We start from the raw sequence: 72089 nt of genomic DNA on the forward strand, positions 1-72089 counted from the left end.
CAACTGCAGATGACCCAAGAACTTTACTTACCATTACTCATAGTTCGACACATCTCTGTCAAAGCACAGCCTGCTACATTATTTTCCAACATCACTTCTGGGTCTATAACCTGTTTCAATGCATAGAACATGCATACATTATAGGGTGCTGCTGGGGCCAAATTATACAAAATACAGAATCCAGCGCACTCGCTTATTCACTAAACAATGATTTCAAATCTTAGAGATTGTAATAGTTTTATTTAAAAACACCTCACCTACAGGTATATCATTTTTTATTGAAAAGAAATCCAAGGATTCCAATTTTACCACATGACAGGAGGCTTCATATTTGCATATCTTTCTTTACTGAAAACTCCAGCAGCATAGAAACAGTAACAACAAATCAGAGAAAAGATATGGTGCCCATAAAAGGCCCTGTCTATGACATCACTTCCTCTTTCTTTGCTGCTCCAGCCAACATCAGGTCAGAGTATTTTGCCTCTCTGGCAATTCTTATTGTAATTAGTTTGGTGTTTCTATATTTTGATTTACATTTCTCCTACCTTGGCTCCCTATCACCCTGTCCCTTCTGTGCACTTTCTGCCCCCCTTTTAAAAGTATATATCTTTTCTGCCTTTCGGCCGGTACCCGCGAGCGCAACGACTATCAGCGTCGCGCGCGCCTCACGGGCTGGCCCCTCTCCTTCTGGTTTTCGAGGGGGCTTGTAGGGTACGGGTAGAGGGAGACTGGGGTTAATTTGGTTTTGTTTTGCTTAATTTCTGTTTGTTTTTTTTTGCGCCGCGCGACCGCGGACCGCGGAACTCCTTTCACACGCGGGCGGCGGCCATCTTGGATCTCGCGGCTCGCGAGATACTTGGCGGCCGCCTTCCCCGCTCGCTCGGCGGATCGGTAACTCAACCGACCGCCGGGCTACACATGTACATACCCTCCCTACATGTAGTATAGGGAGAGGACGAAGACAAAGTTTTTCTCAGGATCACTATATCCCTGGTTGTGAATGCCTCAATGCCTGCCAACACAGGACCTTTATGTATATTCTGCCTTGAATTCATAATACATGCATGCATTTAAAGAGACATATATTTTACAACATTCATGTCTCCAGACCAACAAAACAATACATGCATGTATTTAAAGAGACAAAACATTTTTTTCAACACAATGCAATGTCTGGCTTAATTAACCTACCACTGATTAAAGCTAATAAAACGAAATCTGTTAAATCAGAGATTCCAACTTCCCCCTTTACATGTCATACATTTGCCTCTCTTTGTATATCATGCTAGTGACATGCAGTATTTTTACATCTATATGATTGAGTTTGATATTTTACTATGAAATGTTACCCACATGACCCACATGACAGGTGTGCTATGGGAGAGGACATGCAGGACATGCAGGACATGACATATTGTATGGTGGCTCAGTGGTTACAGGCTTGCACTGGGAATTTTCCTCCATGAGTTCAACTCCCCAGTGCAGCAAGAGTTCAATCTGCTGTGGAATTACACACTGGCTATAGGATCACGTGTGCTGCTTTTTCTTTAACATTTCCCTGTGGCGATTTTTTGCCACAGTACCTGCCAACAGTGTCTGCCAAACAAATACTTACAGGCAGGCATTAAAGGAGACACAATGTTTTTCCTATACCCCAGGATCTTTATGTCTTTGTACCTTACTCAGGGTCACTCTATATTACTATACCCTATCCAGGGTCATACTATATTACTATTCCCTACAGGAATCTGGATGAACCCCTTCAGGGTTTCCCCTCCCTGGGCACATTCATTTATTGATACAATTATAATTTTTATTCTCATGGATATATCTCTCGTGGTGCTTTACACTGGATGACTATATGTTGAGCACGCACACAATCTAGGTATTATTGTGAAGCCATACAACATCACAGTTGTTATACAAAACATATACTGTACCTATTACAAGATCAACTATATCACTGTACCCCAAAAGGGCATTTTGTATTACTGTACCCTACAAAGGGCATATTATATTATATTATTGTACCCTACAAAAGGTCATATTATATTACTGTACCTGACGGTGCAAATTTATGTGGTTGTCCTCTGGGTATTTTTTCATGGCAATCCACCTGGGGTGACCCCCCAGATATGCATGCAAGGTCATTCATAGACCATTACATTGATGTGGGTGCCCTCTGGGTATTTTTCATGGCACACCACCTGGGGTGACCCCCCCAGATATGCATGCAAGGTCATTCATAGACCATTACGTTGATGTGGGTGTCCTCTGGGTATTTTTCATGGCACACCACCTGGGGTGACCCCCCAGATATGCAAGCAAGGTCATTCATAGACCATAACGTTGATGTGGGTGTCCTCTGGATTACCACGGCACGTCACCCGGGGTGAACCCCGATGAAATGCACAAAGTCCTACGCCTCAACTTTATCACAGGGATACATATCTGTACATTTACTGTACCTGGCGTACATATTGAACGTGGGTGTCCTCTGAGTAGATTCTCATGGCACACCGCCTGGGGTGACCCCCAGACATGCATGCAATGCTTGTAAAATGCCAACAAGTATAATGTGGGTGTCCTCTGGGTTTACCATGGCACACCACCTGGGATGACCCGAGTCGAATACACCTGGGCCCTGCGACTGCAGACTTTATGGAAACAGGTCCCACGGGCTTCTATAATAAGCCTGTATAGTTACATATGTGCATACAGCTCTGACGTGCATTTATGGTGAACCCGGCTAACCGGACCAGCACTACCGGTCAATCGCGCCTACGCCACAGCTCCCAATAGCCGGATTAATTTAATGGAGGTGACCCCTCTACACTTGACACGAGTATTTCATACACTCTGACAATCTGATGCAGGCAATTCAAGCCACTTTACCTGTGTGATCCTCAGTGCTACCAGGAGTCTAGCACCCCTACGTGCGGACCCTCAAACTCTACTCCCACTGACTACCACTACCTCCCAAAGGACGAGAACAGGTCATGAAGAACACTCTCAACCCCTAGGACTTCTGGGCATTGATGAACGACGCAGTAGCGGCCTCAGTGGAGAAGGTTTTTCTTGTTATGAGCTCTGCCCCAAACTGCTTGCTGGAGACCTCAGCAGCAAGGTAGCGTGGCCGAGCGGTCTAAGGCACTGGTTTTAGGCTACAGTCTCTCTGGAGGTGTGGGTTCGATTCCCAGCCCCACGAGCCTTCATGTAAAAACGGCAAGAGAAGGGCTCCAACCCCCCTGCCACTAAGGTCTAAGGCAAGTCGCCCATTGAACAGACCAAGTAGACGGAACACCGGGAATTTGCGACCCGGTCCACCACAATCTTCTAACAAAGAAGACTACTATCCACCATGCACGTTGGACAATAATAGATCACTCACATGAAGACAACTTGCCTTCTGAGGAAGTGGAACGTAAGAACGACTAATATTCGGCCCAGAAGCACAAGACTAACTTTAGTCCAAACCTTGCTGAAGCAAATCCTCCACACCCCTTTGGGGAAAGGTGTTTTTTGGGAAGACTGGTTGGTAGCGGAGCCAAACCACCAACCGCTTCATCTACTAGTGAGCCATCCTATCATCAAGGGAACTCCTACGTGGTATACAAGCGCTTCAGGATAGAGAAAATCAACCTTCTACTAGATCTCCTGAACAATAACGACTGGTTTACACATCTGGACCCCGAGGACACATACTTGTCAATATCCACTACCCTACACTACCTAATTTTCCTCTGATCCCAGTGATGAGGACTAACACAGCAGTTTACGACTCCGTGGTACCCACAAAGCTACTGAAGCCGGTGAGGGCTCACATCCGTGAATTTGGACGTGCGATGTCTTGGGTACCTGGAAGTCTTGCTGACCCTCTGCGAATCCAGGCTACATTTGCAGTCAAAGTGACGTCCACGTTCTGGACTCCACGGCTTTTTGGTAGTACGCAGACAAATTCCTCGTTTCGACATTGGCTTGGAGAACTACGTTCCGCGTCGGTCCCCGACAAGATCACCCCTATACGGATGGATGTCGGACACGCTCTAAGGTTGGATACGATTCCTCTCAGAATACTCACCGGATGGTGGGATCCCTCTCCTCCTCTCCTCCTCCATACAATCGATATTCCCTGGCCCACTACACTACGGGGCCATGCAACGACTGCTGGCTAGATGCATATACGCTGGTCACTCATGCGACCACTGGATCCAACTCTTCCTCCGGATACGTAGTGGCGGATGAACCCATGCAAACGGACCCAACCGCTCTTCACAATGGCAAGGGTGCTTCGATACACACACACACACTGGATATCGCTCATGCTCATGACACCCCTCGGACAATGCCAACCGTGATTTCCCGGATCGCCTGGGGACGTCTCGCGAAGACCCTCTACCACTCCCTACCTTCCCTCTGCTTTTGACGGGACCTCAGGGGAAGCCCACTCCTTCATCAGGGAAGGACGACTGGCACTAGTGGACTGGACGATTTCATGGCCTCCCGAAATGTCCACGACCTATTTCATCAACTAAGACCTCTGATGGGACTCAGGTCCCCGGCACCAGGAAATGCAATTTTTCTGCTTGACCGGCCTGGAGTGTTTGTAGGGTGGAAAGGGATTCCGATCCCTTTACCGCACCTGCCCCACCGATCCTTAACTATCTGTCACACCTGGTCTCGTTGGGGCGGTCATATTGATCCCTCAATGTGATCGGATCCGCCATATCGGTGGCGCACGTTCGGTACAGGGCGGACCAGTAGGTCAAGATCCACGGGGTTGTCGACTACTACGGGGTGCCGAATTATCGAGACTCGGCACCCAAGTGTTCACACCTCTGGCAGGTGGATGTGGTGCTGTGATTCCTTGAGGGAATAGCAGGACAATCCTTGTTTGTCACGGAAACAACTTGCAGCCAAACTAGCCCTCTTGTTATGCCTCGTCTTATTTAGACGGATGACGGACGTTAGTGCTTTCGATATGAATGGTTTTTCTCTTTTACACCAGATGGGATTACCTAAGTCCAGTTCATCTTCGGTGTCATACCCATACTTTGTGTCAGACACCAAACTAGGTGTGGTCGGAACGCTAATGGAGTATACCGAAATCATTCCCCCTTCATATTCATGCGACGGGTCTACTCCTGACTTCTTACGTGGAACCTCATGGAGAGGTGCCTACCGCTACACTGGCCAGATGGAGCCGCTGGCTATTGCATCTGGCGGGCGTCGAACCTTGTTTCGGAGCCCACTCGGTCAAGGGAGCGGTGGCCCCACAAGTCTTTTTCGGCCGACGCCTCCCTAACCGACACTACATGATGCGCAGTTTGAGCGCGAGAAGGTACGTTTAGAACGCTCTATTTTGGCAAACATCTCATACTTCCTTCACACTGGTCAATTCTAAGCTTTAAAAATGCAAATATGAAGCCTCCTGTCATGTGGTAAAATTGAATATTATACTAGCTTTAGTGTACTAATAATCTTAATTTTAGTAATGACAGGAGGCGAATATTTCCCACCCTATAGGATCCCTCCCATGTTTTCTCGTGTTGGACAGAATATACACTTTATGTTCAGGAAGGTAAGTATGTTATGGTTGTATGTTTGCTACTTAGATATGTGGCTTGAGAGACTTGTATAGGTTGAATAATTAGACATGTACCTTGAATTATGTTGTGTTGATAGATTCTTAAATATCATTGCTTTAGAATTAAAATATATTGATATGTTACTCATTCTAGTATCCATTGGTATATCAGATTCTTAATGTTTATTGTATGCGGACAAGTTATCACGCCAGAGTCCTTTCACCTTTTTCTTTTTCTTACAGCGTGAGCGTCTTCTCCTCAAGACAAAGACTCACCTCCCATAACTCTACATCACGGAACTACTGGAGTTGATTATTCTAATATGTTGTGGAACTGTTGAAGTAATATGATTATGTTTATTGTTGCTATTTATTGTTTCGCTTCAAAGAAAGAGGAAGTGATGTCATAGACAGGGCCTTTTATGGGCACCATATCTTTTCTCTGATTGGTTGTTACTGTTTCTATGCTGCTGGAGTTTTCAGTAAAGAAAGATATGCAAATATTCGCCTCCTGTCATTACTAAAATTAAGATTATTAGTACACTAAAGCTAGTATAATCTTCAATTATATACATTATATGAAAGGTACACAAAGATCCTATTAAGCCACAAAGGAGACTCATAGTGCCAGCGATTGGAGGGATTTTAGAACCGATTGCGAAATGGCTGGATCATCTATTTTAAGCACCTATAGCTGAAATACAAACCTGCATCAGAGATACACCGACACTCATAACAAAAATGAATTCACTTGACTTCGGTAGGGATCCCATAATTTTGATAACAATGGATGTGAGAAATCTTTATACAGTAATCCCACATGAGGAAGGAATTGAGGCCATGAGACAAACACTTTGTGCTGCCACTGTGCCACTACATATCAAGGACCACCAATAGAATATGTGCGAGAATTACTATCATTAACGCTTAAAAACAACTACTTCAGGTTTGAGGAGGACTGGTTTTTACAGGTTGCAGGTACATCCATGGGGGCAGCGATGGCCCCTATGTATGCCAACTCTTACATGAATACCTTGAATTATGTTGTGTTGATAGATTCTTAAATATCATTGCTTTAGAATTAAAATATATTGATATGTTACTCATTCTAGTATCCATTGGTATATCAGATTCTTAATGTTTATTGTATGCGGACAAGTTATCACGCCAGAGTCCTTTCACCTTTTTCTTTTTCTTACAGCGTGAGCGTCTTCTCCTAAAGACAAAGACTCACCTCCCATAACTCTACATCACGGAACTACTGGAGTTGATTATTCTAATATGTTGTGGAACTGTTGAAGTAATATGATTATGTTTATTGTTGCTATTTATTGTTTCGCTTCAAAGAAAGAGGAAGTGATGTCATAGACAGGGCCTTTTATGGGCACCATATCTTTTCTCTGATTGGTTGTTACTGTTTCTATGCTGCTGGAGTTTTCAGTAAAGAAAGATATGCAAATATTCGCCTCCTGTCATTACTAAAATTAAGATTATTAGTACACTAAAGCTAGTATAATCTTCAATTATATACATTATATGAAAGGTACACAAAGATCCTATTAAGCCACAAAGGAGACTCATAGTGCCAGCGATTGGAGGGATTTTAGAACCGATTGTGAAATGGCTGGATCATCTATTTTAAGCACCTATAGCTGAGATACAAACCTGCATCAGAGATACACCGACACTCATAACAAAAATGAATTCACTTGACTTCGGTAGGGATCCCATAATTTTGATAACAATGGATGTGAGAAATCTTTATACAGTAATCCCACATGAGGAAGGAATTGAGGCCATGAGACAAACACTTCGTGCTGCCACTGTGCCACTACATATCAAGGACCACCAATAGAATATGTGCGAGAATTACTATCATTAACACTTAAAAACAACTACTTCAGGTTTGAGGAGGACTGGTTTTTACAGGTTGCAGGTACATCCATGGGGGCAGCGATGGCCGCTATGTATGCCAACTCTTACATGAATATTTATGAGAAAAATTACATCTTCTCCAAATTCAACCATCTTATAATGGCATACTTTCGTTACATCGACAATTTGTTGATTTTTTGGAAAGGTACAGAATTGGAAGCGCAAGAAATGGTTCAACATTTGAATTAACTAGATACTCCAATCAGATTTACATCTAATATCAGTGCATCCACTATTCAATATTTAGATTTGGAAATATCCATCAAAGAACAAGGCATTACACACTGTCTGTATAAAAAAAGACATAGACCAGAATACATTGTTGCACAATAAAAGTGCACATCCAAGAATGCTGAAAGAATCACTGCCCAAAGTGCAATTTTTGAGTGTTGCACTCAATAATTCGGATAAACACAAGATGGAAGAACAGATAGAGGAGATGACTAAAACATTCCTCGAAAGAGGCTATCGACGTCAGGAGTTGCTCAAGGCACAACAAGAAGCAAGAAATGCCAATGCCAATATGCAAGTTAGAAAGCCACCAGCAATGGTATTCCCAATGGCCAATAATGACGCTTCACCTAAAATAGCCAAAATCGTCAAACAAAATTGGAAGATGCTGGCAAGCGATGATACCTTGCCTAAAGTGTTCAAAGAAAACCCATTGATTTGTTTCAAAAGGAATAAAACATTAAAGGACATAGTGGTACATACAGACCCGACTAAAAGCTCCAGTCAAGAAGCAGCAATCCAGTATCGTGGTAGTGTCTGTTGTTTAGGGTGTGTTACATGTAGCCACATGACCCCATCAAGAACTTTTCAACATCCGCACAACAATAAAGTGTTTAAAATACAACACACAATTACGTGTAAAACACCATTCGTGGTGTACAAATTAACATGTCTATGTGGGTTATCATATATCGGTAAAACCGAAAGCCACTATGTGAGAGGATACGTGGACATAGGTCGGCTATACGTGTGGCATACCGAGATGGACGCTCAGAACAACCTGTGGCACAACATTTTTTGAATATGAAACATCCACTTTCTTCTGTAAAATTTATTGCAATAGACCACATTCCTATACCCAAGCGAGGGGGAGATCGTGGCAAACTTCTTCTTAATAGAGAGACACAGTGTATTTTCCAGTTAAATTTGATTGCACCCAAAAGACTTAATGAGATGATCTCCTATCATTCATTTCTCTAAAAGTTGAACCCCTATGCAATAAGAATAATGTTTTTAATGGTTTTTAAATATTTATATTTGGTACATTAGTTGAATACTGACATTGTCTTTATGTACATAGGTAGATGGTTATTGTAAATATTGTACTAATATCATGAAGCACGTGTTTCACTTTAACACCCACAGAATAATTTTTCCAGCACTTTAATTTTTCCAGCACTTTAATTTTTCCAGCACTTTATATTTGAAATCATAGCACTTTACAAGATGGCAACATCACTTTAATATAGCACGTTCTATAATGACAGCACTTTAATAAGTAGGAGTCACATGCTCCGGAACACAACTATCACTTTATTAATCTATAAAGCACTTTATAATAACTTAGCAAGCACTTTAAATTAAGTATATTTGGTCCACTTTAAGACCTCTGATTAGAAGATACTTATATTTGACTTGATACAATACATTTAGATGTCCTGCAATAGAGATAGGTTAGCCACTTCCTATGTTATTAAATGTATATATATATATATATTGCAGGAGATCTAAATTTATTGTATGTACCATGTATTTTAATCTTATTTTTAATTTCCAATTTAGCTCCTTCCCTTTCCTATCTTTTCCTAGATTGAAGCACTGTTTTGGTTGAGGATATAGGCACTATATATATATATATTTTTTAAAATTCTTTATTTTTGGTCGTGACACGTAACAATGTGCAATTGATAAGACATTTGGGTGGCTTGCGCAGAAGCCCGTATTGGCATAATAAGACAATTCAATAGTTAACACAACAGTGCGGCTTACGCAGAAGCCCAGATAATCATGGTGGAGTGGACTTGGGCAGTCAATATTGCAGTTAATGACATGTCCCGTCACCTTTTTGTTTTTAGTGTTTCGAATAGGCATCTATTGCTGTCGTGGTGAAGAAAGATACCCAATTATTGTAGCTTTTTAAGGGCTTTCGCAAAAGCCAGCGTTTGGGGTATGCAATACGTTATTTCACGGTTACAGTAAGGTCGTTGTGAACATTGTGTTACTGGGGCAACTCATGTGGTCTCTGCACTGTGATGAGCTGTCACTTTGAACTTTTATACCTTCTTAACATTCTTAACAAACTGAACTTCAAGTAAAGAAAAGAAGAGAAGAGAAAACCGGTGGTATGATAGGAGGAAGCTAGAGTATATGGCAGTATTGTTCTCCCCCCGGTCAGTATGAGAGGTTGTGAGAGAGAGAGAGAGAAGAAAGAGAGAGAAAAAAGAAAAAAGAAAAAAAAAAAAAAAGGGGGGGGGGAAGGGAAGGGGTGAGAAAAGGTGGGTTGGACCCGATGTCGGGAGAAGGCAGGCGTCCGCCCATGAAAGGTAGTCTCTATTTCCCTGCAGGAATGTGGGGCGCTTGCTCAGGGGTCGATGTATTCCTCCCAGGCTTCCCAGACCCTACGGAAGTGTGGGCACTATATTTTTACTATGACTTGCATGATTTATAGCCAGGTTGCTATAACACCTGGGTATAGCATGCATGCTACTTCCTGATTCCAGCACCATGTGATTTCCATTGCCGCGGCAACGCGTGACGTCATCACGGCACGTGGGGGCATGGCCTCGTCCGCGCATGCGCACGGGACAATGGGAGACGCCAGGGGTACCACTCCCACTATTCTCAGCAGTGGGAAGTCATTTTCCACTAATTTCACCTATATTTATTGTATATAAATGCACTGTTTTACTACATTGTCTATGCCTGATCCTGATGAAAGTCCCTGCTGGGACTGAAACGTTGATCTTATTTTTAATGGATGACTAATAAACTAAGTTTTAACCTTCAAAAGTCAGAAAGTGCTGATCACTACCTGTATATATTTGAATTTTCCTGGATTTCAAGCACCCGGCAATCCGTTCACTAAAGCGTGAGTGCAAGGGCTTTCTACATTTTGTTTTATATATATATATATATATGTATATGTGTATGTATGTATATAGGTATATCCCATAATAAATAATATTTCTGTCATCCATCATTATATATATAACCACCCTAAATAAGGACTATATAAGAATTTATGAGGACTGCATAAGAAATATTAAATAAATTTATATAACCAATATTGTAGTTGCATTGTATATTATATACACTTATATATTATATATTAATATTGTATTTTTGGACCTTAAAACATTTGTTGACAAAATTCAGGAGCCACTGCTCATCAACTTGTCGAACTCATATTTCCATTTGGTTCATCTGCGTTTATTGTTAACTGATTTTTCCCACTTCCAAATATCCATGGTGCATAATTAAATGCAATTGTTAGCTTGTATGTCTGAATCATAGCCTCCAGACTGAAACCTTTAATGCTGAACCTGATTTATGAAGACTATGCTGGTTTTCGCACGCAAACATAAGTCATGGACAACACAGGGAAAATCATATATATTTGACATGCTTCATGCAATTTTATTTCCACCTTTTTTCTACTTTAAAAAAAAAAAAAAAAAAAAGGTATTTGAAAGAAAGCACTGTGAAAACACCAATCAATGATGGCGCGACACAGTTCCCATTCTGCTGTTGCTCAAATGCAGGATTTTATTTAATTCATATACCTAGTATGTCAAATCAATATATTTCCATTGACGCACTGATCTTACATTAACATTTCCAGATAATTACACTGGTAGGGCCAGGCACCATTACCGCTATAACATAATGCAGTGGCTATGGTGCCAGGCATTCCCAGTGTCATTTTTCAAAGCATTTTAGAATGGTTTCACAACTAACCTGTGTTCTCAGAGCACCTGTGCAACAGCCAGTCTTTTTCTTCAGAAGAAGCCAGATGTCTACCTACAGCTAAATCTTGCCAATCTAGGACCATGCTCTTTGGTCTGTAGCATAAACAGTAATGTTTACACAATAGCCAATGTCTACCCCCCTAATTCCTCCCAAACTTAATATATTTAATATTTCCTTTCTAAAGTGGATACATTTAAAGTAAGTTCAGTTCTGGTGATGGGAGATTTTAATTGTGTATTCGATTCAAACAATATAAAAGACCTCCTTGAAATTTTTTTAATCAGGCAAGAAGATTTCATCAAACTTTGTTAAGAGCAGCTCACTATGATAGTTGGAGAATCTTTCACCCCAGTGACCCCAGAATCTTTCACCCCATCTTTCACCCCAGTGAAGATTACACCTGCTTTAGAAAAACACTCATATTCAAGAATCAACATGATTCTGAATGATGCTATATCTCTGGGAAAGGTAAAAGCCTCTAAAATAATCTCGACCACATGGTCGAATCATAATGTTGTCAAGCTTTAACTTAAGACACAATTTGATGGACCCACCCCAGAATGGAAAATAAATGGCAAACTACTTCTATCCAAAGAGAGTCGGGAATACATTGCAAAAATTATTGCGTTATACTGGCTGAGTAACGATAATGACGTTTCTCCAGCAGTTAAGTGGTGCAAACTCAAAAGCGTTATTAGAGGGCATTTGATTAACTTGGGCGCACAAACCAAGAAAAATAAATCAATGAATGACATTCTAATATCTAAAGTAAATAAAAACCTGGAGTTTATGAAAATGTATATTTATTATAAAGGGAAGAAAGCTGACCAACTTTTTTATATATAAAGTTAAAGCACAGCAAAATAATACAATTGTATATAAAATAAGACAGGGCCAGGCATTGCTTCTAAAAATTACTGTGATGGACCGCCTGGCACCCCGACCGGGTGCCTCTGTCAATCGGTTCTCCTAGTGCTCACTGAGGGCTACAAGCACTCCACCAGACACCATAAGCACTGTAGACTCCACAAAGAGTGGCTGGTGTGGATGACAGGGCGCTAGCTTGGGTGACCTCGTTTCTCCACGACAGGGTTCAAAGGGTAAAATTGGGGACATTTTACTCCTCTAACATCTCCCTGACGTGTGGAGTCCCCCAGGGTTCGGCTTTATCTCCAATCCTGTTTAACATCTATATGAGGCCACTGACCCATATCATCCGCCGCCACATGCTTCCCTATCATATCTATGCCGACGATACCCAGTTGTACTTTCGCCTGGCCAAGAAAAAGAAGGATCAAATCAATCTTTCTTCATGCTTACAGGATATCCAGTCGTGGATGGGAGCCAATTATTTAAAACTTAATGGCTCCAAAACTGAATGCATCATCTTCAGTAACCAGGAGGTGAATAGTATCTTTCCCTCATGGCCGGACTCGTTTTCTCCATCTCCGAGTCCTGCCACTAAGGTCAGAGATCTGGGAGTCATTCTCGATTCCAGGTTGACACTGAAGCCTCAGATTAATCAGGTGGTAAGCTCTTGCCACTACCACCTGAAGCTTCTGAGGTCTATTTTCAGATTCATTGCCCCCTCCGATCAAATCTCGGTGGTCAACGCCATCATCAGTAGCCGATTGGACTACTGCAATGCTCTGTACATTGGACTGCCTCAGAACATCATACACAAGCTACAGTTGATACAGAACGCAGCTGCAAGGCTACTTACGGGTGTGGCCCGTAATGACCATATCACTCCATCATTAAGAGCCTTGCACTGGTTGCCCGTTCGTGAACGGGTTCTGTTTAAAAATGGTTGTTTGGTATATAAGGCAGTCCATGGTATGGGACCAGACTATCTGAAGGATAAATTCACACGCTATACTCCCAGTCGATCCTTGAGATCGGCTGATTTAGCCTTATTGAAGATTCCAAATTTTAAAAAGAAAAAGTGCGGAGGGAGAACGAGTGATGTTCAGGGAGCGCAATTTTGGAACTCCCTGCCTCTGACATTAAGACTTGAGAATGATCTACTGAAGTTTCGCCGGAGCTTAAAAACTGTTTTATTTGCTCAGGCGTATGGGATGACATGAAACTTTTAACCTGGTTAAAATGCATGTGATTATAATGCTGTTGTTTGCTGGATATTGTTTTGTCTGTTTTATTGCTGGTATGCGCATCGAGACCCTATGGGTAATAAGACTGCGTTTCTTAAGAATTTTTAATAAATAAATAAATAAATAAACCACCGCAGCTTGGTTGGGGTCTCGCCGTCCTCCACCCACCCTGGACCCTACACCAGGATCCAACTTCCAGTGGGTAGACCTCTCCTACTTCAGAGAGCGTAGCAGGAACAGCTCTTCGAAGAGCTAGTGATTATACTCATTTGAGTATTGTGAAAAAGCAATCACCAGAGAGTATGTAGTTTTCCAATCCCACAAACATGAGCCAAGACTTCATGAAGACTTCATGTGGTTTCCATTCTGTTTAATGGAAACCACAGCTGGCCTTTTATGCAAGACCCCAAGCAAGGTGTATGCCCACATGGACCACGGAACTAAAATTACTGGCTACTCATATTATAATTACAGAAAGATCTATCTAGATTTATAAAAGTGCAAGTATGGAAGAATTCAGTACCAATTTCTGAATAATAAGTTCAAAGGATATATAAATATAGAGAGAGATAATGCCTTTTTAATTTTCAAGAGTCTATTGACCCAGGGTCCAAAGCAAAAAAACAAAACAAAAAAAGTAACCTTTATCAGGTTTGTGTATTATCTATTTCTATTTTCTACTCTAATGTTGTTAATTCAGCTATATTTTAGTTATTGGAATACTTTTTTAAAACCTCACCCGTCTGTGAAAATATTTAATTTATTTTGCATTTCCATCAGTGAAAACATTTACTTTGTTTTGCGTTATGCAATATACACACTAAGTTTTGTATTACGGTTTACTGCATTTTGTACTACACTTCATTTTGTTTTGTATATCATTATATTAGTACTTTAAACAAAAAAATATATATTTAAAATATTTCAGATATATTTTTTTCAGTTTATTATCTATTTGACATCGTCATAACTTACTTATTATAGAAAGCACATAATTATAGTCTTTAAAGGTTTACTTGTTATAAGAGTTTTCATGCATGTTTATGGATGTAGGAGTGGCTCCCTTAGGGTTGTGATGGTGTCAGCCTCTTCATCCTTGGTATAAGTATATATACTATTCATTTGCAATAATTCAGACAATAAGGAACATAGGAGGATCTTTTATACAGTTACCATGGAGCTGACCAAAATATTACTGCTGATTGTGGCTGAATGGACGATTGGCCTGGCTTTACCTGTGCAGGTATGAATATGTATTCAGAGATAGAGAGGCATTGGTTAGTTTAGAAATGTTCTATTGTTATCTTGTCCAAACACAGACCACATTTATGTTATTTTTTTCCCCCCCACAGGTCTTCAATAAAGCATATGAAGGTAAGTATTACATTATTGCCTAGACCTGTACAATAGTTATTAATATGATACATTTTTGTTTCTTATGTTGTGATCCCTCATGAATTTCTATGGATAACAGACAACATTATTATCATATTCTGTGGATTTTTCAAAAGTCAGAGATTTAACATCACAGCATTACTAACAGTGCATTTTTGGATTTAACTCTTTTCTCCAGAAACCATCAATGACCTACGTAAAGAAGCTAAAACAGTTTTCGAACTGATAGAAGCTGCAAACAAAGGTGAGATTTATGACAAAAAACTCCAAGTTTCTGTTCACCATGTATGTTTTTATACGAAATACAGAATGTGTGTTATTAAGGCGCTTCCAGTTAGTGATGAAATGAACAATAATAGCTGCTACCACTAAACATAGGGACTCTCAACCCTATAGGTTAATACATAGAATCAAGTGTACACTCAGTGTAGGAAATTAGTAATAAAAAACCACCACTGGTGTGCATGTGGAGCGCTTACAATTTAACAAACTCACCCCTATGGGTTAACATACACATGTATGAAGACGTATATCGTAACAGTGTATCTGCAACAAATATAAATACAGAAAAGTAACGTTTTAATAAATGTAGTGAGAAAATATAATCTATATGGTCCCACTCACATGTAGCAGAGCCCTATAGGACAGGCTCAAGTCTCAACAGCCTGTGTGTACTTATGGTGACACAATACCCAATCGATCCTTACGGCGTTAAGAAGTCCTTATGCATCGATCCTTATGGCGTCAAGAAGTTCTTATGCATAAGGACTTCTTGACGCCGTAAGGATCGATTGGGTATCGTGTCACCATAAGTACACGCAGGCTGTTGAGACTTGAGCCTATCCTATAGGTCTCTGCTACATGTGAGTGGGACCATACCGATTATATTTTCTCACTACATTTATTAAGACGTTACTTGCCCCATTTTCTGTATTTATATTTGTTGCAGATACACTGTTACGATATACGTCTTCATACATGTGTATGTTAACCCATAGGGGTGAGTTTGTTAAATTGTTAGCGCTCCACATGCACACCAGTGGTGGTTTTTTATTACTAATTTCCTACACTGAGTGTACACTTAATTCTATGTATGTTTTTATGTAAAGATTATCTTGTAAGTCGTGGGAATATGTTAAAGGCAAATAGAACCACATATATATTATGGCATAATATTGTTAATGAGATGCATGGATTCCATGTCTAGTGGAATTCGTGAATGATTGATCTCATCTAAATAAAAAGAAAAACTAAAACATATGTATATATGTATTGTTAATATTAATTAATAATGACATTTAGCTTTGATATAATACACCTGTTTTATTTTACATAAACTAATTTAACTTTACTGGAATGTACAAAATAAATAGATATAAAAATGCATTGTAATACAATTAGAAATATATCATTTATACTTAGAATCATGGAAAGAAACATTCATTGTTCATGACGTATCATTTTGGTAATCTGGATATCAAATAAAGTTTAGTTAGCTAGTTCACTTAGAAAAATCCAACTTTCTTTAAGCTGCAACTGGGTGATTACATCTAATCTCACAGTTAGACAATGCAACTGTCAATAAACATAGAGAAAACATACAGAAAATATGAGAAATGAAACCGTGTTTATATTTCTACCTTATAATGCAATGTTTACCCTGACTTTGCCTTATCTGAACTGGATTATGATGTAATTTGCTAAATCTTTAATACAAATGTAATAACAAATATAACATCTTATGAAAACCATGGTTAACATTTTATGGGTAATTTAATGTTTTAATCAATGGTGTAAATTCCACAGAAGTGACAGCTCCACTTTATTGACTAAAGACTGTTTTATGAAAATTATCTATTTTATTCCAGACATTGGCAGGCCCTGATGGAGAGTTTGCCTTTAAACGTTCTCTCTTGATTACTTACCAGCACCTTTAGATATCATACTAAATGATGCAAGATTTCTGTTAATGGTGGAAAATACAGACAAATGGAAAAGAAAAGACACAAGTCCTAAATATCTACATATATAGTATGTAAGGGGCAAGAACAATGGAAGGTGTGATAAAATATTACAGGTGAAACATATTTCACTGTCTAATGATCTGTGTACTGTGTGCATTCATAAACCTGTGGGAATATTGCCCACATGCAAAAGGATAGGGGAAAAAAGAGAGAGAGGTCGCTTAAACAAGGACTTCTCCAATAGCACAGGGCCTAACCCGAAATGTCTATGAAAAAGAATATAATCCACAGTAAAGGGGATCTGACTGGAGAATGTAAACTCAGTATGCCTCATCATATTAAAAAGCCCTTGTGCTAATAGGTTGAGTGTTATAGATAAATGTAGAAGTAAAAAAGAGAAAAAAGAATAAACCTCTCCACACCAGTTTTTGCTTGTATTAGGAGTATCCTTTATTGATGCATTTGGACAAGGGCCATTCAACTAAACTATTTACATAACAAGTTTCAGTATACACTAAGTGATCTATAAAAGGCATATATTCCATGCCCTAGTGGATATATATCAATGCCTTTATAGAAATTTTGCCTCACATGCACTTCAATATGGTAAATCCTGGGTAAAGCCTAATAAACCAGGGAACCAAGTTAGCAACTAAACTAGATAGAGATAATATCCACATATATGGAATGAATGAAAATTTACTAATTCTGCCTAATAATTGTAATCTAAGACTCCCCCATACAAGAGGGGGAGTATATATACATATACAATGTTGCAGTTAGGGTACTTAAAAATATGGAGTCAGCTCAGCCTAGTATAATCACTATATAAATGTGCACATTGGAACTGTGGGGCCCAGGCACTGTACAGCCATATTTCTCCTGGACTCAAGTCTCTCCAAGCAGTCTGGGCAGTGGCATAACTAATGTCGAGAGGGCCCTGGTTCAAGAAGGTTTTTTGGGCCCTCCTCTAGTACAAGAGTGGCCAAAAGGTTGAACTGCAAAGATGTTATGCCAAATGGTAATCTACCATTTGACCATCCTGACAGGGTTGTATTTGTGAGCAGTGTTTGTGCATATAGGGGTGTATTTGTATGTCCTGTTGCCATTGAAGCAGTGGTATATTTGGGTGTAGTGTTTGCATTTGAATGCAGGTGTGCTTTTGTGTGTAGTGTTGGTGTTGAGTGATGGGGTGTGCTTGTATATAATTTTAGTGTTTTAATACAGGGGTGTTTGGATGTAATGTTGGCTTTTAAATGCAGATGTACATTTGTGTGTAGTATTGGTGTTTGAGTGAAGGCGTGTGTTTGTATATAATTTTGGAGGATGAATGCATACGTGTGTTTAATATGTAATATTTGTGTTAGATTGCAGGAGTATGTTTACATGTGGTGTTGGTGTTTGATTGCTTGGATGTATTCAGATACACACAAACACTACCACATACATAAATACTTACACAGATATACATATACATTAACACAAAGATGCATATAAATTTGCTGACACATACACACAAAATCATATACAAACTGACATATACACACACAGATATAAGCAACCTGAGCCTTGACACACGCAAACACTGACACATGCACACACCATGTCACACAGATACACACTGAGATTAACACACACATACACACTGATGCACACTCTGACACACTGATGCACAGACACACACAAACACTGACACACACATTGACATATATATACACCAACAGATGCATACACTGACAAACAGATGCATATGCACACAGACACAAAGATACACGCACTGAAAAACACATAAAGACAAACAGATGCACACCTTGACACACAGATGACCAAACAGATATACACACTGACACATACACACACCTTGACACAGACACACACACATGCAATATGACATGCACATAAACACATATATGTGATATTTTTTATATCTGCAGCTATCCTCTTGTTAGCTTACCTTTTGTGTCCAGGAGGGTGGCTTGTTGATGTTAAGGTGGGGTTTGGTGTCGCTCATTCTTCATGCTGCCTCTGCCTGTGCAGTGCTCTTAGTAAGAAGCTGGGAGGAAATGGCTCCCAGACAGCCACAGGGCCCCTGTCTAGCAATGAAGAAATAATACCCATCGGGTGGCCCTAAGAACATGAGCCAGCTGATGTGCCCCATGAGCAGTAGTTCCGCCACTGAACTGTCTGGGCGCCGAGGAATGCCACCCGAGTGCTTGCAAGCTATACATCCTCCACATTGATATGTGCCCACCAATGTATTTTTCAACCAGCTGTTTTCCCTATGTACCTAAGATGATTTGGAACAAGTAGACCTTTTTAGGCTGCTGTTTCTCCTTGCTGTGATTGATGATTGGGTCATTAGTATCTCTTTTAGGTGTACATCTTGTGTGAGTAGGGGCCAAAATCTATTTAGAATTGATTTGGCCTCCTCCAAGCCTGTATCAAAATCAACAAAACAGCAGATTAAGTCAGCAAAATCAGTTTTAGTGTACTTCAGAATGATCTCCCTATCCATGTCAAGGGCCCTTTTGTATGCCACTTTAAGGCAACTGTTAGAGTATCCTCATTCCCTTAACTGTGCTCTTAAAACTGAGGATTGTTGCTTAAATCCTATAAAGTGGAAGAGTTTCTCTGAACTCATAGGTACTGTTCTACCAGAATACCTTTTTTAAAAAAGGTGTTGGATGATAACTGTTCCACTTTAGAACTTTGTTTGTAGCTGTTGCTTTTTTATACAGAGTGATTTGTAGATGGTTTGATTCATCTATGGAAATTGTAAAGTGCAAAAAGTTAAGATAGAATTTTTCCCCCTTCTTGGTAAATTTGAGGATAAGATGTTTGATATTTGATAATTTTACAAACTCAAAGGTTTTCAAAGTACCTGTCGAGATAACCAACACATTGTTGATATATATTTTCAATGTGTGGATAAATCTGTTTATATGGATACACTTCTCCGAAACATTTTTTGTTCTTTTCCACTGCAGGTTGGCATATGAGGGGGCACATGATATCCCAATTACAGTCCCCTGCACCTGTTGGTAGAACATGTTGTTACGTAGGAAATAATTATGAGGGAGGGTAAAAGACAACAGTTCAATTACAAAAATTCACTGTGTGCTCAATGAGCTTAACTCGTTGATTCAAGGACCCTTCTAGTGTGTTTTGATACCATTTTTGTGTGGTATAGATGAATATAGGAATTCTACATCTAAACTGCAGAAAAAAAAACCTGAGGAAACCATGATAGAAGAGAGATAGTTAAGAGTTTCCTTGGTGTCTTTAACATCCTCAGAAATGTATCTACATACACTGAGTTAGATTTTCCACTCCAAACAAAATTGGTCTGCCAGTCAGTATAGTAAACTGTTTGTGTTTTTTAGGTAGGCAGTACAAGATCGATATTCTTGCAGGTCTTATATTGACAAGAAAGCAGGACATGGGATTCATTTTTAAGATCTTGAGTCCTTCAGAATTGTCTCTGCCATATTAACATAGTTAATTCTGATCATTATCACTATGTTTCTTATTCTTCTTTTTCTTTTTCACATCTACATTTACTAATACGGAATTAATTGGTGATAATGATATTCACTGGGTCATATATGACACCTATCTTAATAGCACAAGGAAGCACACACACTTTTTAATGTGATCAAGCATATTGAGTTTATATAATCAGGGATTCTCCAGTCAGATCCCCTTTACTGAAGATTATATACTTTTTCATATTGCCCTCTTATAATACAGATTACTTGTGTACTCCTATAGAGACGTTAATGTTTTGTTTGGTTGCTTGCTATTACTTTAGCATGTTATTCCTCATTCTTTCCTAATTTACAAAGTCTGTTTCATAAATATTTTGCCATTTTAATTCCAGATATTAGCAAGCCTCTAGTGCATGGAGACATTGTCATTAATACTGGCCGGGGTGTGAAGAATTGCTATAGTTGCTTCTGGCCGGCATCCCCGGATGGAGTGGTTCCTGTCCCTTATGTTATTTCCTCAGTATACTGTAAGTTATTATAAACATTTGTTTACTAAACATATTTGAATGTTTTTGTTTTTTAACAAAATCTCATCTTATCTCTTCAGCAAGCATTCAGAAATTGCTTATTACTGAGTCCATGAAACAGATTGAACTCATGAGCTGTGTGAAGTTTGTTCAGAGAACATCACAATGGGACTATCTGAGTCTTGAATCTGGAAATGGGTGAGTTTACACATAAGGGAGATTGGTCAGAACTCAATTCACATGACAATTTGGAAACACTGAACAGGATCAAGTTTGGTTTGACAGATTTGGTTTCACAGCATCTGCTTAATAAAACTAGCTTGTCTGAAATTTAACTCACTTATTCCTTTTTTATAAATTGTATTCTCTGAAACAATGCCTATATAATAGTTAATGTTCTTTAATTCATTTATCTACATAATTTCTTAGGTGCTGGTCAAATGTAGCAAGGCAAGGTGGCAAACAGACTGTCAGTCTGGACAAGTCAGGCTGCCTGGGCTCAGGAACAATCCAACATGAACTTATGCACTCTCTGGGATTTTTCCATGAACATAGCAGGAGTGACAGAGATAACCATGTTGACATCTTTTGGAAGTACATCAGTGATGGTAAGCAATTAAACCATATATGCAAAACCAAAACCCATGGAAAATCAGACTATAATGTTCATAGAATGTTTGGTAGTGAGGAGAAATTGACTGATAAATCTATTCACCTAGTTAATAGCCTGTAAACAATTAGTCAACACTATCCGTGTAAGATGAATAATAACCTTTATATTGTTTGCAAATATATTTCATTTTAGCAAACAAGTTCAACTTTAACATCGTGGACAGCAACAATATGAACCTTCCGTATGATTATACATCAGTCATGCATTATCAAAAGTGAGTACATTTTATGAACATCCACAATGTTGTCTTATCTAAAAATGATATTGTCCTTCTTCTTGGGTATAAAAACCTCATGCCTCTCTCTACAGTATGGCTTTCACTAACACCCCTGGTCACGCTACCATAGCTGCAAAAGGCAATGCTTCTTTACCACTTGGACAGAGTATAGGAATGAGCCACCTGGATGTGATCAAACTTAACAAACTCTATAACTGCAGTAAGAATTTCTCTGATATTAATATTTATAATGTCAACACATTTGTTCTCTTAACGATTACATTATTTTGGTTTCCCTGATCCTTTAGTTGCATGTCCTATAACTGCCCAGAATTTTTCAGCAATATTTTTAAAAAAACATAACCTTTTTGTTTCCTTAGATGTCTGCCGAGTGAAACTAATGGATCAATCAGGGTCTTTCTCAACTGACAATGTCTCATTCGGACAAGATCGTAGTTGCCTCTGGTTAATTCAAACTGACTCTTTCAAACTGGTTGGTATAAAGCTAACATGATTAAATATAATTTCTTCTTGTTTTTGGATTCTTATTACACAGTTCTATAATTAATTGGACATTTAAACCTATTTATCGTGTTCTGTACTGACATTTCCTTTGATCTAATCTCAACCCTCACATTGTGATCTTCTTTACCCAGGTTCATCTTCAGCTCAGTGACATTAATATCCCTGCTTCCGTTGGATGCTCTGACAGCTATATAAAGGTTTATGATGGGAACAGCAAATCTTCTAGTGTTATCTTGGACAAGACTTGTGGAGCTGGAATAATCCCACCACTTATCTCTTTTGGGAATAGCATGCTAATAGAATTCATGAGCAATCAGACGCCATATCTTAGCAGATTTAATGCTTTCTATGAGACAGGTACATACCCCCTGTTAACACAAATGCAGCACTCACAATGGCTTGAAAATTTCTTTTTGCATTAATATATAAATTGTAATGTTATTTAACATGTATGGAACTCTTTTCTAAAAATGTTAGCTTTTTAACATTACTAGGTGTTTAAATCAACTAAGGGCTTTATCCTCACTGTTTTTTCGATACTACTATATATCTTGTTTTGTAAACATTACCTTTATAATCAAACAGATAGTATGGGTTATAGATTATTGGACATTTTGTGAATGAAGGTTCAGTTTCCATATCCTGATTTTGAAGACAAACTATGTCATATAAACATCTATTTTGCCATCTAAAAACATACACATTACAAATTAAAGGATAATTCAGTTACTAATAGAAAGATATTGAAGCAGAATATGTAATACTTGAAGTACTTAATGTGTTTTGGTCACTACAGCACAATATTAGGTGTATTGATGTTCTCCCTTAATACATAATTCTTCTGTTGTGTGTTTAGTTAATTCAATCGTTCAGGTAAAAAGATTGCACCTGTGCAAATGGGACAATTGCTTTGTAACTGTTAAATAGAATCTTGTGCTTTATTAAATAACATTTATTTACATACAGTTTCTTATGGAGGAACTTTAACCAGCCCTTCTGGAAGAATCATCTCTCCATCCTATGGCAAGGCATATCCCAACGATATAGATGCTGAATGGTCCATTATAGCTCCACCACAGTCTAAAGTAAGGTCAACCAGGGTATCAATACAGATTATAAAAAGATAGAACGTATTCTCTGGAAAACAAAAACATAGCAAACATGTTAAGTAAGTTTTATTGTTTGTTCTTTAACCCCTTAAGGACACATGACATGTGTGACATGGCATGATTCCCCTTTATTCCAGAAGTTTGGTCTTTGGTCTTAAGGGGTTAATGCAATTTTGAATCATATATAGTTTAAGAGAAAAAATGAATCGATAGTAAGAAACAAAGTGCATGAATAATATAAAATATGCTATGCTTTTCTGTTATGTCAATGAAGGCACTTGCTGAGTTCTAAAGAACTACAAACACAATCCTTACAATGTGCTCTTTAATATAGGATGAGCCTTTTCTTCTAGGTGTTTCTGGAATTCATTGATTTTGACCTGCAAGATTGCTCAGGTTGTTCCTGTGACTCTCTGACTATAATTGATGGCGCCAGATCAACTTCCCCAGTCCTGGGCAAATACTGCAACACTGATGTGCCCGATTCTTTGACATCTTCTGGAAATGTGATGATATTGAGGTTTCACAGCGATAACCAGACAAGTTCTGTTGGTTTCTTTTTATCATATTTCTTTGGTAAGACTCAAAAGTGAAGCATCAGTCACTAGCGTTCACCCCAGCAGTGATGTTTAAAATGAGCCTTTAATTTATTTCTTGCAGTTTGTTTATCTCTTGAATAGACATTTCTAGATATTTAGATATAGGTGTGTTTAGCCTTTTGCAATATTTTCTGGTTAAAGTCAGATTACTCTTATTTTTCTCCCAAATGCCAAAATCACTTTTGCTAATAAGAATTTTTCGTTTAAACTTCCTATCCTATACACTTTAAAAAAGTAAAAGTGTTTACTATGAATACATGCTGCATGGATACATGTGTAACGTGACAGACCTTTTATGTGTTGTGTGCATACATAATTCTTCCAGGAATCAGCAATGTTGTCAATCACATAAATAACACAGTTCTTGCAGGAACACAAACAGTATAATGATAGGACTCTAGCAAAATACAGAGTGTATCTACATCATGTCCTTTCTAATTCCTCATGGCCACTCTAACTTCCTTCTCTGCCTTGCAGTGACTGGCAGCTCATAAAGAACATGGAGAGAGAAGATATTTAGAGATGAGAGACAAAATCTTCATAATAAAAAGGCAAATACATGCAAAATGATGTATCTGTATGTAAATGTTTAAAGTGTTATCCATGCAATAAATACAAATTCAAACACATTATACAAAGTATATTTCTGTTTTGCTTATTTTTCTCACAGTGTCACTTTTACATTTTTCTTTTATTTTAAAAGTAATACAGATATTGTGGCAACCAATATAAATGTCAAAATCAATGATAGCCAGCATACTTCTATGTAGGGGTACTTATTATTGCACTTGTACATAGTATGATCTGGCCGGTGATCTTGCAAAGGAAGCTTTAACCAGTGCAGACCATACTCATATAGGCAGATTATAGCCTTAGCTAAAGGAGGGGTTCTGCATTTCTGGAAGAAACTACTCTCTATCTGTATCATTAGATAGATTTGTTACATTTGGATTAGACTCTTTAGACGTGCTCGTCCTGAGGAAGCCGATTGGCGAAACGCTTTGACGTCAGAGAAGAGGGAGGAGCTTGCAGCTTGCAGACCACTGAGTCCTGAAGCCTTTTTTTCGGTACACGGCAACACACGTGGAGAATCTTTTGCAGCCGAATAAGGAGAACGCCGGACACAGCAGCCTGCTACCCTGACATATTAAGCTCTCATAGTGAGTTGTCACATATGTGTCATACTCACCAACGAATCCAGTAAGGGGCTTGTCACCCTATCTTTTATCTCCTTTTATTCTATTTTATGTATATGTGTACTATTTTTTCTGCATGTGGCAGATAATACATTTATGATCCTTTTTTCCTATTGGAACTCCATCTTAGTATTCCCAAAACGATACTTTTCAACATGCATATGTTTATATCTTTTATGTAGACAATCTGCACTACTACTGTTTTCTTTTTTTCCTTTTATATACATCATTATTATTGGAAGATATACCACACACCGACAACAGTTTGTATATATATACACACTTCTATTTTTTGTCTCATATATGGTGAAATTGCTCCACTCACTATCACACATAATTTTCTCTTTTTGGTGGAGTTTGGGGTTACACCAGAGTGGGAAGCAATTTTTGGTAAATTTAGCACCCACATTGTATTTATCTATAATGATCTAGCCTTTGTTTACATGGTGTTGATCTGGGTTTACAATCTGTTTTATACAGTTGCAAGAAAAAGTATGTGAACCCTTTGGAATGATATGGATTTCTGCACAAATTGGTCATAGATCCAACTGGAGTCCAATCAATGAGATGAGATTGGAGGTGTTGGTTATAGCTGCCCTGCCCTATAAAAAACACACACCAGTTCTGGGTTTGCTTTTCACAAGAAGCATTGCCTGATGTGAATGATGCCTTGCACAAAAGTGCTCTCAGAAGACGATTAAGAATTGTTGACTTGCATAAAGCTGGAAAGGGTTATAAAAGTATCTCCAAAAGCCTTGCTGTTCATCAGTCCATGGTAAGACAAATTGTCTATAAATGGAGAAAGTTCAGCACTGCTGCTACTCTCCCTAGGAGTGGCTGTCCTGTAAAGATGACTGCAAGAGCACAGCGCAGACTGCTCAATGAGGTATAGAAGAATCCTAGAGTGTCAGCTAAAGACTTACAAAAGTCACTGGCAAATGCTAACATCCCTGTTAGCGAATCTATAATACGTAAAACACTAAACAAGAATGGATTTCATGGGAGGATACCACAGAGGAAGCCACTGCTGTCCAAACAAAACATTGCTGCACGTTTACAGTTTGCACAAGAGCACCTGGATGTTCCACAGCAGTACTGGCAAAATATTCTGTGGACAGATGAAACCAAAGTTGAGTTGTTTGGAAGAAACACACATCACTATGTGTGGAAAAAAGAGGCACAGCACACCAACATCAAAACCTCATCCCAACTGTGAAGTATGGTGGTGGGGGCATCATGGTTTGGGGCTGTTTTGCTGCGTCAGGGCCTGGACGGATTGTTATCATCGAAGGAAAAAGGAATTCCCAAGTTTATCAAGACATTTTGCAGGAGAACTTAAGGCCATCTGTCTACCAGCTGAAGCTCAACAGAATATGGGTATTGCAACAGGACAATGACCCAAAGCATAGAAGTAAATCAACACAGAAAGGCTTAAACAGAAGAAAATACGCCTTCTGAAGTGGCCCAGTAAGAGTCCTGATCTCAACCCGATTGAGATGCTGTGGCATGACCTCAAGAAAGCGATTCACACCAGACATCCCAAGAATATTGCTGAACTGAAACAGTTCTGTAAAGAGGAATGGTCAAGAATTACTCCTGACCGTTGTGCACGTCTGATCTGTAACTACAGGAAATGTTTGGTTGAAGTTATTGCTGCCAAAGGAGGTTCAACCAGTTATTAAATCCAAGGGTTCACATACTTTTTCCACCTGCACTGTGAATGTTTACATGGTGTGTTCAATAAAAACATGGCAACATTTCATTCTTTGTGTTTTATTAGTTTAAGCAGACTGTGATTGTCTATTGTTGTGACTTAAATGATGATCAGATCACATTTTATGACCAATTTGTGCAGAAATCCATATCATTCCAAAGGGTTCATATAATTTTTCTTGCAACTGTAGAACTTTTTCAAAATCTTAGTTATTCTTTACTAGACCATAAGTTCATCTGAAGTTGATGTCTTGGAAATGTTTGATTCTTCCACAGTCTTCCAGTGTTAATTTAGTTATTAGCCTTTCTTTTAACTCCTTGAGTATTATCTATCTTGGCAGGGCCGATGCAAGGATTTCGTCTCTTCCTCCAGCCCTATTTGTGGCTTTCTCCCCCAGCCTGTTTTGTGTCTTACTCCCTCAGTCCCTTTGTGTGTCTCTTTTCTCCCTAGCCATACCCACATATATGTACAGGCAAAAATACAGCTATAAAGAGGCACAGACATAGTTATTCAGGCACAAAGTCACAAATATATGCAGCCATAGTCATAAGCAAACTAACAGTCATGCAGAGACACACAGATAGGCATACAGATATATACATAAACATCCATAGAGTCATAAAGAAACATACTTACACATTTATAAATAAACATACAAACATGAATAGACATATATAGACAGGCACACAGAGACATGCAAAGACATACAAAGACTTAAAGAGACATACAGAAACATACATATACAGTCAAACGACATAGTCATAAAAAAAGACATGTATGTGTCATACAGAGACATACAGACTCAGACATTCAGAGACCTACAGCCACAGACATTCAGAGACATGCATACACAGACATAGAGACACAGATATACAGACACATGTAGCCATACATACAGTGACAATTACATACTTACATCTCAGTCCTATGCAATCAGGTCCCTTAGATGCATGCTGTCCAGCTCTGTGATCTGAGGAGTTCCAATTCAGCAGGCAAGCCTCATCACTAGGCACCCCATCACTCCAGGTTAGCTCAAACACTGATGGCTTAGTATCCACTTAACTTTTAATAGAAGAAGGCTCATTGATGGAAATATGGTCAGTAGTGTCTGCAATGGCAGAAGCTGGATAATAAAGTACTACGATAACGCTGATGCACTCAGCCAATAAATAACTGGCAGTATTAACATACAGCTTCTGTGCCTTTAGAGGAGGCTTGGTGTCTGGATACTCCTGGCATCATAGCCATTAAAGTGGTCTGCTGTAGTTATGATTTTGTAGTAACTCTGTAAAGTTAGGAATCTTCTTTTCAAGACTAAAGCTTTGTGGCCCATTTTATCACTGAATCAATGCAATATTATTTTTACTGTTGTAAGTCTGGAGAAATCCAGCTACCTTTTCTTTTGGAGTAGTCCAACATAAGGTGATGCACTCCCTATAATTCTACCATGAACAAAGCAGGAGCAACATAGATAGATATGTTGATATCATGTGGCAGTACATCAATGAAGTTAAGCAATATGGACACAAATGAAAACGCAGTGCTTTGGGGCAATACAACTATAGCATATTCATAGAATAATGAGCATTGATATCAGGTTAGCTATTCTATCAATTCTTCTAGTCAATAGACTAAACAATGATAGAGAGCAATACTACCAGATAATACCTAATAATATTTTGTATTTTTATTTCTTTAACATGATTGGCACAATTTCAAGATTGGGATTAACGACAATCTGAATATGTCATACGATGATAACTCAGTCATGCAAAATTCTAGTTTATAAAATCATGCTAATCTGTCCAGTTGTGCTTAAAGTTTCATACCTTTGGAGAATTGGTAATATATGCACCATTTTTAAAGAAAACATGAGTGAGCAGGCAAAACACATTTCTTTTATATCTTATCACCTACGCCTATTAGGATTGAACAATACCTAACATTGCTCTCCTCTTGTGAGTATACCTTCTTTTCCTTTTATCCTTTTTTTTACAGAGAACACTAGATTTTGTTTTTATTTGCTATTTCATATACCAATGACATCTGACTGCTACACTGTGGTAACACTGAAAAAGGAGCCCTCCACTACTATGAAGACACCTTCCAACATACTACCGCGACTACCTGTATATTCTCAGATGGGGATTATAATGTCCAGGCGCACAAATCTGGAGCCAAATACAGTCAAACATAGGAAGAATGTCCGTTCGAGCTACTCACTGGGTAAAGTCCAATATTAAATGTCCAATGTTACAGGAATAAAACACACAAGGACCTCTTCCCAGTGTTTCAACACTGATATAGTTAAATATAAACCAGGTTCTGGAATAGAGAGCAAAATATTTCCAATTGTGTAGCAGCACTTTTCATGTCACCACCACCATACACCTCAATAGGGAGCCTCCTCACCTTCTATAGAGCCATTCAATATAGCCCCTATTACGTATCAGATGTCAGGACAGTATTACCTTGTTATCTTCTGTGACAAATTCAACTAACTGCATACAGTAAAAATACTCAAATTTAGTTGCTCTGACTTTGTGGCCCCACATGACTATTTTTTTCGCTGAACATTCAGTCTCTCAAAAGTCTGTGGATGCTTTACCAGAGGTGGGGTTCATATCTTGCCTCGTTATGGTTAATTACTAGCCATAACAATCTACACACAATGTAGCAGGCAACTAAACATATACAAAAAAAAAAAAGAAACTATGTTGCATATTGGTGACAACATTTCACATTATAATTAAAAAATTACATTAGGTTGTGACAAAACCCCTATTTTGCTTTCCCCAGAGTCATTCTCCTACTCAGTTCGGACATTTACTTAATATTTTATTCCCCTATTCTGCTACCATTCAAGAATACTAAGTACCGAATGCCGACCACCTGCCTGTCTCATTAAGTTAAAAGAAACCACAAAAATTAAGTGCTCTCTTTGTGTGGAGCCATTCGTATAACCATACGCCACGTGGTGGACAAAATGGTGGCCATCTTGTCACACGAAAGCAGGTGGTGGGACTTAGTTGGAACTCTGAGGCGGACACTTGACGGCCCAAACACCGGTGAAACCATATGAACGACTGCTTCTGTTCACGGCAAGCCAGGAGAGCGCTGTACAGTAGGTTTGTTCAACAAACTATTTTGGGCAAGCGTCTCAAGAGCGGTCGGTAAAATCTTCACCACAGTGGCGATTTGACTGTGTTCGTGGGATCTGAGCACTTTTTGGATATGTTGGGCGCTCAAATCCAGGCTATCTGGGGATGAATAGATAATGAGGGTTCGGTTATGCGAAATATGATTGTATGTATTTTAAAGTATTTTGGGAGTTTGTGAAAAAGGAAATGTTTTCTGTACCTGGAGATAATTGAGTTTAACCCAATCATCTCCCAGGTACAGAGGAGGGATTATCCTATGTTATGGGGAGTGTCCTGCATCTATGAGCCAGTGTCATTGGGTGATTGTTTGTACTGTAGTCTACTCTCAGGTCCAGGTGGAGAGTGTCCCATGGGGACTTGCATAAAAAGCCAGCTGTGTCTACTATTAAACACATTTTTACCCCTTCATGAAGTCTTTGCTCATGTTTGGGGAATTGGGAGCAATAATCACTACAACCTCTGCTAGGTGATAATCGAAAAATTAGAATATCGTGCAAAAGTTCATTTATTTCAGTAATGCAATGTAAAAGGGGAAACTAATATATGAAATAGACGCATTACATGCAAAGCAAGATAGTTCAAGCCGTGATTTGTCATAATTGCGATGATAATGGCTTACAGCTCATTAAAACCCCAAATCCACTATGGCGGAACAGACTTCGCCACGTGTTCTTGGAGGGGGCTGCTTGCCCGCCTCCAACCTTCTGACTATGGCCCTGGGATATATGGCATTAGAAAACACTATTTGCGCCCTGTGACAAAACTGGAGATTGTGCACAAATATGACTATTGTCCATATTTTTTATGATTCCCTTCGTTTGTTGCACTGTTCCCCATGTGTTTCATCTGTTGGTTCGGCTGGATAGACTACCAGACAAACTGTGGAGTTACTGGGTGTCCACCATTTCATGTATCAGAGGCATTGATTTATTGATTTTGCTTCAACTTATGGAATAAATTTATAACTTTTTATTCAAGTCCGTGAGTGCAGCCCAATTACTCCTGTTTTGATTATATATATATATATATTTGTGTACGGGATTATGGAAGGGGCGCACATTAAACTGTGTGTAATTTTAATAAATGAAAGTCGGTTGAGGTGTGCCGAAACCGACGTGAGGTTAGGCCTGCAAAAGAGGGCCCACCCAGGTATAATGATATATGAAGAGGGTGTGGTGGGAGGGAATTTCCGAAATCGTCGCAGACAGGTGAGTAAGGGGATTAGTAAAATAGAGAATGGTGGTGAGAGCACTCAAATCGAAAGACAGATAAAAAATCAGATAATATTACCCACTTGTATGATACACTAAAAGGGAGAGAAAACACAACATAGGGTAATAACGTCAGATTAAAATAAACTTAGAACAAAGGAGGCAAATTGCACTCACAAACAGGGGGCCAATTAGAAGCTGGCCCAAGCTACACGCCTTGAACAGAAGAAATCTCCCAGAGACTGGAACAGGGACGAATTGTAGAGGGTGTCTTCCCAGGGTAAGTGCAACACACAGGAACGCAGGTTGTAGATTGCACACCAAATTTAATATAAATTACAAACAAAATAGACAAAATAATTAAAACGGAAAGTCCCATAAAACTTGCAGTAAATGTCCCAAAAACGTCCTCCGGGTCCACCTTACGCGTTTCGGCACAAAGCCTTCATCAGAGGTGCTATCTTCTGTTCTGTCACATAGTCCTTTATAAGTCCTATTCTTGGCGCCGTTTTCGCCGGTCATCTGCATTTCTCTTCCGGGTTCCGGCGTCAGGACGTCCTGCGTCATCACGTCCTGACGCTGCTGCTGGTTTCGGCGAGAAAGACGTGTAGGAAACGTCCTCCATTAAAATCAATACAATTACAACTAAAACATCCCTCAATTTATAAAAAAAGTCCCTCAAACTTCAAAATAATGCAGGGGGGGGGGAAGAGAAAGGGACATATATACAAAAAATTATTACATACAGCTTACGTTAAAAATGAATGTAATATATATATTACTAATGAATAAAACTATATCCCTAAAAATGAAATAAAATCCAAATCACATGGGGAGAATAAAACAAAGGTAGAGTTAGTGCAAATTGGGTACAAATATATAAAACACATTAATATGTTTATGGACCATGGTCCCCCAAAGGATACTCAGATGTATTTGTTAATTTCAAAATCGATATTTAACCCATTGGGAACCATGGTCTCCATTTCAAACATCCATTTCATCTCAGCATATCCTAAATTATACTCTTTGTCTCCCCCTCTCCAATGTGCTGTGATAATATCAATTCCCATAAACTCAATACCTCTTGGGTCCCCATTGTGTACCTCAGCAAAGTGTTTTGATACATTATGATTTAAAAATTTGCGTTTTATATTGTATATATGTTCTCTAATCCTGGTTTTAAGGTTACGTATGGTCTTGCCAATATATTGGTAACCACATTGGCACGTAAGCAAATAAATTACTCCCTTACTCGAGCAATTTATAAACGTATTTATTTTATATTCTTTTTTCGTAACTAGTGAGGTAAACTGAGAGATTTTTCTATTTTTATTTGTTCTAAAACTACAGCCTTGACATGTACCACAATAATGAAAACCTTTACTCCCCTTTAAAAATGATTTGTTTTCTGCTTTTTCTTTATCTAAAAAACTGCTTGTTAATAACTGCTTAAAATTGTTAGCCCCTCTAAAAATAAATTTTGGTTTAAAACCTAAAAACGGAACTGCATCTGAATCTTCTTTTAAAACATACCAGTGTTTTCTAACTATTTTTTGTAAAATTCCATTATTTGAGCTAAAATTAAAAATAAAAGGGATCACCTCATTCTGATATTGTCTTTCATTAGGATCTTTTTTCTCTTTATATTTTAGTAGAGGCTGTCTGTCTCTTTCCGCAATTTCTCTTTCAATGGTGTCTAAATCCTCTTTAATGTACCCTTTCTCAATAAATTTTGTCTTTAAGATTTTGGCCTGGTTAAAAAATTCCTCTTCTTCTGTGCAATTTCTCTTGAGTCGCAAAAACTGGCCTTTCGGAATATTAGTTAACCAAGGTTTAAAATGGCAACTAAAATGGCAAAAGTTGCCAAAAAAGTTGCCATTTTAAACCTTGGTTAACTAATATTCCGAAAGGCCAGTTTTTGCGACTCAAGAGAAATTGCACAGAAGAAGAGGAATTTTTTAACCAGGCCAAAATCTTAAAGACAAAATTTATTGAGAAAGGGTACATTAAAGAGGATTTAGACACCATTGAAAGAGAAATTGCGGAAAGAGACAGACAGCCTCTACTAAAATATAAAGAGAAAAAAGATCCTAATGAAAGACAATATCAGAATGAGGTGATCCCTTTTATTTTTAATTTTAGCTCAAATAATGGAATTTTACAAAAAATAGTTAGAAAACACTGGTATGTTTTAAAAGAAGATTCAGATGCAGTTCCGTTTTTAGGTTTTAAACCAAAATTTATTTTTAGAGGGGCTAACAATTTTAAGCAGTTATTAACAAGCAGTTTTTTAGATAAAGAAAAAGCAGAAAACAAATCATTTTTAAAGGGGAGTAAAGGTTTTCATTATTGTGGTACATGTCAAGGCTGTAGTTTTAGAACAAATAAAAATAGAAAAATCTCTCAGTTTACCTCACTAGTTACGAAAAAAGAATATAAAATAAATACGTTTATAAATTGCTCGAGTAAGGGAGTAATTTATTTGCTTACGTGCCAATGTGGTTACCAATATATTGGCAAGACCATACGTAACCTTAAAACCAGGATTAGAGAACATATATACAATATAAAACGCAAATTTTTAAATCATAATGTATCAAAACACTTTGCTGAGGTACACAATGGGGACCCAAGAGGTATTGAGTTTATGGGAATTGATATTATCACAGCACATTGGAGAGGGGGAGACAAAGAGTATAATTTAGGATATGCTGAGATGAAATGGATGTTTGAAATGGAGACCATGGTTCCCAATGGGTTAAATATCGATTTTGAAATTAACAAATACATCTGAGTATCCTTTGGGGGACCATGGTCCATAAACATATTAATGTGTTTTATATATTTGTACCCAATTTGCACTAACTCTACCTTTGTTTTATTCTCCCCATGTGATTTGGATTTTATTTCATTTTTAGGGATATAGTTTTATTCATTAGTAATATATATATTACATTCATTTTTAACGTAAGCTGTATGTAATAATTTTTTGTATATATGTCCCTTTCTCTTCCCCCCCCCCCTGCATTATTTTGAAGTTTGAGGGACTTTTTTTATAAATTGAGGGATGTTTTAGTTGTAATTGTATTGATTTTAATGGAGGACGTTTCCTACACGTCCTTCTCGCCGAAACCAGCAGCAGCGTCAGGACGTGATGACGCAGGACGTCCTGACGCCGGAACCCGGAAGAGAAATGCAGATGACCGGCGAAAACGGCGCCAAGAATAGGACTTATAAAGGACTATGTGACAGAACAGAAGATAGCACCTCTGATGAAGGCTTTGTGCCGAAACGCGTAAGGTGGACCCGGAGGACGTTTTTGGGACATTTACTGCAAGTTTTATGGGACTTTCCGTTTTAATTATTTTGTCTATTTTGTTTGTAATTTATATTAAATTTGGTGTGCAATCTACAACCTGCGTTCCTGTGTGTTGCACTTACCCTGGGAAGACACCCTCTACAATTCGTCCCTGTTCCAGTCTCTGGGAGATTTCTTCTGTTCAAGGCGTGTAGCTTGGGCCAGCTTCTAATTGGCCCCCTGTTTGTGAGTGCAATTTGCCTCCTTTGTTCTAAGTTTATTTTAATCTGACGTTATTACCCTATGTTGTGTTTTCTCTCCCTTTTAGTGTATCATACAAGTGGGTAATATTATCTGATTTTTTATCTGTCTTTCGATTTGAGTGCTCTCACCACCATTCTCTATTTTACTAATCGTGTTCTTTCTAGTGGTTTATTGTGGCCCACTAGGGTGATTGTAGCACCAGAGTGCAGATTATTTTTTCACCGTATACTTTTGTATTCTGCCTGAGTAAGGGGATTGCTGGGTTTAAATAGCCATAAAATCCCTCCCACAATTTCAGGCAAACGCCTTCTATTTGTGTACGGGATTATGGAAGGGGCGCACATTAAACTGTGTGTAATTTTAATAAATGAAAGTCGGTTGAGGTGTGCCGAAACCGACGTGAGGTTAGGCCTGCAAAAGAGGGCCAAAAAGTGTGTGACATTTATTAAACATAACAAAACATTTAGACATATTATAGAAAGCGAGCCTGATTTCTTTCTGGATTTGGAATGAACCGGTTGTATGCCGAGGACTACCAGCGACCCATCTTCTCTACAAGATGAGTTGGAACTGGATGACTTGAGGCTGCTGTGGCGGCCCTACCATGGAATGAATGTACCGAGAAGGAACTTCGGATTGAGGCCAAGACTAACAAACAAGGAGCGAATGTATAGCATGAACTGTTTGAGAGATGTGGCAAAAATTGTACGAGCAACCATTATAATCGGAATGCATTTAGCATCTTGAACCACATACAATACTTACACATATCGAAAGCCGTAGAGTACGTTTGCTTAGTATTAGTGGACAAATCTTACCTGCATAGACTCTAACTACGGGCATGATTGATAACTTTTTGACCTGCAGAGGAAATCTGGACTGCGTGTTCTTTTATCTCAACCATTACGTTTAAGCAAGGTCCGACTTCAGGACTTCGGAAGTGGCTAAAGCGGAGGAAACTGCAGGGGAACTTGAGACGTCAGGGTTAGCGTTTATTAAAGATAATACGAAACCTGGAGCTATTTCTTGTAGCGTGCTGTGAGGAGGAAGGAAACGTAATGGGTTTAAATTATGCAAAACTCAGAAGCTCATTGAGCTTTCTCGTGTAGTAGAGCTACTAGCTAATGGGAACCAATAGGTGAAGATAAGGACTATCCCGTAAGAGTTGAGGCCGTGCCAGTAGCCCTGTGTTTGAGAGAAGCCCTACCTACAATTTAGGCCATGTGGACTTGTACCCTCTAAGCGCGGCAGGGTATAACCTCTTGTGGAAAAGTGTTAACCTGACCGAACACGTGCGATTACCTGCATTTAAACCATAGCGAAAAAGGACTAACAGGCGCCTGAAGAAACTGCCGTGACGTGAAATGAAGAATAGAATGCAAAACCGTGGCCCACCGTAGGGAAATGTTTGCACGAGAGAGGAACCTGAAGAGGAGCTTTGACAAAATTTGAAGACGATATGTGTTCGTATAGCAAGTACCCTATAGCAGTTACTTGGTAGGCATGAGATCGTGAAAGATTGTACAACAGGATGCATAAGGTGTTACGCCTTAAATTAAAACATCCAGCATGACCGAAAGCAACTCCCGATGGACTACTTAAGCTTACATGAAGGGAAGCGTGAACAACGACAAATGCGTGACAAATGAATTGACTGCGCATGGAGGACCCTTTGAATGTCAGGCGTGCAGACAAGTCCCTAAATTAGTAGATTAAGGATTCGAATGGTATTTGTTTGGCCAAAAATGGAGGCGGAGTGATGCCTCGATGTTCGATGTGAAACAAGTGGGAATACTGTTCACCCGGTCCCATCAGATCGTTAAAGCTTATCCTGCATTGCTTGCATAAGCGACGCCGACGTGAGAATTGAGTGATAGTATGAGTCGACAAACGGTTATTGAGAACTCGATGTACCAAAGTGTCCCCAAAACGTTGCGAAGAAATAAACGGTATATCCGTGATACATGAGTCCGGAAGCAGTCACTGTACATCACGACAGCGCCTGGAGGACCCGACGATGGACCGATACGAGGCCAAATCCGTACGACGTGCAACGCGGAGGGCAACGTGAGACCCAACATACCAGTTCGACAGAACATAAGCAAGAAATGCCTGAAACAAGTTGTTGGAGGAACCGCTGGTCTCGGAGTCTCCGAGCCCGGTCTGGGCACGTAGTGTACGTGGAACCTAAGGATCGCCAGTGAGCGACAGGTTGGGGTATATATATGTATATATAAATATACATGTATATATATAGGAATCCTCGAACAGCTGGCACTAAGCGTCTAGCGGACCCATTGCCCGTAAGAGATAACGTATTGACAGCACCGGAGTAGCCGAGAACGATAGTTCTGAAATACCGTTTTGCATCAATGTAGGAGTATGTAACGCACGATCGAAACTAAGGCGGGAAATAAAGCGCCAGGATACCTGAAGCGGTTAAGGGATCTAAAACATGGTGACTATGCTTGACGGGTCTGGGGTGTGCCGCCCCCCCCCCAGCTTACTAGGAGCGCGAGCGTGAGTGCGTGTGTGCTGGCCGACTAGCTAGTGCCGCAATGCGGCGAAACAATTACACTAGGTTGGTGACGGGTGAGGCCCTGCTAGTTGCCAAGCGGCTTGAGAGGCTCTATCTATGCGTTGGCGTGAGGGGGTAGCGTGGCCACTGAATGAGGTGGCGGGGTGTCGGCCTCTCGGTGACAGTTAAACATAAGATAGAATGGGAGTGACGGATGAGGCCCTTTCTATGCCACAATGCGAGGCGACTAACTATGATTTGGCCCGAGGGGCATGGTACCTCCGAGTATGAGGATGGGTGTTGGCCTCGCGGGACCACTAACCTATGGCGAAGAAGCCGGGGAGAATAACAACAACTAGTGGACACCTAGGAACCTAACAGCCAGCAGTTGCTAACTAAGAAGGAAGGGTAGGTAGGGAGAGAGGACATACTACAGAACGAAACGTGGGTAGCAACGAGTTATGATCGTATGGTTTGACTGAAACTGGAGTGCCCAGAGAGCATGTGGGGTCCGGATGGTCGGGACGTATGAACAAGGATGCGTGTATGATCGTATGTATGGCCCTCGGGGCTCGTGGTGCCAGACTGTGGCCTTGATTCGAAATGCAAAATGAATAGACGTGTATAACTTTTGATATTATATGTATATATATGCAGATCTAGTTGTAGTATTGTAAACGCGTACTTGTCGTAGCCGAGGCTCGCTCACCGGAACTGCAATGTGAAAAGTAGATGCAGTTGTCCAGTAACGTGTGAGCTTGTCTGCGTAGGAGTACGCCGGGTTTTACACGTAACGCAAATTGCCTCACTGACTGAGGATGAATTAGGGCTGGTACAGACCACGCTCCGTGTGCTGTGTGCCTGCATCGCTCAAAAGACCCTCCCAATGATGAGCAGGTTAAAGAAAGTCAGAATAGCCAAATATCCAAAAATTCAGCCATAACCAAACGAGCGGGCAGATTTCTGTAACCGCCAATGCGTGTCTCTGTATATCAGCATATCGGTGTTTATATCTGCTCATGCGTGCGTACGTGAACATCAGGGATAATGTATTAATATAATTACAGAATCATATATCATTATAATTTTTTTATTTATTTATTTATTTATTTTTTTTTTTTTTAACAGGTGCCATTCACTGTGAGTGAGCAGTGTAGAGAGCTTTAATTATGCAGTTCGTGTAATGCAGCCCTGAATAGTGGGAAATAAAAACAAAACTGTGGACGGAATGGAAAACTTGGGTAGAGGCAGAAGTGAGCTGTAGTGTAATGTTAATGGCTTTAGCGTCGCCCAGGAATCACATCAGTAACGTGTTTAATGACATGTAAGTAGGGAGCCCATTAGTGGATTCACTTCAGCACAATAGCAGCACAAACCACGCCATGAAAATAAACGGATATTTGTGTGTCCGCTACCCTGGGAAGTGACGTCGAGAACCGGGGAAACTAAACCCCAAACCAGCGACGGTAACACTGCCGACAATGCTAGGCCGAACTAACAAGGGAAGAGAACATGAGGGGCGGAGACACATGGATCTCGCTGATAAAATAAAAAACCCACGTTACTGCATGGGTTACTATTCGCAAGAAGCGGCTGAAAGATTGCAGCCGATCCCGGTCCTTTCAATAGATTTTTTCGGGCTGAGACCCGGGCAAAAAGACTGAGGACATCAATAGAGTGTCCGAGTGCGCAAAAAATTCTGCCTCTTTAACGAAAACACGTTTAACTTATCAAAAAATATTAACAAATCAGTTCAGTGCAAAACAGACATCAGACGTGGTCCAAAGAGAGGTAGCGCTAGGAATTGCTCATTAATATTCCAATTTATTCAAGTCATTTCAATTTAAATCAAGCACAACATCTAATAAAATAAAATGCAAATATACACAGATTTCTGCTCGGGAAAAACGTGGCTGTAGATAATAGGATTATAATTTGCCGATGCTGCGTACTTGCTCAACTGTTTAAAGGAATCCATATCTATATCTGATAGAACTTTGAAACAATTTCGAGATTAGACAGAAAAACAGCCAGCCAGGCATGGTAGCATTGACTGATACACCTATAGAACGAAAAACTGGAAATGAATTGAACGATTTGGGAAGATATAAGAATCAGCTGCTTTTGCACCTGTTTTTAAACGATATTTAATACATAGCAATACACAAGGACGTAAAGGAGGGTTGCTAGCTGACAAAACGGAAGCAGAATTTGAAACAAATTTAAATAAATATCAGTGGTACAAAGTTAATGACTTGGCCGATGACAACTTACAAAATAATCTACAATTGGTAAGGGATTGTGAGCGTGTATAACGCCATATAACATGGCAATACGAGAGCTCAGAAATAAATGATTATTCACATAAAAAATATTGTCTAACAACGAGACACTATCTTTCCTGTATGCAAACACTATATATATTTGCCGACGAGCCCGAGGACAGTATGGGTTGCAGTTTTAACAGCCGGCTAGAGAGAATGAAACGTGTGCGGGAAGCTATCCGGAGCATTTCATGCCGTGGAATGATAAAGCGAAACGGAGCGTACGTGTAAAAGGAGGATAAATTCGAATGGACTCACAGTTTGGGTGAACCGCCGAACGGCCTCCACGTGGATGAAAGAGACTCACGAAAACCGGCGGGCTGCGTACGAGCGTCGCGGCAGATTGACGTCAGAGGTCTGTGAAAACGGAAATGAAAGCGAATTTCCGAAATCGTCGCAAACAGGTGAGTAAGGGGATTGCTGGGTTTAAATAGCCATAAAATCCCTCCCACAATTTCAGGCAAACGCCTTCTATATATATATAAAAAAAAAAAAAAAAAAAAGAAAAAAGCCTTGCACTCCAACTTACATCAATACGGACCCGGTGCTTGATTGCACTGAATACATATATATATATATATCACAACTTGCAGTGAGTTTTCAGTTTATATCACAGCTTTCTGTGTAAATTTTTACTGACAGTGTATATCTCAGATTACTGTGAGTTAAGGGTAAATATGAATGCAGTTATACAGGCTCTGTACAGAGTGTATGCAGAGTCAATGTGCTAGTTAGCTCTAGGATTGATGTGCTTCACAGTAGATATATGCTGGTCCAGCTATGGAGTCTCCGATGAGACTACTCTGGTATGAATTCACTGTCCATGGCATATATGTTAAAAGCTAAGCAGTCCTGGCTCTGTCTCAAACTGGTATGGGAGACCAGTCTATGCTCATACTATTCTATGGGGAGATTCATTAGGTTGGCTATTGTTTAGCCCTACTCCTGAAAGAGACCATGGGTACAAGACTCTTCAGGTGATATGATGTTGATGATCCATATAAAGATAAGACACTTAAAACATATCTGTATGTGCATGTGCGTACCCATTCAGTCTAAGGAATGTATCGCTCAGTATATCTCGATTTTATTGACACTATAATCAATGGATCAACTTCAACTTATACCCAATACAGCTGAAATACCACTTGTTGCCTGCTGGGCATTTAGGGACTATCAGTCCTGGTTAGGGTTTATTCACACAGTATTACGCTGTCTAAAAGGTTTGGTGTCTAGGGGTCCTATGTCACAGGAGACCCTCAAGATTTTCAGATATTTGGGGACTCTGCCCAAGCTCAAGGGTCCCCATTACTCATTTTATACACAACCCAGGATTGGCCTGCTATGTCTGTGCCCCATTGATTGGCCTGCTATGTCTGTGCCCCATTGATTGGCCTGCTATGTATGTGCCTTTTTGTCTGGCCTGATCTACCCGAGTCCATCGGTGGCCTGATCTATTTGTGCCCGAACCCCCCTTTTTGGCCGCAGGCCTGGGGAAATATCACTGAGGAAAGCTCAGTGCCACTATTTACATGGAGATAGGTGGGTGTCCAGACAAGCACTGCTGCCATACTATCCAAGAGGACACCAGAATATGGGCACCTAAATCTGATTGGAATGGTGAAGGCTCTACACCTCATGCCCTGAGGGGCAAAGCTTTTATGAAGATTCCCGGGTATGCAAGCGCAGTTTACACAAACCCGGCGGCGGATCATCTCCAAGGGGAATTTCGCACAATTAGGGACCTGTGCTCAGACGACAACAGGGGAGCACGTTTCCCTTGCCTTCAGCAACTAACACTTTAGCTTCTTTTCCGGTATCCATCTTAGGTATTGGTAGTTATTTCCTACGTCATGTTAGCTCCTGACCCCTTCAGTTGGGTTTACTTGACTTGCTTTTCCGATCGGCTATTTAACTTCTCTCCGAGGTACGTGTTTTCCGTTATCTACATTATTTGTCGTTTCTTTGTTTGCGTACCTTTCAATTGTCCTATCGCTCGGGTCGTTGAGAGGCCTGACTTGACCTCCTCCAACCTCCCGGGCTCTCGTGGATTGCAGAGAACGTCTACAGCTTTCCTCAGACTACCGACGGTCATCCTGGATCCCACGCGCGCGCATGGGATCCGAGCGGTCCGTTAATAGTTTCCATCTTTGTTTCCAAAGATCGCATTTTCTCATCATCCCTTTCTGTTAAGGATGGACACGGCCCGAGGTTGTATATTATTCCATCTACCATCAGTCTGAAGTGGACATTCGGGGAGGTCTCGAGAAAGGCCCACCTCAAGACTTCACCCTTATGCTGAGATTAGTAAACGGTGTACAACCGCAGTTGGTCACTCTGAGTCACTAATGGACTCTAGTTTGGATTGCAAGAGGGTGCAGCCCGCCATCGCCTCGGCCCGAGACTGATACTTTTATTTTCACGAGTAGAGAGCGAACCCTTCTCATACACTGAACCGGACACTGATTCATGCTTAGAGGGCGCGACCCTCGCTCAACCTCAGCCCGATACTGAGCTGGATACAGAGGACATGTTTTGAGTAACACATTCTTATAGAGGGAACCGGACACGGAAGGAAACTTCTAATGTTTGGTTATTAACGGGTGCGACCCGCTCATGCTATCAGCCGGATGCTGATACGGAGTCCGGTCACATTATAAGAGAGAACGGCTCTCTCATACTCTCAATGCACTATGGTGCCATCCATTTGTTCATCACACAGGCTTGTACCTGTACAGGTCAACGAGACTGCATAGAAGGGCGTTCCTCTGGCATTCTATTAGATCTAACGACCGTGCTACCGATTTCGTTATAGAGGGCTGCCTGATCGTGCAGGGTACACATAGCTAGACTGGATCCCTCTATTTCATGTCCTATAATGGATCTACTGGATCCGGACCACAGTATCCAACGCAAGAAATACTCACAGAGGTACTACTGGGGGAGATTCCCTGCTTATTTACACACACTCCTGGAGACGGTACAGCTAACAGATGAGTCTCAGTTATTACAAGAGTGCAGGTTTTGGTATAATCTGCACTATATCAAAACAGACAATTGCACTCTGTGTAAGATATTCAGACCATGTTGAAGAAGCTGCGCAGACGGTTCTTCCCATGTCAAGGTGACATGAGATCCTGAGGCCTTCATAGAGCAAACGGGCACTGCCTTGCTCGGGTAACAAGACTAGGGAAAGCCCGCAACCCGGTCTGCAGGTACACCGTGCGCTTGGATCGCATGGAAAGACTGGAATCCTCGGTTGACTTGGATTTCCTGGTCATTACAATCTTGGGATAAGATGACAGGCCTGCCCCTACTCTTCTGAGCACATATCTGGAGAACATGGTTCCGATATGGAGGGCCCTCCTTCTATACTCTATATCTACTCTATAGTTCTCACTACCCACCTATTAAACTACCATCAAGGAACCTATGGTGGACTCTATGGTGGAAACCTGTCTATCCCAGCTCCTACACAGACGTCACAAGTCGGGACGCAACCTACCGTTGGAGTGCTGTTTAGGATGTCTAGCGGACTCAGATAGGGCTGTCGACATTCTCAAATGAGACTACACCTGCTTAGGACGGTTAAAACTTCACCCTTGCTTTTTTATTATATCTACTCTCTGGAGTCACCTGTCGTGAGTGAAGGGACTTTACGTTTTGCCTGCATATTAGAGAATGCTAGGTGTTCGTGGGACTCCAAGATAAGAAGGGAGGTATTCCTCTTCAGGGAGGCCTTGACTTCGGTTCTCGAATTCTCATTCCTGGGTCCTTTGACCTAGGGCCTACTCTGGGAGATACGTGCCCGGACAGTCAGGGGTATAGGGATCTAAGGGTCCCACTATATTATACCCTATCTTGTATGTGGCGTGTAGACCAGGAACCCCTACACAAATTTTGATAGGTCGGGCATGGAACAGGATCGTACAAACGGGTAATCGGATTATTTCACTCTGTCATTACAACACGTGAGGACTCTTCTTTGTTATACAGGTCCCAATCACCATTGAATCCGGACATCTTATCAATTTTAGACGATGATATATCTGAATGGAAATCTCAACCCCGGTTTACGTTCCCATCCTTTTGAATATTTCTGGGAATCACAATCCCCAATATAATCAACTACCGTTTTCACCACACAAGTTTAGTATGGGACCTTGATTGGACGTCCTTTGGGAGTCCTTGCTATATCGCAGCCGCGGATTACACAGTCCATTTGGAATACTGGAATCACTTAGGATATGGCTAGTTTTGACCACACGCTTGCCTGCATAATAAATTTATTCTCGGATGACAACTCACCAGGTAGGTCATGAGGGAACAAAAAGGCCCTACTCGGTTCTATTACAGAATTGGTGGTGGACTTAGGCACATTTCTTACAGTGGGAATTTGGCTGCAAGGCCACATCGCGTGGTGATCCTGGTATGATCAGAGGAGTCACCTTCCACATCAAGAGTCGAGACATGGTGGCGGTTTCTTTTCACGGCCCTAAGTTTGCAAATGACCTTCGGCAGTTTACACCTACAGGAAAATGGCTAATAGGTCAGCTTGGCAGCTCATGGACCTGCTGCTAGGAAACAGGTCGCAACCCCACGTACAATGGATCTATCAGCGGATGGAGTTTTTCTGTATTTGGGATGCTTCGTCAGCTGGCATCTTCATCGATCCGTCTACTGTCACTTCTTGCAGTTGGAAGGTGCATTTAGGATTGCTCTAATATCGCACGGAATGGGTAACAGCGAAAAAAACAGCGTTGGATTTTAAGGCTTAGCGTTAAAACAGCAAATACGAAGCCTCCTGTCATGTTATAAAATTGTAGATTATGCTAGCTTTAGTGTACCTATAATCTTAATTTTATTAATGACAGGAGGCGAGTATTTCCCACCCATTCGTATCCCTCCCTTGTTGTCTCTGCTACCTGTCACTTGTTCTTATGTCTGTTTTTCATAAGTAGGGTTGGGATCTATGCAGGTTACGGTAATTTTGGTTGCTACTTTGGGTACCTACATGTTTGTTCAGAGTACATTTCATTGGCTAACCAACCTGTTTGATTCTGTTTTTCTCTCGTTTCAGTTTACAGTCCATCAACACTACCTGATTTGGCAGTTTCTCAGATGGTGGACATTGTCGTATTCATTATAACTAGGACTTTGTTTCTTCCCCATTATATTTTCTGCCTTTTGTTCTGTTTTGTCGCAGCTTGAAAGAGGAAATTATGCATGGGGAGGGGAGTTTTATAGTACCTAACTTTTTTCTGATTGGTTGTTTTTTCTGTGCTGCTGTGGAGTTCTAGTAAAGAGAGAGACTTAAGAAAATACTCACCTCCTGTAATTAATACAATTAAGATTATAGGTACACTAAAGCTAGCATAATCTACAATTGTATCACAGGCAGAGGGGAGGATCTCTGATGTAATGAATGGGAGTGTTAGCTGTGTTGTAATGTGTTGATTGGTTGTTTTTCAAAACCCTGTGGGCAGTACTAGGTTTGTAGAATGTGAATAAAAAAGAGGCTGTATGTGCCAATACAGGCAGTTCTTCTTCACCCTTCAAAACGTAGCTGTGTCTCATTGTTGAAAGGGAATTTGCAGCTTAATCACTAGCTCTTTTCACAGCTCTGCCTCTCTATTGCTCCAGGGATCCAGCGGATGGGACTTCACCTTTCCCCTACAATCCAGCATCTTTCCCGGAGGAAGGAAGTCGCCAACAGCAGATACCCCTAACTACCCTTGGTAGCCGTTACATTCACAATCTCAGTAAATCAGAATATTGTAAAAAGGTGCAATATTCTAGACTCACAGTGTTCCACTCTAATCAGCTAAGTAAGCCATAACACCTGCAAATGGTTTCTGAGCCTTTAGATGGTCTCTCAGTCTGGTTCAGTAGGAATCACAATCATGGGAAAGACTTAATTTGGAGTCAGTGCATCACCACACACAGACGGATCCTGGACATGGGCTTCAGATGTCGTATTCCTCTTGTCAAGCTGCTCCTGAACAACAAACAGCGTCAGAAGCATCTTAAGTGGGCTAAAGAAAAACAGACCTGGTCTGTTGCTCAGTGGTCCAAATTCCTCTTTTCTGATGAGAGCAACTTTTGCATCTCATTTGGAAACCAAGGACCCAGAGTCTGGAGGAAGAATGGAGAGGCACACACACTGCAAGATGCTTGAAGTCCAGTGTGACGTTTACACAGTCTGTGTTGATTTGGGGAGCTGGTGTTGGTCCACCAGGAGATTTTGGAGCACTTTATGCTTCCTTACGGAGACGAGCTTTATGGGGATGCAGACTTAATTTTCCAGCAGGACTTGGCACCTGCCCACACTGCCAAAAACACCAAAGCCTTGCTCAATGACCGTGGGATTACGGTGCTTGATTGGCCAGCAAACTCACCTGACCTGAACCCCATAGAGAATCTATGGGGCATTGCCAAGAGAAAGATGAGAGACATGAGACCGAACAATGCAGTAGAGCTAAAGGCCGCTATTGAAGCATCCTGGTCTTCTATAACACCTCATCAGTGCCACAGGCTGATATATTCCATGCCACGCCGCATTGAGGCAGTAATTTTTGCAAAAGGGGCCCAAACCAAGTACTGAGTCCATATGCATGCTTATACCTTTCAGAGGTCAGATATTGTTCTATGTACACTCCTTGTTTTATTGACTGTATGAAATATTCTAATTTACTGAGATTGTGTATTTGGGGTTTTCATGAGCTGTAAGCCATAATCATTGCACTTATGCGAAATCGTGACTTGAACTATCGTGCTTTGCATGTAATGCGTCTATCTCATATATTAGTTTCCGCCTTTTATGTTACATTACTGAAATAAATTAACTTTTGCACGATATTCAACTTTTTTGAGTATCACATATATATATATATATATAGTATACAATGTTGCCCAGCACTGGGCAACATTGTATACAATATAACAAGGAAGCTTATTGATAGCCATATTCCTAACCCAAGCACCAACAGATGATATATCACCTAAACTGCTAACTTTGGAGTAGAGCTAACAGATTGATTTAAACTAATAAGGAACTTTTGTTCACCATGGATCATACAGATGATTTTATGCTACAAGCAGGGGGTTATGCTGAGCAAGCAGAAACCCTGCATTTTACACAAGAAGAAGCTGAGGCCATACTTTGGGTGCAATCCAGTAATGAATTTCCTTGCAATATAACAACTTAAGATGTATATTTTCAACTGTTGAGGATGCAACGTAAACGTATTGATTTGGATTTACATGGACTGTTTCTTTCTGACTATTATAAAGTGAAAAGAATCCCTAGAGGCTTTCGCATTATGAACATACCTACAATAGTGAGATTCAAAGCGAAGGTTAGTCGAGACTGGATAGGAGTGCTCAATAAAGCGTCATTAGATTTGATGCTCATTATAATTCAGGACGTGAGGGCAGAAATGGAAGTGGTTACACGCAAAATAATGGAGATTGAGACGGAACATGCTGTCTTGTTGGCCACTCTAGAAGGCACTAAGATGCTGGATAAATTAAAGGAGGAATTGCTCAAGTACAAGAACGACCTGATTAGATTCAAGAAACAAAAGTTTGATTATGTACAACAAGACTATATGGAGCATCGGGTCTATAAATGGCTTAGCGGGGCGCACCAACAGAAACCAAGGAGATTCCGTAAGAGAATTGTGCGACCAAAAGTGTATACTATGGATGTTACTTCTGGAGAATCGGCCTCAGACACGGATACACATGTTGAAAGTGGGAATTTTTTAGAGACAACACCTTCAGGCACGACAACGAGAAGCAGAGGCAGAGGCGCAAACGGCGCAGAACAAGGAGAGGCAACAAGGGGAAAATTCATTGTCCGTGGAAGACCTCCACTGAGACGATAGTACCTGTATTCAACCTATCCCAGAGAACACTGCTGAAGGAAGAAATTGAGATCCTTCAATTAGGACTATCATTTGTTCCTGGGACGAACCCTAACCTGTTTTCCTGGAATGTGGAGCTCTTTAAGTTTGGAAGAACGATGCGTTTGAAAGACCACTTTAATAAACCATTCATACAGCATTCCAATCAAGAACAGGCGATTATAAAATTCAGACCAAAATCTAACTTTGATCCACAGTGCAACCAAGCAAGTATTAAAACATTCTTATCGACAGTACAGGCGGAATCTGTGAAACTCCTGCAACAACCATGTTTGACACATAGTAATTTCAGCAAGAAGCAGCACTCACTCATAAGAAGTCTAGCAAGGGACTCATCCATAGTTATACGTCCCGCCGACAAAGGCGGTGGTATAGTCATAATGGACTATGACAAGTATGCCGATGAAATTAAAAGACAACTGAGAGATAGTAACACATATAAAGAACTTGAAGGGGACCCTGCCACTATGGTACAAGCCAAAATAGAGGAGATATTGAACATGGGATTAAGAGCCAATTACATAGATCTAAATTTGTATGCATACCTCATACAAAAATCACCAAGGACTCCAGTCATGTACACAATACCCAAAATACACAAGGACCAGACCGCACCACCGGGAAGACCGATAGTATCGGCGGTCGGTGGAGTTCTTGAACCTCTAGGCAAGTGGTTAGATGCACAATTCAAGGAGACAGTAGTGAATCTACACACGTGCGTTAAAGATACCCCCTCACTCTTGGAGTCTCTACGGCAACTGCACATTGATGTACAGGATCCTGTTTTGATAACTATGGATGTGAGTAGCCTCTATACCATCATCCCTCATGATGATGGTATAGAGGCCATGAGACAAGTCCTATGTACCTCATCCGTCTACAGAGGTCCGCCGGTCGAGTACACATTGGAGATATTGGAAACGGTACTGAAGAACAATTACTTCAGGTTTGAACAACAGTGGTTTATGCAAGTTTCAGGAACCTCGATGGGTGCGCCCATGGCGCCCATGTATGCGAATACATACATGTACATATTTGAGGAGGAGCATATACTGAAACCATACCGACACAATATTATATCAGATATTTCCGTTTCATCGATGATGTGCTGATACTATGGAGTGGTACCATTGAACAAGCTCAACAGATGGTTGAATCAATCAATAGGTTACCTACACCTGTACGGATGACGGCGGATATCAGCACGGAAAAAGTTCATTTTCTAGATGTGGAACTCACTATTGTAAATCAGCAAGTTGAATTTAGTTTGTATTCCAAACCCACGGATCGTAACACAATCCTACATTACACCAGCGCACATCCTAGAAATCTGAAAAATTCCATCCCTCATGCACAATTCCTTAGAGTCATAAGAAACAACTCGACAGATGAAGCCAGACAAAGACAATTGGTACAAATGAGAGACAAATTTCTGGAACGAGGATATGACAGGAGAGTCCTAGATTGGGCATTGGAAAAAGCACAAGATAAAGCGACCAAGCCACAGGACCCCATTGAAAGACCAGGATTGGTCTTTCCTATCACATTCCACAAAACAGCTCAGAAGATATCCAATATTGTCAAAAAGAATTGGAATATGTTGGCACTTGAGGGAGCGTTACCCAGTGAAATCAGGCAGCCCCCAAAAATTTGTTTTCGCAGGAACAAAAACCTCAAAGATATGTTAATACGAACAGACCCTGTAGAAAGTTACACCATATCTCAGAAGGTGCAGATACGAGGGAGTGTGCGCTGTCTAGGATGCGTGACGTATGGCCATATGGTACCGGCACGCACATTCACGCATCCACACAGTAATAAAATTTACAAGATAAGGTATACTATCACCTGCAGATCCACGTTTATTATATACAAACTATCATGCCCTTGCGGACTGTGTTATATTGGTAAGACGGAAACCCAACTTTGTGAACGAATCAGAGGACACAGGTCCAACATCAGAACGGCTTTCAGAGATGGAACCACAGATAAACCTGTCGCCAAACATTTTTTGGACAATGGACATGCCTTAACTACTTTGAAATTCGTGGCAATCGACCATGTTCCCCTACCAATAAGAGGCGGTAATAGGGGCAATATGTTGGTACGCAAGGAAGCCTTCTGGATTTATGAACTGGACACAGTTGCACCAAGGGGTTTAAATGAGCAGTTATCATATGCCCCCTTTATTTGAATAAGGCTACAGTTGTTTGCAATCCTCTTGAGTAAAGCTATGTTTTAATATAAATGATTATCCTTAGTGGCAACATAGTATAGGCACATGGTTAGACACATGCATATTATCAATTGAAGATGCTCTCCATATAGGGTACAATGTGTACAGGAATGTATAGAGTAATAATGAGAACAATTTAAACATTTGACTGAACACTTTAGTATATATATTAACGTAGAACACTTTATTGTATATAAATGCAACAAGTATCACTTTAAAGTTAAGTTGAGGTTTCATGATAAGCTTTAACTATATGAGGTCCCACTATGATATGTTTGCAGAAAGCACTTTGTTGTACATAATAAACACGGAGTCTCACTTTATTAATTACAGAGAGCACTTTAATGTATATAAATGCAATTAGTAGCACTTTAATGTATATAAAAGCAATAAGTATCACTTTAATAAGAGATATTGGCAGATAGCACGTTGTTGTCCATAAAAACACAGGGTGCCACTTTATTAACCACAGAGAGCACCTTAATGTATATAAATGCAATTAGTATCACTTTAACCCCTTAAGGACACGACGTGTGAGACACGTCATGATTCCCTTTTATTCCAGAAGTTTGGTCCTTAAGGGGTTAATGTATATAAAAGCAATAAGTATCACTTTAAATAATAAGGAAGGACATTTTTTAGGTTTGATGGCAGTTGGAAAGGTTGTAAGCACTATAATGTATATAATGCACCATAATGCACTTTAGTATATATAATAACATTTAGTCATTCCCAGGGAGAACTTTATAGTACAATGCAGGTAGTGATGCACATGGGACCGTATATTTTTGTTCAAGTTGATATATGTATAGACATTAACTGTCACCTTGCTTATATACAAGAATTATGTTACGATATACATGTCTGTCCTTTGAATGGTAGATGCTATGTAAAGAGTATTGAAATATAGAAGCAATTGAGTTCATTGTGTAAAATGAAGCTCACATGGAGTGTGATATGTAAGGGTGATGTCTAAAGGGATTAGGTCATTACGATCGGTAAACCTCCCCCTTATATATAACCCATAAAGTCAGGTAGCGAGTGAGTCATGTAAGTAGTGTTGCCACATGAAGGGATAAATTGTATAGTTGATGTATGTTTTTATGGTCAAGCTTCCCCACCGAGTAGATGCCCTGGCGCTGTGCAGCACTACACCGTTGCCGTGGAGCCTGTTTATGTTTCGGGTAACCACGGCAACGGGTTGATGATGTGAACACGCCACTTCCGGTTTGGCGTACTCGCACATGCGCACAGGATCGGGATAGACGCCGGGCGTTCGAGAACACCGGTGGTAAGCATTGTTAATTTTATGAATAAATCTGGTTAGCTATATATAAGCAGAAATTTGTATATGGAATGTTTTGTATGCTGAATTGATCCTGATGAAAGCCACAGGAGTGGCTGAAACGTTGATGGCAGCAACCATATTTTAATGAATTGAAATAAACAAGAAAGATTTTACTTATCTACAGACCGTGAGTGCAAGCCTTCATTTATTACATATTATATATATATATATATATATATATATATATATATATAAATATATTTATATTATTTAAATAAAAAATAACTCACACGTTAGTAAAATATCCATAAAATGTGCATCATATCAAATCCTATTCTAAAAAAAAAAAAATATATATATATATATATACACTAAACAAATATATATCTCTTTTAAACAAAATATGCATTGCTTGTTACCCAAATATACCTCAAGAGGGCAGTGTAAGCGAAAAAAAAGTATTTGATCTTGAATAGAAGATGCACTGACATTGTTAAGATAGAAAGCTCAATAATTTGCTGAAAATGATTAATTAGAATATGACCAAATTAGTCAAGGCACTCACATGGCAAGAATAAATACAGGATATGTGAGAAAGTTGTGATAGTGTCCATGGATCCATAAGACCATAACCAAGAAGTAAATGCACTACTATCTGGCTAAACACTGTACTTTTACTCTTTATGTCAGGGGTCTTAGAATTGTCAGCCATTTCTGTCCCATAAATACTTTAAGGAGGCCTGAATACATCCATCATGGTGAAATAAAGAGATATGCATGAGTCCCAGGCCTCCCTCTGTCCTGGACTGCATCAGGGCTAGGATGATGCCTTTATTTACTGTGGATGTGAAGGTTGGATAGCTGGGGAGCTGAATTTGTTTGTGCTGCTGCCAGCATCATTAGTAAACTCTGACATTTGGCAGTCATGTACTAGAACTTCAGTGATGAGGCAGGCTGGTGCACACAGATCAGACAGGTGCTGGAGGTAGGATATATTGTGTGTTGCAGTGTATGTGTACATGAGTGTGCAGTTTTATGTGTTGGTGCAATGGAGTGTGTAGTGCATGAGTATTTGAGTGTTTAGTTGTGTGTAAAAGCAAGTATAATGCCATTTTCCTTTGGCACACAAGACTTGGGAGTCTACTTCACACCTCCTCTCCATGTACACCTCTTTCCACTAACATGAATCTAAATATAACCATACTGTTATTCATTATAACCCTTTTCTCAATCCAATTTTGTTCACATCACTACCAGCATAATTACACACCTCAAACTGGAACACAAATTATCATACACCATGGCATGCTGTGTTCCTGTAACTTATCTGCTGAATGCTGGTGGAGAGTTATAAAAAAAAATAGCCATCCTACCCCCACCTCAATAAATTCTAAAGCATCCCATTCACTATATGGCCAAAAAAAAAATGATGTCCAATTCCTATTCCTTATGTTACTTGCCTTTGCAAATGATGTGGAGTCTAACCCTGGTCCCCCAGCTAATTCAAGTCCTAATCTCCCCAGTAAAAAAGGCCTCTCTTTTGTGCACTGCAACATCCGTAGCTTGCTCCCTAAACTGGATGCACTGCAAGTCTGTTCCCATTACAAACCAAAAATCATTGTGCTCTCAGAATCATGGTTAACGACTAAAATACCAGACACTGCCATTACAATTCAGGGTTATTCATGTTTTAGACATGACAGAGCAAAGAGAGGAGAAGGCATTGTTATTTATGTTGACCATTGCATAAAGTTTACCCCGTTACAAAACTTTAGCCCTTCTGCCACCTTTGATTTCCTTTCTGGCAATTGAGATCCTGTGCAGTAAATCAATCATTGTTGCAGGAATCTAATGCCCACCTAGCTCCCCAGTGCATTCCCTATCTGACATAGCCCATCTCCTTAGTAAAACCATAGCTCAAAACCCAAAAAGTGAACTGATGGTCTTTGGAGATTTTAATATTGACGGGCTGAATCCTAAAAATAATAGTTCTTGCATGCTGTTTAAGACTTTGCAACTAACGCAATTAATAAACATTAAAAGCTGTAACCATATCAATTGGAATCTCTCCACTTCTCCTGATAGAATCCAGGAGGCTGGTGTTCTCCCAAACAGTTTCAGTGATCACTGTTTAGTGTACTGCGTGTGCAAAATAAAGGCTATTAAATCCCCTCCTTAGACAAGTTAGTTTTTAGACCTGTACCCATTAGTGTAATTAAAAAAACACCTAAATAATCTAAAAATTAAAAACCAGTCTGGACCTGATCAAACCCCCGCAATGCTGTTGAAGCTCAGTGCAACCCTAATTAACGAATCCTTGGTGTCTGGATACATACCTAAACTTTGGAAGACTGCGAGAGTAGTGCCTATCCATAAAAGTTTGTTTTCTAACTATCGCTCAATATCATTGCTCCCGGTATTGTCAAAAATCTTAGAAAAATGTGTCCATACGCAACTATGTGAGTATTACCAACAATCAAACTATCTGACCCCTGATCAATCGGACCTTCGCCATAATCACTCCACTACAACTGCCCTCTTAAAAGTTTGCAATGACATCCAAACTGGCATGGGACAAGGAAACCTAACTGGAGCTATTTTCCTTGATTTTGCCAAGGTCTTTGACACATTAGACCACGACATTCTACTGCACAAACTCAAAAACTCAGGTATTGGAGATTGTTCGCTAACCTGGTTTCGATCTTATGTATCGGATCACTCGCAATATGTGTCCATATCTAACAGCGACTCCCTCCCTCTCCCAGTCACGTGTGGTGTTCCCCAAGGTTCCTTTCTCATCCCCCTATTATCTACATTATTTATAAATGATCTGCCGAATGTCTGCAAATACTCAAATGTACACATGTACGCACACAACACAGTGATCTATGTGAGCAAATCCGAGCTACCTCAGCTTGAGGCTGTGCTCCAAGACCAGTTTACAGAGGTAGAAAAGTGGATTGCAAAAAACAAACTCTTCCTAAACACTGACAAAACTTTCACAATGATCTTTGGAACAGTACCTAAATTACACAAATTACACAATTCCCACCTGGCCATCAAATCAAATTCAAATGGCACACTGACCGCAGTCCACTCTTTCAAATACTTGGGTATGATGTTAGACCCCAATCTATCTTTTGGCCTCCACATAGAAAAACTTGCATCTAAACTTTATCCAAAACTAGGTGCCCTGTACAGAAACAAATCCTGCCTAAGCCCTACAGTAAAGGAAAATATTGTGCAGCAAATGCTGATGCCAATCATTGATAATGGGGATGTAGTATATGCATCTGCACCGCAATCCCACATTAATAGATTCAAAACATTGTATAACTCGTTCTGACGATTTGTGCTACAATGTAATTACAGGACCCACCATTGTGACATGCTAAAATAACTAAACTGGCTGCCGCTGGAATCCAGATGCACCCTTGATCTTTCCAGCCTTGTGTTTAAACCAGACGCACCCTTCATCTTTCCAGCCTTGTGTTTTCTGGGAAACTCCCACCCTACCTGAGCAAAATGCTCTCCTCAGCTTTTCCCACCTCCTATAACCTCCGATCCAGTATCAGCACTTTATTTAGTCTACCTCAATACAAAAAGAAAGTGTCCCGGTCCTCCTTCTCCTACAAAGCGCCGCAATTGTGGAACGACCTCCCGCACAATTTAAAATCTTCCCCAAGCCTAGAGTCCTTTAAGAGATCCCTCTCTACATACCTCAAAACAGAATGCACCTGTCATGGTTGATTATATATTTCCTATCTGTTCTATGGTAAATTTTGTATATATTGTGTATTAATATTGTTTTTTTTATTTTGTTTGTATTGTATTTGTATTTTATTGTACGTAACAATGCAATGTATTGTGGACCAGGACATACTTGAAAACGAGAAAAATCTCAATGTATCCTTCCTAGTAAAATAGTTTATAAATAAATAAATGTCTATATGGTTTATTCACTACACTGTATTGTATCAAATTACAAATTGCACAAATTTGCATTTCTAAAATAAATCATGTCAGTCGCCAGCCATTTGTAATGCATGTTCTTTCCCCCAGTCTATAGGTAAAAAACACTCGTAGTGCACCACCAATACATGCAATACGTTATTAAATTAAATTAAAGCAAGTACAAACAGCATAGCCACAGACTCACAGTTTGTAGTGTTCTGCAAAGCAGCTGAGTTGATCATCAACTGTTGCTCCGTCTGCTCATTTTACTCTGACTCTGTGGCCCGACATGACTAACATGTTTTCCCTGAACATTCGGACTTTCTCAAAAGTCTGTGGATGCTTTACCAGATATGGGGTTGCATATTCTGCCTCGTTATGGTTAATTACTAGCCAAAAAAATCTACACAAAATGTAGCTGGCAACTAAACATATACAAAAAAATAGAAACGTTGTTGCATATATATCACTTACTTCCCAATCATGTACACCTACCCACTATTTCACAAAACCAAGCTTCACCTTCCAGTGATAATCAGCACCACCCAGCTGTCAGCCCAGTGATATTCATCCCCCACCAAGTTGTCAACCACTAACCACCTCCTAGCCATGTAAACCCACCTCCCAGAAACCCATCCACATTATCGCTTAGTCATGCACACACTTCATTCTGCCACTAACCCTTCACCTGACCACTCAGACACCGAGCCAACCACATCACCACCCAGTCAAATGTCAGGGAACTTTAACTATTCCTCATCCTTAACTGCACAGTCCAATTTGTACAGCATTGTAGTTGCTTAGTAGCAGTGGTAACACAAGTACAATAAAAGCACACTGACAGAAATTAGTGTGCATCCCAGCAACAGGTCTGATCCATTGTGTCTCATTGCTTTTAATGGCTGTATACACAAAGTGGTTGCTAGAAAGCTTGCTTGGCAAGTTAGCTAATACATAGTTTAAACACGTGGCAGGAATTACAGCCTCCTGGCTCCTGTTGTGCCAAAAACGTGTAAATAGCTGACAAACTGTTTCATATTGTTTTCGAATAAAACTAAGCATTTTCCTAAATATTACGGGCAATGTAATTCAAGTCCCAAATTAGAAGCCAATAGCTGCTTCCTTGTGGTAGTTCTTACTGACAGCTCCATTCATAGCTTTCTGAATGCAGCTATACTACATACACATGCACTTGCAGCTCCATACAGGAAGTGGGACCTTGTATAGGCAGTAGTGTGTTTTAGTTACCCCTAACCTGTGCAGGACACAGCAACAAGGGACCTTCTTTGACCATAAGCTAAGTGTTGTGTTCCCAAGCTGGAAACACAAGCACTTCTTGTCAATGAAGCTGTTTGGGTGCAATTAATCTATCTGTGTCTTCTTAGCTGGTTTTAGAAGTAGTCATGGTAGTAGGAATCTGTATGCACATTGCTTATGCTTGAAATGCTGCACATAGAGATATTTGTATTTTGTTCCGGGACTAGTTACACCTGCAGCATATGTGATTTAGCAAGTCCAGGTTGATTAATGTCAATTACGCATGTGCTCTGAGCTGGGAAAAATGTCCCACTAAAATGCTTCTATGAGAAGCATTTAAAGGAAACACTTGAGGGAGGCTGTGATGTCAGATGAGGTGTGGAAAATGTCTCAGGGAGCTTCAACTGGCTCTAAATTTCCAGGTACCTTTATTGTTTATTTATTATAACAGATTGGTGATACGGCATTGTAAATTGAAATAAAGTTTGGATCAAAAAGGCTTGGAGTAACACTTTGTTAAAGGGGTTAAAGCTATATAATTTGGTTAATGGTTGCTGAAGTGCTTGCAGTCTGACTTGTTTTTGACCATTTATAAAAGGGCCAATTTAAATAAATTGTGGAAGTTTTACATTTGGGCTAAGCAACATCTTCTTGGCTGTCACACAGCCAAGAAGGTTTTCTTTCACTTCCAATTGGTAACAGAAGTGACAGGTGTGCTGTCCTAGCCTGCTCCTGCATTCACCCATGCTTCTTACTATGCTGAGAGAAAAGAGGAAGAGCTGCAAAGGCTGCAGAGAAGAACTTACATTTTTGGAAAATCCATTTCCATATACACCACAAGAAAATATGCAGAAAATATAGATACCTGTTTTCTTTGGGTATATATTTCCTAAATTGTAAAAATAATAATAATAATAATAATAATAATAATAATAATAATAATAAAAAAAAAATAATGAATGTTCTTTTAAGCTTTGTATATGAAGGTCCCATAATAATTAAATAAGTATCCAGAGAAGCAACACTGAGTGTCAGATAAATACATTTCATGTTATCCTCTGTATTAAAGGACCATTCCAGGCACTAACAACAAACGTCATGTCAATGACATGGTTATAGTGCCCACAGTCCGCATGATTCCTGCTTTTTGTTAAGTGTTAAATGGCTTAACACTTAATTTTATAACATGACAGGAGGCTTCCTATTTTGCATTAACTCTCTTTACTAAACTCCACAGCAGTAAAGAAAACGTAAAAAGTAACAAGTAAATCACTGAGCAGCATAGTATATAAGGGTCATGCTGCCTGCACAACTTCCTCTTTCTTTACTGCTCCATCGCAGACAGGTCAGAATATTTGCTCCCCTGGAGCTTTACTCACTTATTGTCATTATTTATTTGTTCTATTTATTTGTTTGTTTTACTTTGATTACACTATCATTACTATTACATTACTTTATTTCCATTTTACCTTTTCTGTATTGGGCTGTGGGACTAGGGGCTCTCTGTGGCTTTTCTGCCCTCCTCTCTGCCCCTCTGTTCCTTCTGGGACCCTCCCTTGGCCTCCCCTCGGTCTTCCCAGGTTCCCCCACCGCCCCCCCTACCTGGAGTGCCCTCCTGGGCTCCCTCCTTGCGGCCGGTGTCGTTCGCGACCGGTTTCGCGCCGGCCCGCTTCCGCCCGCGGCCGGCCTAATAAATTTAGTCCCCGGCTTTGCGGCCTACCTCGCGGCCGCCATCTTGGATCGCGAAAATCGCGAGATTCTCGCGGCCATTTTAGTCTTGCCTCGTGCATCTCATTAGGGACTCAGTGTGGCTGTGCTAACCTGCTGTTGCCCCTGCACTGCTGTTTTTTCACTCCTTTTGTGTCTGACACCCTGGGACTGAAGGATTACCTGCTCAAGCACTACTATCTGCTGCTATCAATCTGCTACTCAGCCTCTGTGTCTCATCTGCTTCTATCAAGCTATATCCTGTGGCTGGGTCAGTCAGGTCAGTGCTGCTGCCTGTTTATTATTATCGTGACCTGCACTTAAGGGTCCCAACCCTGTGCAACCGGGTTGAGCCCCCATTATAAATACGCTGCTTACTGGGAGACAAGCTGTTGCAGTTCTCTCTAACTGGGTGAGCCCCAGTTTATAAGGTCACTATTATACCCTGCTGGGGTTATTCTGGGCTTGTTCCCATCATACTATCAAATCTGACCCTACGCCTATTATCAAGACCTGGGTGCCCGTTTATTGCTGTGCCCTTCAGTGACGTACTAGCCTACCCTTAACATGGAAGATTCCCAGAACGTCCCTGTGGACTTCCAGGCCATGATAAACGCAGCTGTTGCTGCCTCTGTGGAGAAGGCACTCTCCAAGGCCTGAGCTCTGGCTCCTGACGTGCCAAAATGCAGATGTCCCCGCCACGAATCGGATTTTGAATTGTCCGACCATCAGTCAAGGGATGACTCCAGCCCTAAAAAGCGCCATGACAAAGGCGAAGATTATACACCCAAGCCATCTAAGGGTAAGGCACCTGCCAAACGCAAGTCTGCCAAATTACACACCCCGGCCCCGCGTCAGGAGTACTCTTCAGACGAAGAGCAGGGCCCTGCCCAGTCCATGTCAGTTCTGGATGAGTGGCAAGCTGATGCTTCTGACTCGGACTACGACGCATGGGGCTCGGACGAGAAATCTGTCTCCGCTTTCATGCGAGAGACCCTCCTGGGTGCTGCCCAGACTGGAGGTATCGAGGACACTGCGGACGCAGAACCTCCTCGTGATTCAGACACTATATTGGACCCCTCGGGTCAGGCGATGTTCGACCCCCGTAACATACGGCACCCCAGATCGGGTGACTGGTCGCCTCCAGAACACCTTTCCAGGTTCCAGGTGTAATGACTGCTGCCGCCAGACTGATTTTACCTTCTAGTCGCACCTCTCACACCTCATCCCTCTGTCAGTCCTTACATTGGCTTCCTGTATCCTATAGGAATCAATTCAAAGTGCTAACCCATAGCTATAAAGCACTGAACAATTCTAGTCCCTCTTATATCTTTTCACAGATCCATAGGTATGCCCCTTCTTGGTCTCTCCGCTCTGCCCGTGACCTTCTCCTGTCCGCTCCTCACACCCGTACGGCCAACTCACGCTTGCAGATCTTCTCACGGGCAGCTCCCGTCCTATGGAATAACATGCCTACTGCCATCAGACTCTCCCCTAGTATTCAATCATTTAATAAGTGACTTAAAGCCCATCTCTTTAACCCCTTAAGGACACATGACATGTATGACATGTCATGATTCCCTTTTATTCTAGAAGTTTGGTCCTTAAGGGGTTAAGAAAGCGTATGGCCTCCCAGAGTAACCTCTACCTCTACCCCACATACCTGTCTCTTGCTCTCTCCCAAATGGCAGCACTTTACTCTCTCCTCCAGCTCTGCTTCACCCCCACCTTATTTGATTGCTATTTCCTGTCCTAATGTGTTTTATACCCCCCCCCCCCCCATAGACTGGAAGCTTGTTTAACCCCTTAAGGACACATGACGTGTGTGACACGTCATGATTCCCTTTTATTCAAGAAGTTTGGTCCTTAAGGGGTTAAGCAAGGTCCTCTTCAACCTATCGTTTCTGTAAGTTTTCTTGTAATTGTCCTATTTATAAATCACCCCTCCCATAATATTATAAAGTGCTACGGAATCTGTTGCCCAAAGTGCTTCACAGTTACATTAAAACATACATTTATAAAAACATTAGCAGGTGTACAAAAGGCCCTGTCTATGACATCACTTGCTGCTCCAGCCTGGCACAGATCACAGTATTTTGGAGGTTGCCATCTTCAAACGGTCATATTTAAAAAAAAAACTATAAACCCTACAGCAAAGAGCTTTATATTGTGAGAATCACAAGATCCAGACATACATTTTGATGCATAGTATGTCTCTGAAATATTAGAAGTTGCCCTTCGAATTTGAGCTGGCTAGAATGGAGTTTCAATGAATGTCAATGGACTGCGTGGGATAGCTGAACGTTTAGATATAAGATTTGTCTAGGTGGGCTTGAAAATGAGGGAGTGGTGGCAGTTTAGAAATCATGTCCTGATTTTTCAGCTTTTGCCAGCTCCCACTCTAGTTTTGAACATTTAGCCATTCATTCCTATGGGACACAAAAACGACGATATTTAATTAACCATTCGGTATACTACTGTCTATGTAGTGTAAAAACTGTGGGATGAGTTAGGGTGGTAAATTGGGCTATAATAAGAATAATAAGAATAAGAATAATATATATGTGAAATAACAGTAAGTGGTCTTACTATGCAAGAACACTTAACTAAACAAACCAAAACAAGATTTTTTTGCCCGTGCACACTTTGTTGCTGTGTATGGTGACATCATTTTGATTTCTGAAATTTTTAGCATAAAGTTGGCAAGAGAACTAGAGTTTTTAGAAAGTCTTGCTGTGAACATGAAAGGGCTCCTGGCACCCTGACTGGGTACCTCCGTCGAAGGATGCTCCTAGTTCTTCCCGAGGGCCCCCAGCACTCCACTAGACACCATAACCACCACAGACCGCACAAACTGACGCAGCTTGGTTGGGGTCTCGCCGTCTTCCACCCACTCTGGACCCAAGACAAAGATCCAGCTTTCAGTAGATAGACCTCTCTTAATCCAGAGAGCAGGAACAGAAAAAAAGCTCTTACAAGAGCTTAGTGGTTATACTCTGGGGAGTATAGTGATTATAGCAATCCCCAGAGTGTAGGTAGTTCTCCAATTCCCCAAAACATGAGCCGAAACTTCATGAAGGGTAGAACAAGTCTGTTTAGTGCAAGCCAGCACTGACAATTTATACAATTCTTCAGGCCAGAGGCACACCTCCTGGACCTAATGGAACACAGGCACACAAAGGTCACAAACCAATCAGAACAATACAACAATGCCTGACACTCCCACATACAGCACACAAGCCCTCCCCTCTGCGTGGGATATAATTAAAGCAGCTAATACAACAACCTAATTATCCACATATTTTCCCCAAAGTCTAGAAAACACCCCAAAACATAACACATCCGAATAATGTATATTTTATATATTATATCCCTGGATAGCCTGGATAGCCCTGCGCTGGTTGAGCAACATATCCAAAAATCACCCAGATCAGAGCAAGGGTTCAAAAGTTTTATGGAATTCTCTTTTGACTGACCGCATGCATTATTTCATGCCCAAAACAGTTCCAGAGAATTTGGCTGTGTGGTCTATTTCCAATGCTAGCTAGGTTCAGTTCAAAATAGACGAACAGGAACCGTTCGTGCAAACAGTCAATGTTAAAGTGCCGTTCGAATTGTCGAACAGCGTTCGACTCCAGTCAAAGAGTTGAAGTCCAGAGAAGGTAACGTTTCAGCAGTGTTCATGCCGTTGTGTGTCCTATTTGAGTTCCATGAACTAGACGTCAAAACACAGCTGAACTTGTTCGACTGAATAAAATGGCTGCCGCCGCGTGTTCGAATGTCGAATGGTGGTTACTTCGACTACTCAACACTTCGACTGTATCCGAAGTGCAACTTCAAAGGTGCAGAAACAGTGCTTTAAAACCCAATATGCCCAAATAGCATTTTTAAAAGGCAATACATCCCAGGGGCCATAGTCACAGGGCAAGAGTCTGGCAAGCAGGCTTCTTTAAATCCCAGTGATGAAGGTGCTTTCGTCATACATTATTATTATTATTTATTATTATTGCCATGTATATAGCGCCAACAGATTCTGTAGCACGTTACAATATTATAAGTGTACAATTACAAGAAAACTTACAGGAATGATAGGTTGAAGAAGACCCTGCTCAAACGAGCTTAAAGTCTATTGGAGGTGGGGTGTAAAACACAATAGGACAGGGAATATCAATCAAAATATATGGGAGTGAGGCAGAGCAGGAGGAGAGAGTAGAGTGATGCCCTTCCGGAGAGAGCAAGAGACAGGTATGTGAGGTAGAGGTCACTCTGGGCGGCCATAAGCTTTCCTAAAAAAGATTTGCTTTAAGGCACTTCTTAAACGATCTAGGGGAGAGTCTGATGGCGGTAGGCAGGCTGTTCAATGGGAAGGGAGTAGCCCGCTAGAAGTCCTGCAATCATGAATTGGCCGTACGGGTGCGAGTAGCGGACAGGAGAAGGTCACAGGCAGAGGGGAGAGACTGAGAAGGGGAATACCTATGGATCTGTGAAGAGATATAAGAGGGTCTAGAATTGTTCAGTGCTTTATAGGTATGGGTTAGCATTTCAAATTGTCTCCTATAGGATACAGGAAGCCAATATAAGGACTGACAAAGGGGTGAGGTGTGAGAGGACTGACTAGAGAGGAAAATAGTGGGGCAATACAGTTTTTGGGAAGACCATTTAGGAGAGGTTACAATAATCTAAGCAGAAAATTACTAGAGCATGGGCAAGCTCCTTGGTAGCATCTTGTGTAAGAAAGGGGCGGACGCGGGCTATGTTTTTAAGGTGGAATCTACAGGATTTGGTAACATGCTGGATGTTAGACATAAGCTTAGTGTTGCTATATAACTGGACATCATCATTAAATTAGTTCTGTTGCAGTATGGAGGACGATTTTTACATAAAGTCTTGGGATGTGCAGCAAATGCAAGAAATTAATATATGAGTCTTGTTTTTAGTTTGTATTAATTGGTTTTGCATATAGTTTATTGCATCAATTATAAGACTTGTTCATGGTTGAAAAATGTGATTCAGCTGAATAACTAATAAAAAATTGCATGGGTAGGGTGATGGGTTCGGTGATAGTGGTCCATGTGGCTATTCAGCTTGTAAAAATGTTCCTAATGCAAAATGTTCTGAAAGGTATAGTGTGAAAATGGACAATCACTGCACTCCAAAATATAAATAGTGTGTATATATTTTCCAGTATACTGGTATTTTAGTGACATTTGGTATATATATATATATATATATATATATATATATATATATATATATATATATATATATATATATATATATTTGTGTACGGCACATTAAAAGGAATGTATGGTTATGATATAATGAAAATTTACTAAGAACAAAAGTTGGTTGAGGTGTGCCGAAACTGACGTGAGGTCAGACCTGTAAAAAAGAGGGCTCAATAGTCCCTCCCACAAGCAAGCACTAACTACAACATCCGGCATTGAAGTTGGTACAGACTTGAGCCTTGCCAAGAAAAACAATCAGCCTGCCTAGTTTATCTCTCAATTCTCTTTGGGCCATGTTGGGTTGAAACTCGGGGTTGGCATTGCTAGTGGAAGGAATTGCTACGTTGCTGGGACAAAAGTTAACAGTATGAGCTGCTGAGGAACATATTGCGCAAAAAGGTGTTGTTGTGAGACCCGTAAAATGTCTACAAAATAATTCAGTGTTGGGGGGGGTCGGAGCCAACCACGGAACGAGATGGCCGCAAGCTAAGCAAGCTCCTCTCCTGATGGTGTGAATCCGCGTGCATCTGGCGACAAAACTAAAGGTGGGACACCCCAAAAGAGCTGAGTCTTCTCCCCATACCTCCGGTAAACAGCCAGCAGGAAAACCGGGAGCCCCTATCAAGCATTTCCGCGATAATGCGGAACACCAGCCCGGCGTGGTAGGCCCGAACATGGCGTCAGACTCACCTCACCACAACTCTCAGCCATCCAGCCAGGCAGACTCCGAAATGTCCGGCATGCCTGTGGATACCGAAGTGAGGGATCTTCTCCGCAATATGCCATCTTAGCAAGACCTGGCGAGTATGCTGGGTAAGTTGGAGATGTCCTTCCAGGGCAAACTAGACACCATAGGCGCAGACATACGCCACCTGGGTGACAGAATTGGGTCACTAGAGGATGACAGGGATGTCACTCACACACAGGTACAATCCCTCCAAGAAACAGTGAGAGCCCATACAACTCAGCTAGCAGATATGCAACGCTCCCTAGATGATCTGGACAATAGGGGGAGAAGGAATAACCTGAGGATAAGAGGTATTCCTGAGAATAACAAAGAGGACATCATGGCAGTGCTTACTGAGCTCTTTAATCTAATCCTTGACAGAGTTCCTGGCTCAACCATAATCTTTGACAGAGCCCACAGAGCCCTACAACCCAGGGGCCTTTCCATGGACAGATCCAGGGATATAATATGCAGGCTGCACTACTACAGGTGCAAAGAAGATATCCTGGCAGCATTAAGGAATTCTAACCAGCCACTGTTGTTTCACAATGACCCAATCAGTATATACCCAGACCTCTCCTGGCTCACACTACAGGTCAGAAGTTCACTGAAACCCATCTGTAACGGACCGTTTCAGCAGACAAGGGGTTAAAATCCGTTTAGGCGATATTCCCCTATCTGATATAAAGGCAGCTACTGTAGAACACCAAACTCCTGAATTGAATACAAGTGAATGCACCAAACTCCTGAACTGCATACAAGGGAATAAGGTAGCACTCCAAACTCCCAAACCGGAACCTCACGAATAGCTGCTAGCAGACGAACAGGAAAAGCTCCCAAGCGGCTTACACTCCTGGCAATCAGTCTCTATCAGCATACAGTGAATCCCCCCAAGAACGAGACAAAGCTCCGTGTTGAGGGTCAAGCAGTGGTCTGTTTTAATCAGGGCTACCCACCCAGTATTTATGCAGGTCTCCCACCTGGTGGACACTCCTCTAGGGGACCAGATGGGAGACTGTGACAAAGGACAGACATGTATCACATTCAGACACACAGAAGCAAAACATCCCCACAATGCATCCTAATTTCCCTCCCTCTATCCTGGAGATAATAGAGAAGTAATCCAATTATCTCCCAGGACAGAGGCAAAACTCCATTATACACGTGGGGACACAAAGACCGTAAAACACCATAAAATACATAAAGTTACATTTTATACACTAAACACAGACATGTCACATATACCCAGATAGCTGGGATCTGAGCGCACAAAACTACCGAATAGCGCTCAGATCCTATTCACACAGTTCAATTGCCATGGAGCCAAAGTCTTTAACTACACGAATGGGCTCCATGGCATAGCTATCTGGGTTAACATATTCACATAACATAAAATACTGAATGGACATGTATCCGTTAGATCTGTACGAATAAGAACCAGGCGGCAGACGGCTCAGTGGTGTTCGTGCAAATAAGTGTCCGTTTTTAGTTCCATAGTTTAAGCGCCGAACATCGCTGGCCGTACGGGACTTTTAAAATGGCCGCCGCCACGTGTTCGGTAAACGAGCAAAGACCACAGTGCCTTTGTCAATTAAGCTGCGGTTAACCACAGCTTCAGGGTGGTCAATTGGCGGCACACTCCAGCTCCCAGGTGGTCGCGCCTTCGGTAGTTTGTTCGGTAGATAAAATCTACCGAACACCCCGGCAGAAAGGCACGAATAAGCCTTTCTGCAGGGAAAATAAGTATTTTAAAAGTCTGGTCCATAGTCCAAAGGCAGCAGGCGGGCAACCAGGCTCCTCCAATGCAATGTGGCGAGATTGCTCTCGTCACACCATCACTGACCAACTGAGGGTGAGGAACATCAGATACAGGTGGGGATTCCCGTTCGCCTTAAGCACCATGCTTAACGGCAACCAACACAGCATCTGCACCATACAGGACGTCCTTGTATTCCAGAGGGTTTTGGACCTCCCCATGACACACATTAGCGACTGGTACGGCCCAATGACACCACATGGGATGCCTCCGTCACCCCAACGACCTTGCTGGCAGCAGGAGACAAGGAAAAGACATGTGGAAACCACAGACATCATGCCACATGGGGACACGAGACCGCCTTCCACGAGACGGCAATAACCTACTCAAAAACCCAACCACAGACAGACCGCACGTCAAGGATACTACAGCTACTTTCAGCTACTTTCTGCTGAAGGAGTTCTGCTTTAAGCGGAAGACCCACAAAGGACACAAGACTTTTTGTCTTTTTGTGACTTTTTGTTGTGAGTACAACCAAGGGTAATAGAGCCACAATTTAAAAGAAGCAATGAAGAAGCTCTTACGATATATCCTGGACTTTTCATGGATACACATGGGGACAAAGCCAGATATTGCTACAGGGGCATTGCCTCTCGCAACACCGGGACTTACCTTTTTCTTCTAAGGTACAAATGGACATGACGGGAGAGCCGTTTTCACACTTCAAAGATCCTCGCAAGGGCGGGTAATATGCCTATGTATGTAACATGAAATAGCCTCTCAAGGGTTATCACAGAACCCCTCATTAACCTTTCCCCCCTCCACAAGGTACTTAGTGCCCACCCACGGGCTGTACAACGGGCCTATGGCCATACAACCTGACTGGGGGAGGGGGACGCCAATATAGTATCCCACCTGAACTCCAAGGCTGCACCTGAGACCTGACACGCGAGGCCCAGTGCCAGGGGTCTTAGGCCCCTACCACACACCTGCCCATAAAGCTGAAATTACCACTCCAAGCGAAATTCACACCGGATAGGATAGCGACCAGCCATACTCCCCCCCATGCATGAGTAGACTTGACCGATAGCTACTGGTCATCTACTCCCCCACCCCCCATGACGGTCACTTGAACTAATGTTTGGAGAGACAAACAGTGACTTGTTTTAATTTACAGTCCTGGTTATCCCAGAAAAGGACTATAGGGAAAAAAATACGGGTAGGTTTTAATTTAGAGGCCTGTATCTTTAAATAATGCAGCGTTGTATTTTATAAAGATGTAACCGCTGCAACCAATGTCAGTAATTGTAGTATCTTTGTTAAAATAGGAGGGAAAACAAAACATCATGTAATTGCTAGCTTAACTTATATTACTTGCTTAACTGGCATTGACCGAAGAATCAAATGAAAATATGTATTAGGGGAATATGACCGTAAATGTGCCGAGATGCATCAGACAGAAATAAATGCTAGAGTGTAAATACAATCTCCTAATTATCCTATTTAGAATTCTTTATAGTGCTATGCAAGATACACTATCTACAGCTTTAAGGGAATGAACCTGCAGGATTTAGCCGAACAGGCTTATAATAATAGTAGGTTAGTGATTATACGAACGTAAAAGCCTTCAATATGTATACAGTATATGAGAGGTATATGCTGTTCATCTAATTCTATACGAATTACATTGTAAGTGTGGTAAACGGAGCTGATTGAATGACCGGGAAAACAGATGAATGTTTAACCGAAATGCAGCAATAATGAACAAAATGTTTTTTTAACATGACAGTTTCAACAAACTGAATTTTAAATGATATTGTACAAATGAAATTGTCAGCGTGGAAACAGACGGAAGATTACAAGAAATGCAAGTTTACATGAAATGAATGAATGGTTTTACATGACAGTTTCAGACGAACAGAATTTTAAACAAATGTGTGCGATTTAATGAACTGATCATAGGTGCGTTCATGAAATTGAGTATGATTTACAGTTAGCAGTTCGTATGTTGGCTTCCTCTGCTATACTCACGAAATGCAGTACGAAAGAAAGTTTGAACGAACTGCCAGCGCGCAGGAAAACTGACGTCAGTGTCCTGTGAACCGGAAGTAAACAGAAGAACTCTCAAGATCGTCAACGATAGGTAAGCAGGGGCTCACTGGATTTAAATAGGACTAATAGTCCCTCCCACAATTACAGGCCAAGCCACACATATACATATACATATATGTATTAAGGCTGTTTGACCTGTAATTTTGGGAGGGGCTTAAGTTTATACACTCACCTATATAAGGTACACCGCTTACCTGGCTCCATACCGTTCAAGGTCAGCATCTGAATTATATCCACTTCCAGTTCATCCAGACACCTTTTGCTCCATGAGGTCTTTTATGCTGAGCTGTGTCCAGGAATCCAGCTGCAGGCTTTTCCGTCCGACCAGCTTCTTTCTTCCGTCCATTGTCGCGGATAGTGTCTAAGTGACTCACAAACCATAAGTCAACCTACCCGTTACACCAGGCATCAGTCCCATGGCATCGTTCACGGGTCAGGTTCTCACTTTACGGTTACGTTCATCTATTTCAGCTGCTATACTTTTGCATGTTCATGTACAGCCATTCGTTAAACTCATACTCATATGTATTACGAATGGGAACATGATCAGTTTCATTACCTTTCATATCATGCAATTTCGTTCGTGCTTTTAAAACTCACAAACTGACAATCTGCTTGTTTCACATTTTTCCTGTCATACAAGTTCACCTTTTGTGCAATTATCTCCCGTACGGGAACCAGTTTGTCATATTGTTGTCTATGGTACCAGCTCACGTTCGGGATTCTAAAACCCTCGAACGGGATCACTGTTTTGTTACACTACCTTTTATACCAGGCTACACGTTTGTATATTTAAACCTCCTGAACGGGCTCTGCTTTCGTTTTCTGTTTCATACAACTATTACAGTCGGGGCATATAACTCACGAACAGCAGTTTTACAATATCTACACTGACCCATACAGGTTACTCTTTAGATCTCAGGTTAACTTGCATTTTTGATTCAGGGGACCCTACCGATCAATAGCCAAACAGCTGTTTCACATATCATATAAGTATTTTACCAGCTGGTATAACTTACACATATATTATATAAAATAGCCAGTAATTTTCTGCATATATGTAACCGTTTTTCAATTTTATAAACACATATAGACAGCACGCTGCTTACAAAAATAATACATTCTCCCTAGCAAGGGGGCATACAGCATGCAAAGAATGGACAGAGCAATTTTTTTCTACCACTTGTACATGCTGCACGCAATGTGTTAAGATTGGTACATATTTTTAACCATTATGGCTACGATGTTTAAATATTTACAGGTTATCGTACTTTACTTTTCTTGTACATACTGCACATATTAGGATAAGCTTGGTCTATGCCATATACCATTATGTCAAACGTTGTTTTATCCATTCAGGTTACATGTACTACTATACCTATACGGATTGTCAGGTTCAATACCATACTACCAGGTACATACACCTGCTCACGTAGTATATTCATATCCTATCCTCTCCGGAATAGTTAATAGCGTACTGGCAATTACGGTCCAATAGGTATTGCCCTTTTCTCTGCATTACACTTCAGTTAGTGGTCCCGCGAAGCCAACACCCCCCCTCACACTCGGAGGCATACACCCATCGGGCCACTCGTGAGCTAGAAGCCTTGCATTGTATCATGCAGAGGGCCTCACCTGTCACTCCCTTTCCTATTTTTATGGTTACTGTCACCAAGAGGCCAACATCCTGCTACTACGTTTGGTGGCCACAAAAATCCCCTCGTGCCAATGCATAGCCTCTCAAGCCACATGGCAACTAGCAGGGCCTCACCAGTCACCAAAACCAAGCTTTAATTGTTTCGCCTCACGGCTTAGTTAGCAAGCCAGTACAAGACCCCTGTGGTTCACATAATAATTGCTATCTTCATTGTTATTTAAGTATGTCTCAAGAAGGTAGCAAAGAATTATCTCTTCCTAGCACCCCGGCTAGATTTAACACACCTTCATGTAGAGGAGATGTTGCTAGTCCAGCATCTATCAGATCCTGGACAATCCCACGCATTACCACCAAGTTAAAGAAGGCCCCAGCAACACCAACTCAGGTGACATCGAGGCTATGCTAGCCTCACTCATGAACTCCATGAGCATAGGTGTGCGCAGCCTATTGCATTAGGGTGTGCACCCTAAAGCACAAGCACACATCGCGTATATATATATATATATATACATATACATATATATATATATATATATATATATATATATATACATATATATACACACACATATACACACACACATACTCTGCTGTGTGTGTGTGCTGTGTGAGGGTGCTGTTAGTGTGATGTGTGTGTGAGGGTGCTGTTAGTGTGCTATGTGGGTGAAGGTGTTTGTGTGTGTGTGCGCGCTTGTGAGGGTGCTGTAATTGTACTGTGTGTGAGGGTGCTGTTTGTGTGTGAGGGTGCTGTTTGTGTGCTGTGTGTGAGGGTATTGGTAGTGTGCTGTGTGTGTTTGTTAGGGTCCTGTTAGTGTGCTGTGTGAAGGTGCTGTGTGTGTGAGGGTGCTGTTTTTTTGCTGTGTGTGTGTGCTGTGTGTGTGCTGTGTGTGAGGGTGCTGTGTGTTTGTGAGGGTGTTGTTTGTGTGAGGGTGCTGTGTGTGTGTTTGTGAGGGTGCTGTTAGTGTGCTGTGTGTTTGTGTGTGTGCTGTGTGTGTGTGCTTTGTGTGCGTGGGTGCTTTGTGTGCGTGGGTGCTGTATGTGTGTGAGGATGGTGTGTGTGGGTGCTGTTTGTTTGCTGTATGTGTGTGAGTGTGGGTGCTGTGTGTGTGAGTGTGGGTGCTGTGTGTGTGTGTGTGTGTGTGGGTGCTGTTTGTTTGCTGTATGTGTGTGGGTGCTGTGTGTGTGTGCTGTGTGTGTCTGTGGGTGCTGCGTGTATGTCTGTGGGTGCTGTGTAAATATCCCCCTCCCTTCTTACCTTATGTAGTGAGGGGGGATCGTGCTGCTGCCTTCCCTGCTGGTCCAGTGGAGGTGGGGGATATTAAGTAATCTGTTACTTAATATCCCCCTCCCTTGTTACCTTATGTTGGGTGGAGGGATCCTTCCTTGCTGCCTTCCCTGGTGGTCCAGTGGTAAGTGAACTGCGGGGCTAGAGTTCACTCTCGCAAGATCTAAGCGTACCTGGAGCTGCTGGCAAGAGCTCCCCTGGTCCTCTCCTGCCCCCCTCACTGCCTGTGGGTCGGTGAGGAGGGAGGCTTAGAGCAGAGCCGGCGCTCGGATTGCTCCGGCTCTGCATGAGCCGACAGGTGGGATCCTGAGATCTCCCCTGCCGGTCTCACTCCAGAGGCGTGCCGCGGGGATTATTATGTGCCCAGGCACAACCGGCAGACCCCATGTGCATGCCTATGTCCATGAGTAAAGTAAACGACAGACTAGCAAACCTCGAGTAGGTCACCACAGCCCTCACAAAGGCTGGGCCTACCGCTAGTGTACAACCCACACCAACCGAACCTCGGTTAGCTGGGTCAATCAACTCTTCTGACACTCAGGACATTAACCCTGCACATATGAACCCAGCGCACATTAAAAAAGATATCATGGAAGGTAAAGATGTTAACTTAGCATCTCTGCTAATTGCCTCCCAAGGTATTGTGGAAAACAAAACGTATATGTATGTATCTGTGGTGGTCAGATCCAGGGATTCCAGGTTAAACCGGAAACTGACCATCCCTGAGTTTGTTTTGGCATTTGGGATATATAGAGATGTGATTTGTGCAGTGTACCCTAACAGAAGGGAATAATTCAATTTTTATATGCACAAGCTGGTAGACCTAGGAGACAAGTATGGTGGTTCAGCTTTGTATGACTATCATAGGTCATTTTCAACCAAAGTGCCTGGCGCTCTCTCCCAATTCGGCAACAGAATCAACTGGAGCAGGCTGGATACAAAGATTTTCAGCAGACACTTTGCAGGTCTTAAAACGCCAACTTGTGCATCCTGCTCTTCCACTACCCACACGACAAATTTTTGTCCAAACACAGTGGACGATCACTCGCAGGCTTCACGCACTAACACCTCTGGTAGAACGGAGAGAACTACCAGAGACAAACTAGGTCATCCCTGTCAGGGTGGCGGTCTGGTGCCCGGGACCCAGACACTAT

The 72089-nt window shown here is 41.0% G+C and overlaps 1 protein-coding gene across 1 annotated transcript; it reads left to right on the plus strand.

Moving 5' to 3' along the window:
- The first annotated feature begins 7871 nt into the window (after window positions 1–7871).
- On the plus strand, window positions 7872–42149 carry LOC134586118 (astacin-like metalloendopeptidase). Its single transcript, XM_063441627.1, has 14 exons — window positions 7872–8283; window positions 14751–14857; window positions 14967–14988; window positions 15188–15253; window positions 20854–20988; window positions 21069–21186; window positions 21418–21596; window positions 21794–21875; window positions 21971–22098; window positions 22259–22371; window positions 22535–22760; window positions 23370–23488; window positions 23866–24088; window positions 41995–42149. The coding sequence occupies exons 1-14, from the start codon at window positions 7872–7874 to the stop codon at window positions 42147–42149; spliced, it is 2085 nt and encodes a 694-aa protein (XP_063297697.1).
- The last annotated feature ends 29940 nt before the right edge of the window (window positions 42150–72089 follow it).

The sequence above is a fragment of the Pelobates fuscus genome, chromosome 2, assembly GCF_036172605.1.
Source record: "Pelobates fuscus isolate aPelFus1 chromosome 2, aPelFus1.pri, whole genome shotgun sequence".
NCBI lineage: Eukaryota > Metazoa > Chordata > Amphibia > Anura > Pelobatidae > Pelobates > Pelobates fuscus.

What these genes read in the sequence shown, in the direction of transcription:
- LOC134586118 (XM_063441627.1), top strand. Translation starts at nt 7,872, where the DNA reads ATGCTGAAAGAATCACTGCCCAAAGTGCAATTTTTGAGTGTTGCACTC. An exon ending in GCCTGGCTTTACCTGTGCAG is followed by an intron (nt 14,858 to 14,966) that starts GTATGAATATGT and finishes TCCCCCCCACAG; the next exon opens with GTCTTCAATAAAGCATATGA. An exon ending in AGTCTTGAATCTGGAAATGG is followed by an intron (nt 21,187 to 21,417) that starts GTGAGTTTACAC and finishes ATAATTTCTTAG; the next exon opens with GTGCTGGTCAAATGTAGCAA.